The sequence below is a fragment of the Photinus pyralis genome, unplaced genomic scaffold (assembly GCF_008802855.1).
Source record: "Photinus pyralis isolate 1611_PpyrPB1 unplaced genomic scaffold, Ppyr1.3 Ppyr1.4_LG9, whole genome shotgun sequence".
In the NCBI taxonomy this organism is placed as follows: domain Eukaryota; kingdom Metazoa; phylum Arthropoda; class Insecta; order Coleoptera; family Lampyridae; genus Photinus; species Photinus pyralis.
In genome coordinates this window covers 9,902,911-9,960,542 of record NW_022170878.1, presented here as the reverse complement: position 1 = coordinate 9,960,542, position 57,632 = coordinate 9,902,911, and the positions used below count along the sequence as shown (strand labels likewise).

General features: G+C 42.2%; 5 protein-coding genes and 1 long non-coding RNA gene across 7 annotated transcripts; 2 read left to right on the top strand and 4 right to left on the bottom strand.

Annotated features, from left to right (window-relative positions):
* Positions 1 to 18,563: 18,563 nt before the first annotated feature.
* Positions 18,564 to 22,663, top strand: LOC116180303 (failed axon connections). The gene is made up of 4 exons (XM_031500217.1): positions 18,564 to 18,926; positions 19,480 to 19,617; positions 19,671 to 19,961; positions 21,860 to 22,663. Exons 1-4 carry the CDS (start codon positions 18,603 to 18,605, stop codon positions 21,929 to 21,931), a joined length of 825 nt encoding a protein of 274 aa, XP_031356077.1. The 5' UTR covers positions 18,564 to 18,602; the 3' UTR covers positions 21,932 to 22,663.
* LOC116180304 lies at positions 22,614 to 24,022 on the bottom strand. Its single transcript, XR_004147105.1, has 3 exons — positions 23,631 to 24,022; positions 22,743 to 23,444; positions 22,614 to 22,693 (listed from the first exon to the last, which is right to left on the bottom strand). It is a non-coding gene; the product is annotated as an uncharacterized LOC116180304 (long non-coding RNA).
* Positions 24,023 to 25,709: 1,687 nt separating this feature from the next.
* Positions 25,710 to 32,091, top strand: LOC116180301 (probable leucine--tRNA ligase, mitochondrial). Its single transcript, XM_031500213.1, has 8 exons — positions 25,710 to 27,687; positions 27,734 to 27,946; positions 28,666 to 29,872; positions 29,920 to 30,093; positions 30,939 to 31,130; positions 31,185 to 31,417; positions 31,463 to 31,687; positions 31,735 to 32,091. The coding sequence occupies exons 1-8, from the start codon at positions 27,598 to 27,600 to the stop codon at positions 31,960 to 31,962; spliced, it is 2,562 nt and encodes an 853-aa protein (XP_031356073.1). The 5' UTR covers positions 25,710 to 27,597; the 3' UTR covers positions 31,963 to 32,091.
* LOC116180302 (UDP-glucuronosyltransferase 2B1-like) lies at positions 32,024 to 36,111 on the bottom strand. Of its 2 annotated transcripts, none has more exons than XM_031500214.1 (4): positions 35,238 to 36,111; positions 32,680 to 32,902; positions 32,417 to 32,636; positions 32,024 to 32,369 (listed from the first exon to the last, which is right to left on the bottom strand). In XM_031500214.1, exons 1-4 carry the CDS (start codon positions 36,054 to 36,056, stop codon positions 32,084 to 32,086), a joined length of 1,548 nt encoding a protein of 515 aa, XP_031356074.1. In that variant the 5' UTR covers positions 36,057 to 36,111; the 3' UTR covers positions 32,024 to 32,083. The 2 variants fall into 2 exon arrangements, with proteins under 2 accessions (XP_031356074.1, XP_031356075.1); XM_031500215.1 differs by having other exon boundaries at positions 35,313 to 36,111.
* A 7,632-nt stretch (positions 36,112 to 43,743) lies between these two features.
* On the bottom strand, positions 43,744 to 47,549 carry LOC116179966 (tyramine beta-hydroxylase). The gene is made up of 9 exons (XM_031499789.1): positions 47,289 to 47,549; positions 47,099 to 47,245; positions 46,784 to 47,050; positions 46,540 to 46,737; positions 44,747 to 44,831; positions 44,538 to 44,704; positions 44,306 to 44,488; positions 44,067 to 44,254; positions 43,744 to 44,018 (listed from the first exon to the last, which is right to left on the bottom strand). The coding sequence occupies exons 1-9, from the start codon at positions 47,547 to 47,549 to the stop codon at positions 43,778 to 43,780; spliced, it is 1,737 nt and encodes a 578-aa protein (XP_031355649.1). The 3' UTR covers positions 43,744 to 43,777.
* Positions 47,550 to 52,275: 4,726 nt separating this feature from the next.
* Positions 52,276 to 53,610, bottom strand: LOC116180299 (casein kinase II subunit alpha-like). Its single transcript, XM_031500212.1, has one exon. It carries the CDS (start codon positions 53,518 to 53,520, stop codon positions 52,450 to 52,452), a length of 1,071 nt encoding a protein of 356 aa, XP_031356072.1. The 5' UTR covers positions 53,521 to 53,610; the 3' UTR covers positions 52,276 to 52,449.
* Positions 53,611 to 57,632: the final 4,022 nt, after the last annotated feature.

The following is a 57,632-nucleotide window of genomic DNA, read 5'->3' as shown; positions in this document are numbered from 1 at the left end:
TAAATGGACTTACTCCATTAGCCTTCTACTCTGCCTAGGTTTGTGCCGAACTCGCCTTCGGCTCGCTCGGCACTTGTTTAAAACTATCACTTTTGCGTGGAAGTTAAATAACAGGCCTCTTTTAATGCCGAGCGAGCTTGAGGCGAGTTCGGCATAAATTGACTTACCCCATTAGACCTCTACTCTGCCTAGGTTTTAAAATTTTTGTGTGGAAATTTAATCACAGCTCCTCTGTAATGCCGAGCGAGCCTGAGACGAGTCCGGCATAAATTGATCTTTCCGATCAGACCTACTCTACCTTGTCTTTCTATAAATGTTGTTGACTTTGTTATCAATCGTAATATTTGACATAATTCGTGCTCATACACCCCTAATTTGACCGTATCCACTCATTTGCATATTTTCGCGTATTTATTGCTTGAGTCACAAGAAATGTGCAAAATCTACTGCTGGCTGGTTATTGCTAACTTCACACGGGTTTTCCTCTCAAAATTGAGTTGAATCAACTAAAGCGATAGCCTCTCTAGACCTAACTGTTTCCTTTTGAATGCCGCATCCCGAATTTTGATGAGAGCACGACAAAAATCCTCTACTGATTCAAACGCTTTTCATCCCTTATGGTGGGATGGAACGTAGGTATATTTTTAGCAATTCCATTCATATCACTGGAGTTAGTATTGAAAGCTTTCCATTTTTGAAACGTGCCATTGACGCACTCGTGCGAGTTCGTGCACCCACCCCAATCGTGCCGCTTAGAGATTCACGAATTCGCGTGCCTACGAAATTGTAACACATTCGCCTACGTAACTAACCTAATCAGGTGTTTTATGTGCCTGGATCCGAAACCCGGACCCGGACCGTTGCCATGGCGTCGCAACTCTAGGGGCGCGGGTGCGTCGCCTAGCAACCGGATGGAAAGGTTCTTGTTCCGAAGACACACTACCACATATCATGTACATTATCGGACGGGATTTGTCAGGGAAACTTTTCCTCCCGAGCTCCCTAATTTTTTTATTTAAAAGCGTCAGTGGAAGCGTCACTTGCTAACTTCATTTTTATTTTCAGGTACGTTGATTTCTGCGCCGCGTCAGAGAGGGTAAGTCGAGACCGGCAAAGTACGAGTATATCATTAGTAATTTGAGGCTCTGTCTACACAATCTTCTTAATTAATCTTGACAAGACCCGCCCTTCCTCTATAAATTGCGGTGCGTGATGCGGCGCGAGTAACCGCAATTTTATCTCCCGCGTTATTTCTCTTCCAAGGCGTAAAATTTGACGAAGGTCAGACGGGCGTTAATCGATCGGTGTCAATGCACTCCCAAAAGTTACGCATTCGTAGGTCACAGTCGCTCGAAAATTGTACCGAATTTGATTAAATGTATACATTTTTGACGCGAATGATGCTGTGCGTCAATGATATTTCTAGCTCGCTGTACGCTTTAATTCCTTAATCCGGGCCTGATTACTAATAAAATCTCGACACCATGTTTTTGACTCGAATGGCATTGTGTGAAAAACTTCCAAGTGGTGTCAGTTGGACACCTCTGACACGGTGTCACTTCTGCTTTTGCGGGTCTCAACTTTGAAATAGTTGAGGAGCCTATGCTGCTTTCATCTACCAATAAGTGGTTGATTGTTTTTTCTGGCGTGGTCCACACTAGGGTTGAGCTCTCAACCGCGCGACCTGGTAACGGCCTTTAAGCTACTTGCAAAAAATTTGGTAGAAATTCCCGGGGTGAAACCGCGTATCACCCCCCTGACTAATCTCATTGAGAATTTCTCGAACGGGACAAAGAAACTCCAGATATAGATCCCACGGCGCGTGTTTTTCATGACTCACTTTCCGTAAATAATTTTATTGCTCGTTTTAAGCGCGCATGCGAAAATCGTGCACTTTTTACACTAATTTGATATGCAACATTAAAACATCGATAGGAGGCACTTCCTTCCGTCGACGTGATCGGATTTTTTTCGCCCCATTTGCACATGACGAGATTACAAACGGTAATCGTAACAGGAAAAGTTTTAGCTGGCGCGCGTGGATAGGAAACTCCCCGCCTGGCGCCAGGTGGGCGCCCCCATTTTTCTCACCCCTTTAACACCTCGCCACGAACGAGTCTATTAAACGCCCTACTTTTATGCTTCCATTATGCAAATTCGATGAGTGTCGAGAACAAGCGACGTCGTCCCATTTTTATGGGACAGGAACATCCCATTCTAAATTCATAGCTTTGGGTGAATATTGTCAATAGACCGTTGGAAACAGAATCTTGGGATTCCAAATTTAATGGGTTTTTTTGGATAGCTGATGGGATTTAAAAAATATTGTATGGGTTTTTCTGATTCTTGAAATGGGTACAAAATCATTCCAAATATCTTTTTCCTTGCAAATGTACGTAGTAGATTTGAAGACCTGTTGAAACTATTGCATTTGTGCGGTAAACTCGCGTTTTCGGGATTTATTTGACAAAATCCTCCCCTAACCTCAAATTCGTTGTCCGACACTCAACTCGACGTTCGCCCCTAGGACTCCTCAACTCTCAAAAAATCATGATTTTAAGGATGAACTATGAATTAATTAAACCGGGGAGTCTGGAGTGGTCCAGTATACGAAGGTCTTAAGACAATTTCCGGGAAATTTCTTCTTTTTACTGGGGGTCCCCCAGACCCCCCGGTGATACGTTTGCCCCTAGCACTCTTTCCTCAACTCTACAAAAATCATGATTTTAAGGATGAACTATGAATTAATTAAACCGGGGAGTCTGGAGGGGTCCAGTATACGAAGGTCTCTTAAGACAATTTCCGGGAAATTTCTTCTTTTTACTGGGGGGTCCTCCAGGCCCCCCGGTGATACGTTCGCCCCTAGCACTCTTTCCTCAACTCTACAAAAATCATGATTTTAAGGATGAACTATGAATTAATTAAACCAGGGAGTCTGGAGGGGTCCAGTATACGAAGGTCTCTTAAGACAATTTCCGGGAAATTTCTTCTTTTTACTGGGGGGTCCTCCAGGCCCCCCGGTGATACGTTCGCCCCTAGCACTCTTCCCTCAACTCTACAAAAATCATGATTTTAAGGATGAACTATGAATTAATTAAACCGGGGAGTCTGGAGGGGTCCAGTATACGAAGGTCTTAAGACAATTTCCGGGAAATTTATCCTTTTTACTGGGGGGGGGGGGTATTTCAATACCCCCCAGACCACCCGGTGATACGTTTAGCACCAAGAACTCTTTCCTTGACTTTTCAAAACCATGATGTTAAGCATCAACTATGAACTAAAGGGGGGGGGGTGTTCCATAGCCTCCAGAGCCCACGGCGATACTTGCAGCCCCAAAGACTTTCCTCGATTCTTTCCAAAACAATGAATTATCGGGGGGGGGGGGGGGGGGGGTTATTCCCCCAGACCTCGCGGTGATACGTTCATCCCAAAAGACGCTTTCTTCGACTCTCCAAAAATCATGGTCAACAAGCTCAATTGACTCAGGATTTCAACTAAAATCTTTCGCAAAGGAATAATTGTAATAATCTACAGGGTGTTTCATTTTGCGTTAACTCGTTTTTGATACCTACATTATTGGATTTTAATACAAGGAAAAAAATGAGATTTATCTCAGATCTTGGGGCGGTAGCAAATGAAAACCGCCCGACCCCTCGGTCGGATGCGAGATTTAGTTTTTGCGATACTTCATCAAGAAGGTGCGAGTCGAAAAAGTTGCGCCAGATCAATAACGCGAACAAAGAACTGCTTCGCGTGAAGCGTGTAACAGTCCCATATAATTGTGCCCGCTTTCGGCGGTGCTGTGTAATTGAAATATAATTACACGCAGCCGTTAGGACAATGTCGGTCCAAATAGGTCATTGCCTAAGTGCGGTTTTACGTGTGTGCCGAAAACGTAACAAAGAGGATCTTGGCAGTCGGCGGTTCATGGCGCCATCTGGTCTACAGCGCACGAATGAAATTTCGAGCTATAAAATTTTCGCATTTATCGTGATTGATTTACCCATTGTGCTCCTGGTAGAAGAAGCGTTTCTGTATTGAAGATCACTTTTTCTTGTGTTAATGTGCTCCTGATATAAAGCCTTTACAGATTGATGGAGAGAATTTAAATTTGTCGACAGTCTATAAAAAGTCTCGCTCGGTCCCTATGCTTATAACAGAAACACATCAGTAGAAAGCTTTTGTATCAGGAGAACAGAAAATGCGATAAAAAGCACTTGTCAATTTAATTGCTCCTGATATCATGTCTTCGTGGCAGGATAACATGTCAAATACATTCTGGACTAACTCCGCCTCAATGCTACTAGTAGAAGCATAGAAGTCTTAGGAGAACATATAAAGTATTGTTGGCAGTGCATTTCGTTGCTCCTGGTATCAGTATTGGAAGAACACAAAGTGCGAGAAGTATATTTGTAATTGAAAAACATCCTTTCGTCCCTATGCTTCCAATAGAACCACATCTGAAGAAGGTTTTGTACCAGGAGATCATAAAATGTGGAGATGGCAAAATCACGCATAATACTCCGAAAAACAAGTTTATGTAAGAAGTCGGCCAAGGATTTTTTCAAAAATCATGGTAAGGAACTATGAACTAACCCCCCCCCCCCCTCCCCAGCATACGAAGGTCCTTGGGGCTATTCCAGACCCTCGCTAATATGTTCAGTTCTAATGACTATTTCCAAAAATCATCGGTTAAGGATGAACCGAGGGATGAACAATGCTAAACCGGGGGGTCTGGGTGGGGGTATCGATTGCGCAGTATACGAAGGTCTTATGACAGTTGCAGGTAAATTGGCTTTTTCTTAGGGGGTTTTCCAGACCCTCCAATGACACCTTCTGACTATTTCCAAAAATCATGGTGCTAAAGATCATGGGGGGGGGGGTTGTATAGTATATAAAGGTCTCATGACAGCTACAGTGAAACTTGAAAATTGAGCGCGCTTCGTGTGTTTAGCTTCCGCTTTTCGTCTTGCTTCACTATTCGGCAATCGTCCGTCCGTTCGAGGGTTAAGATCTCAGCACTGAGATCGCCATGTTTTTTTTTCTTTTACAACGCAGGTAGACACTACTAATTTTTTGCTTTTGTTCCAGGTACGTTTGTTTCTTTGAACGCAATTAGAAGAGAGGATGGCGGGTAAGTCGAAGTGAAATCGGAACCGCTCAAACAAATCGAAATCAATTTATTGTCATCGCGTTTTATAACGAGCACAAGGGACGCCTTTCAAATATTTAAACGGATTCCAGGCGAAATTATTAAAATCCCACCGAAGAAATAAATGCGTTTATTCATTCGCTATCTCAAAGGGAGGAAAGGCGTCCTCTTTTATTCGTATTAATTAATTTAAATAAATAGAATCCTTGTTTGGCGAAGTTAATTAAATTTCGTAACCGCTCGTATTTTTTCTCGGAATTAGAAATTGCAATCGACGGAATATGAAAGTCGCGGGCACGGTCTATAAAAAGTTAAATGGCGGAAAACAATGTAAACGCTATTTCGAGACGGATTGTTTTGTAAATAAAATTCTTTCCGTTTTAATGGCGTGTAAAAATAATCATCCGTTGAGGTTTATTTTTGGTTACTTACGGTTTTCCTTGTTTCAATTTTAAAACACTTTTATTGATCCATTGTATTGTTTGATTGCTCGCGTACAAGTCGGTTTCATACTTCTGATTCATCTCTGGCGATCGAAGAATATATTCGTACAAGATCGAGAAACTGACAGTCTATAATGATAATCTTCAAATTATCTTTATACGATCTTGAGAGAATTTTTCCTGAAGAAACGTGGCAGAATTTGGAAGGTCTCTAATGGTAATCTTCAAATTATCTTCATACGATCTTGAAAGAATTTCTCGTGAAGAAACGTGGCAGAATTTGGAAGGTCTCTAATGATAATCTTCAAATTATTTTCATACGATCTTGAAAGAATTTTTCGTGAAGAAATGTGGCAGAATTTGGAATGGTTCATCTTCAAATTGTCTTCATACGATCTTGAAAGAATTTTTCGTGAAGAAACGTGGCAGAATTTGGAATGGGTCATCTTCAATTCGTCTTCATACGATCTTGAAAGAATTTGTCGTGATGAAACGTGGCAGAATTTGGAAGGTCTCTAATGATAATCTTCAAATTATCTTCATACGATCTTGAAAGAATTTTTCGTGAAGAAATGTGGCAGAATCTCTAATGATAATCTTCAAATTATCTTCATACGATCTTGAAAGAATTTTTCGTGAAGAAATGTGGCAGAATTTGGAATGGTTCATCTTCAAATTGTCTTCATACGATCTTGAAAGAATTCTTCGTGAAGAAATGCGGCAGAATTTGGAATGGGTCATCTTCAATTCGTCTTCATACGATCTTGAAAGAATTTTTCGTGATGAAACGTGGCAGAATTTGGAAGGTCTCTAATGATAATCTTCAAATTATCTTCATACGATCTTGAAGGAATTTTTCGTGAAGAAACGTGGCAGAATTTGGAATGGGTCATCTTCAAATTGTCTTCATACGATCTTGAAAGAATTTTCGTGAAGAAACGTGGCAGAATTTGGAAGGTCTCTAATGGTAATCTTCAAATTATCTTCATACGATCTTGAAAGAATTTTTCGTGAAGAAATGTGGCAGAATTTGGAATGGTTCATCTTCAAATTGTCTTCATACGATCTTGAAAGAATTTTTCGTGAAGAAACGTGGCAGAATTTGGAAGGTCTCTAATGGTAATCTTCAAATTATTTTCATACGATCTTGAAGGAATTTTTCGTGAAGAAACGTGACAGAATTCGGATGCCTCCTAATCTTCAAATGATGTTGACAAAATGAAGATCCTTAAAGAATATGGTGAGAATCTTTAGAAGACCTAGAGGTCATTTTTAATGGACTGTCTTGAGAATAATGGCCGAATTTAAAGACAATCTGGAGATACGCACTAAAGAATTAAGTAGTCGGTCAAAGTCTTTAGCGTGGCTCATTATCTCATTACTGGTAATTAACTCCGCCACAAGTAACGACACTTATAGTTATAACCGTAGTTTCACCCCGAAAATCGCTAGCAACAAATAAATCTCACGAATCGTGTCATAGACGGATTTCTCACGTTTTTGCAGTAAAACCGAGCGCGAGAGATTAAATTTTTTATCTAAACTAAGCGTTTCGGCAATTACGCCAAATTGCGGCAGTTCTTTTGTGTACTTCTCGCGATTAATCGAACAATGGGGAAACGGCAACGTTCCGAATTAAAAATGACTGTTTCTGGTGCCCGACGTGGGGCAAACTACGGGTTTTTTTGGCGCCCAACGTGGGGCAGGCCGTGAAAACTTTAAATTGAATTGTCGAATTCGACCGTACCTCGAGGCGCACGACTGGAAGCAAGAGAATCCTTTTAAAGTTTTAGCAAAAAGGCGTGCAAGTAAGTAGGCGGAAGTTGTTTTCGCGCGATGCCGTAGCAAATGAAACGAAACACGGTACGCGCTGCTGGGGTCGATGCATTATCTGATGGAAGAGGACTAAGAATAGTCAAGAGCGAGCGAGCGTGCATTGAACCTGAATTTGTTACTCGTTTCATGTGCAAATCTCCCTCCGTATTCTATCATTAGCGTTAGAGATCAAATTCTCGCCTGCCGAAATGGAAATTGGGCGCGCGAGTTACCTACGTAAGGCTGCAACCGTGACCCACTCGCGTTTATCGTCTTAATTAGGGAGAATCTGGTTCGATCTCGTAAGGGTTGTCTGAGAGGGCGTTAAAATGTAAATAAAAAACTGGCGAGTGGTATGTCTGATTAGGGGGGAGAAAGTCGGAGGTAGGAAACGAGGGGAGAAGCGCTATTTTTGGACAAGTTGCCATTAAGAAAAGTGTTCCGATTCATTTCCTACCGTCAATTAAATCGAAGTTCTCCTTTGTGTGCGTAGATTTCGGAATTATGCCGTCAAATTTAATTGGATCGCCATTCCCCCCATTTCTATAATTTCAACCAAGATGAGTAGCACTTTTACTACTCGCATTTTAGGAAGGGGAATACTTGCCAAAAATGGTAAATTTGATTGCCTTTTTTTAAATGTGTAATGAGAGTCGTGAAAGTCTGCAAGTTTCATGACAGGAGGCAGCTCCGAGGGGTCTCGAGGGTTGGAATCCCCCCCCACCCAGTCACCCTCTTGCTCCTTCAGTCACCATCATAAAATCATTTGTATATTGGGGGGTATACTGTATTCCCCCGAGCCCCCCCCCCCCGGTTGTATAATTTCAACCTAAATGAGAAGTGCCCCTTGCTACCCACCAGGAAGGGACCGAGAATGAATGGAATACTTGCGAAAATTCGATTGTCGGTTTTTAAGTGTAATGGGAACCCTTAGAGCTGAAAGTTTTATGACAGGAGGCAGCCCGGGGGTGGGGGTGGGGGGGTATGGAAGGTCAAACAACACTCCCAACTAAAGACAAATTTAATGATCATCTTTCTCTACGATCATCATGATGAAATCATTCGTATACTGGGGGGTATTCCATCCCCCCCCCCCCCCCCCGACCTCCCGTTCTATATTTTGAACCAAAATTAAAGGTAGCCCTTACTACTCGTCCTATACATTTCGGGAAGGGATTTTTGAAGGTATGGAAAACATGCCAAGAAAGGAAAATTCGATCGATGTCTTTTTTAAGTGTATTGAGAGGCCTTAGTTTTATGGCAGGGGGCAACTTCGGGGGGGTCTAGGCGGTATGGAATACACCCCGGCCAAACACAACACTCTCGAGTGAAGATAAATTTGATGATCATCTTTCTCTATGATCATCATGATGAAATCATTCGTATACTGGGGGGTATTCCATACCCCCCAGACCTCCCGGTTCTATATTTTGAACCAAAATTAAAGGTAGCCCTTACTACTCGTCCTATACATTTCGGGAAGGGATCTTTGAACGTATGGAAAACTTGCCAAGAAAGGAAAATTCGATTGTCTTTTTTAAGTGTATTGAGAGGCCTTAGTTTTATGGCAGGGGGCAACTCCGGGGGGGGTCTAGGCGGTATGGAATACACCCCGGCCAAACACAACACTCCCGAGTAAAGATAAATTTGATGATCAATGATCATCTTTCTCTATGATCATCATGATGAAATCACTCGTGTACTGAGGGGTATTCCATACCCCCCAGACACCCCGGTTCTATATTTTGAGTCAAAATTAAGGGCGGCTCTTACTACTCGCCCTATACATTTCGGGAAGGGATCTTTGAAGGTATGGAAAACTTGCCAAGAAAGGAAAATTCGATCACAAAACCAACCATTTACAGATGAAACAAATTTATTCAACTTAAAACAATCAAACTGAAAGAGAAATCGGCACCCAGAGCCAGAATAACACATACCACGCAACAAGCGATCGATAGAACAATTAATTAAAGAATTCTTAATCGTGCCAATCACCCAAAATATCCGGTCGTAACTTCGATTTTTAAACAAACAGACGCACAAGCGGACCCAAAATGATGATACTTCGTCGCCTGAAGACCCTGGCCACTTCAGCCCATATACTTTCCGGAGGATACCAACTTGTGGAGATGTGGGAAAGTGCATTCCGCGCTTTTTTTTTAGTGAAGGTAGTCAGCTAGTGAAAAACGAACCTCTAAATCCGCGAGAAGGCGTAAAACCGACAGACAAAACGCCATAAGATAGTTTGACGTACGTGAACAAGTATGGCAAGTACCCTATTGGTCATCCATGGGTGCTAGTTAACGATGAAGAACTTGGAGCTGTCAACCTCAACACTGTCGAAGGACTTGTAAAGTGTACCGTACTATCTACACCATCCTGTACTCGCGGATTATGTTCCTTTTGTGTCGCAAGTGCGGTGAGACCACGCAACAGGAGTCCTTTAGTCACCCTGAAGAGGATAGGCAATTTACGGGGACATATCTCGCTGCCGAGCTACGCAAAGCCATTTTCCTGGGGTACGTGGTGCAGGAGGTTCTAGAGGTATGAGAATACACCATGACCCAGAATTCGGAGAGTGATCTTTGAATGCATGGAAAACTTTCCAAGAAAGGAAAATTCTTTTGTCAAGTGTAAGGAGAGTACTTCGGTTTGAAAGTTTTAAGATGGGAGGCAGCTCCGGATGGTCTTTTCGAGTTTCAAGGTGTTCTACACTCGTCCACTTTCTTTCTTTTCACTTTCAACAATTCTTGTATTAGGCGAGTATAATGCAACATTGTAGAATTACTTGGATTGTCAGGAGAGATGAAGTAAGACGCATTTTTCAACACTTTGGATCTCCTTGTTTCGCTTTCACTAGTAGGTATTAGGTGAATATAATGTAGAAGAAGGTATTTCTACTCCTGATACTAAGTAATACACGTAGTATTAGTTTCTTCTATCGTATGAACAATGTTTGTATTAGGAGAACATAATTCTCTCTCAGGTAAGAAACTATAATCCAAGTACACACCCTCGCATTGTGCATTAGGGTCGTCCTAATGATAAAATTACAAATAAAAGTGGAAACAACACCCTTCGCCGGCCATCGGTGCGTGAAGGAAACGGGCGAGGTTAACAAATTGGATTATTGCATTGATTATACATGCAGCTTACTGACGAAAATGGACCCACGCCCTGCTTCCAGAGCGACTTTTCCCTCCCCCTTGATTAATGCACGGCAAAGCAAACAGCTGGCCGCACCCGCACTTAACCTACAATCCTGAAGGGGGAAACGGAAAATTACATTACGAGACGGAAAACTTTACGAAAGCTCGGTCGCGTGTGTTTGATAGAAGAAAAAACTACGGTCTTAAGTGCGCTTCATTAAAAGACCTTTTAAAATTCAGGGCGCGTCCATTAATCTACATTGGGAAAATAAATGGGAAGGTGAGCCCGAAAGTGTCATTAAAATAATTTCTGGTTCCTTCCGTAGTAGTACAGTTCATTGTTCCTTGAATTGTAAATATCATTGTTACTTAAATGTAACAACAATTAAAGTCGGGTTTTACGAATAAATTTGCATTTTTTCTTACAACTTGTCGAATAAGTAAGTAAATCCCGAAAGCTCGGAAATAGTCAAAAACACAATGGAACCGTTACGCGAATTTAATTAATGCGCGCACAATTAATTCGTACGGTTCATCGATTCGCATTTTACTCGACGCGCTCCACTAACTACACGTACATCACTTTGTAGAACAGTTGGGCATTTTTGTTTTAAATTTTGTTTTATCTATACGTGTCGTGACTTTGTCCCACTTGCCCGCATTAATCGATCGCAAATACTGCACGTTTGGCTAGGCGAAAGTGGGTGCGTCGAGAACAGACAGAACAGTGTAGTGCAATTTGGCGAAGTTGCAGGAACGGGTCCGTTAACTTGGCCCCCCCCCCCCCACTGAGAGATTTCATAGTCGTATTATATTTAGAAATGAATGCGCTCATATGCGCCACCGATAATAACTCTTGCGCCATTATCGTTTTTTAGAAATCCGAAAAAACATTTGGGGGGGGGGCAAGTGAACGTAGCCCCCCCCCCAGTACGTATTTTGTCCCTTGTAACTAGGTCACCTGATACATTTGGTTATGCGCTCAATTGCGCCACTTGAATTAAAGCTAGCGCCATTACGGTTAAGCCGTGACAAATTTTCAAAAAGTGGGGGGGCCAACTTAACGTTTTTAAAAGTTACTTTTTTTTAACATCTTTTCATACGAAATTGTACTCTCAGGTATGCGCTGAAATGCGCCGTAAAAAGATATCTTTGCGCCATTATTGTTTTTTGGTTATCCTTAAATATATTTGGGGGGGGGGGCCAAGTGAACGGAATCCCCCATAACGCATTTTGCTACCGGTATTTGTGCCACTTGATACATCTGGTTATGAGCTCAATTGCGCCACTTGAATTAAAGCTAGCGCCATTACGGTTAAGCCATAAAAAATTTTTAAAAAGTGGAGAGTCTAACTTAGCGTTTTCAAAAGTTATTTCCGGAAGTGCGTCCATTTTGAAAATATTTTACATCGATTCGGCCTTCGGAGTAACTCCTAAATACAAATTTTTTAAAACCTACCTATTTTACTTTCCCAGAATCGTTTAACTAAAGCTCCCAAAAAAACACCCTGTATATAGTGTTTCTGAAACACTATAATGGCGCCAAGATTTTTGTTTACGGCGCATTTTAGCGCATGATGAAAGGTACGATGTAGTAGAAAAAACATGTTAAAAAACGTAACTTTTGAAAACGTTAAGTTAGCCCCCCCCCTTTTTAAAATTTTTTTATGGCTTAACCGTAATGGCGCTAGCTTTAATTCAAGTGGCGCAATTGAGCGCATAACCAAATGTATCAGGTGACCTAGTTACAAGGGACAAAATACGTACTGGGGGGGCTACGTTCACTTGGCCCCCCCCCAAATGTTTTTTCGGATTTCTAAAAAACGATAATGGCGCAAAAGTTATTATCGGTGGCGCATATGAGCGCATAACGAGCGCATTCATTTCAAAATAATACGACTATGAAATCTCTCAGTGGGGGGGGCCAAGTTAACGGACCCTGCAGGAACATTGTGGAGACCAAACGGCATACTGCATCCGATGTGCGTTTATTCCATTCGTCGGCACACACTTCGCCATCTTGGAAATGTTTGAAGGCATCTTTGGGTTTCTTTACAGTGGTTGAAATTATTTTCGAGAATTATTTAAATATTCATGGCTTTATTTATCTTAACAGGAGAACATAACTTCGGTTTCGGGTGGGTGCGCTGCCTTACCTCGCCGCCGTACAAACTTTTAAAGGTTTCTATGGCTTTTCTCGTAATGGTAAAAGTGCACGGAATTATTTTCGTGAAGTATATAAATATTTATGGCATCGTTTAACTTATTTATTATTATTATTGCAGATGTACGCCACTGACCACAATTTTAAAGTATGTAAATTAATTAGATTTATTATTTTTGGATTTTGGGAAAAGGTAATCGATTCTTCCTGGATACCAGGTAGTATTAATTCCGTATCCTCCAAACCCTCCGATGCAACGACCTTTCTCAAAATGTTCTAAAACGGTTACGTATGGAATACTTCCAGGAAATTGGACTGCCCTCTCTTAGAAATAAAAGATCTTTGGAGAGTATTCCGTACCACACAGATCTCTCGGTGCTGTGTTCCCTCTCATCCTCTGTTATAAGAAGTCTTTGCCCTGGGGGGAGAGTACCATTTCCCCCGATTACGGTGCATAACACCTCCGTAATCATGAAAATGTCTAGATCTCTACACGTTTTATTGGAAATCGTAGTACCGAGTGGTCTGGGGGGTATGGAGTATTCCCTAGGGATTGCGACGGTTCTCTCTCAGAAGTATAAGACCTTTGCTGGAAAGTATTCGAACCCCATAGATCCCTTCGTGCTGTTTTCCGTCTTATCCTGCTAAAATATAAGGGGTCTTTTTTTGGGGGTATTCCAGACCCCCCGGTACTACTTTTCCTTGCAAAACGTTTACTACACTTGAACATCACCATGATCATGATACTATTTAGATCTCTATACGTGTTTTTGGAGAATGAAGCAAGGGCGGGAGGTGGGAGGTCTAGGGGTATATAAGAGCTTCCCTGGAGAGTATTCCGTACCCCATAATCCCTTCGTGGCTGTTCCCGTCTTATCCTGCTAAAATATAAGGGTCTTTCTTTTTTGGGGGTATTCCAGACCCCCCGGTACTACTTTTCCTGCAAAACGTTTACTACACTTGAACATCACCATGATCATGATATGTACCTTTATCGGGGGATATGGAATATCGCCCATAAATTGATGGCGCTTCCTTTACGAAATCTATGACCTTTTCTTTTTCTTGGGGAGTATTCCCTACCCCCCAAACCCCCCCGGTACTACTTTTCCTTGCAAAACGTTTACTACACTTGAACATCACCATGATCATGATACTGTACCCTTTATCGGGGGATATGGAATATCGCCCAGTAAATTCGATGGCCCTCTCTTAGAAATCATTGACCTTTTCTTTTTCTTGGGGAGTATTCCCTACCCCCCAAACCCCACGGTACTACTTTTCCTTACAAAACGTTTACAACACTTGAACATCTCCATGATCATGATACTGTACCCTTTATCGGGGGATATGGAATATCGCCCAGTAAATTTGATGGCCTTCTCTTAGAAATCTATGACCTTTTCTTTTTCTTGGGGAGTATTCCCTACCCCCCAAACCCCCTCGGTACTACTTTTCCTTACAAAACGTTTACAACACTTGAACATCTCCATGATCATGATACTGTACCCCCCATGGGGGGATATAGAATATCGCCCAGTAAATTCGATGGCTCTCTCTTAGAAATCTATGACCTTTTCTTTTTCTTGGGGAGTATTCCCTACCCCCCAAACCCCCCGGTACTACTTTTCCTTACAAAACGTTTACAACACTTGAACATCTCCATGATCATGATACTGTACCCCCCATGGGGGGATATAGAATATCGCCCAGTAAATTCGATGGCCTTCTCTTAGAAATCTATGACCTTTTCTTTTTCTTGGGGAGTATTCCCTACCCTCCAAACCCCACGGTACTACTTTTCCTTACAAAACGTTTACAACACTTGAACATCTCCATGATCATGATACTGTACCCCCCATGGGGGGATATAGAATATCGCCCAGTAAATTCGATGGCTCTCTCTTAGAAATCTATGACCTTTTCTTTTTCTTGGGGAGTATTCCCTACCCCCCAAACCCCCTCGGTACTACTTTTCCTTACAAAACGTTTACAACACTTGAACATCTCCATGATCATGATACTGTACCCCCCATGGGGGGATATAGAATATCGCCCAGTAAATTCGATGGCCTTCTCTTAGAAATCTATGACCTTTTCTTTTTCTTGGGGAGTATTCCCTACCCTCCAAACCCCACGGTACTACTTTTCCTTACAAAACGTTTACAACACTTGAACATCTCCATGATCATGATACTGTACCCCCCATGGGGGGATATAGAATATCGCCCAGTAAATTCGAGGGCCCTCTCTTAGAAATCTATGACCTTTTCTTTTTCTTGGGGAGTATTCCCTACCCCCAAACCCCCGGTACTACTTTTCCTTACAAAACGTTTACAACACTTGAACATCTCCATGATCATGATACTGTACCCCCCATCGGGGGATATGGAATATCGCCCAGTAAATTCGAGGGCCCTCTGTTAGAAATCTATGACCTTTTCTTTTTCTTGGGGAGTATTCCCTACCCCCCCGGTACTACTTTTCCTTACAAAACGTTTACTACACTTGAACATCTCCATGATCATGATACTGTACCCCCCATCGGGGGATATGGAATATCGCCCACTAAATTCGATGGCCCTCCCTTAGAAATCTATGACCTTTTCTTTTTCTTGGGGAGTATTCCCTACCCCCCAAACCCCCCCGGTACTACTTTTTCTTACAAAACGTTTACAACACTTGAACATCTCCATGATTCTGATACTGTACCCCCCATCGGGGGATATGGAATACCACCCAGTAAATTCGAGGGCCCTCTCTTAGATATCTATGGCCTTTTCTTTTTCTTGGGGAGTGTTCCCTGCCCCCCAAACCCCACGGTACTACTTTTCCTTAAAAAACGTTTACAGCACTTGAACGTCAACATGATCTTGAGACTATTTAGATCTCTAACGTGTTTTTTGGAGAACGAAGCAAGGGGTGGTCTGAGGGGTCTTCTTCTTGGGGGGGGGATCCCCCAGAGCTCCCCGTACTACTTTCCCCTTCAAAACGTTTGCACTTGACAGCCCTTACACATCTCCATGATCTCTAAACGTGTTATTTTGAGAACGTACCTCTGAGGGGTGTGGAATACCCCAGGAAATTCGATGGTCCTCTCTTAGAAATCTAAGACCTTTCCTGAAGAGTATTCCTTTCCACCCAGGTCCTCCGTTAAAAAATAAGAGGTTTTTTCTCTGGGGGGGGGGGGGGATTATATTAGTGAAGCTTTTAAATATTTATGGCATCGTTTGGCTCAACACGAGGAAATACTTCGGCTTCCGCGGCTGCGTCGCCTCGCCTCGCTGTCTTAGAAATTTCTGTGGCCTTGCTCGCAAAAGATAAAAAGTTAACGGATTATTTTAGTGAAGTTTTTAAATATTTATGCCACCATTTGACTCAACAAGAGGATATAGTTTCGGTTTCGTCGGCTGCGCCACCTCACCTCGTTATTTTGTTGAATGTTTTTTGGGATTTTTTACAATCGTAGAAATGCACGGAATTGTTTCCGCGAATATTTATGGCATCAGGATATTCGATGGCCCTCTTTTCATACTCCCCACACCTCCCGGGACTACTTTCCCCGCCAATATGTGTACAGAACTTGAATGTCTCCATGATCAGGAGAATATTTGGCTCTCTAAACGTCTTATTTGGGGAACGTAGCACCGGGCGGTGTGGGGGGTACGGAATATCCCCCCTCCTCAGGACTTTTCCCTCTCTCTCTCTTGTTCCGGGCCCTCAACAGGCTTGCGCCCAATTACAGAGTGACCCGCATAATGCTGTTCAGAGGTTCCTCTGGTGAAGAGTATTTCGTACTCACCAGGTTTCTTGCTGTTGTTTTTCTTCTCATTCTCTCTTACAAAATTAGAAGTCTTTTTATGGGGGTGGGGGGGATTCCAAACCTCCCCTCCTGCCACTTTTCCCCTTAAAACCTTTAGATCCCTCGACATACCCCCTCGACATACCCCCCCCCGGGAATTTAATGGGCCTCTCTCTTGAAAAGTATTCCGTATTCAGATCCCTTGGTGCCGTGTGTCTTAAAAAAGAAGTAGTTTTTTTCCTGGGGAGTGTTTCATACCGCAGACCCCCCGGTACTATTTTCCCCTCCAAAGCGTTTACTGCCCTTGAACATCTCCATGATCATTTTAGATCTTATTTGGAGAACGTAGCACTGGGGGATCTGGGGGGATATGGATTACCCCCAAAGAAATACCATGGTTCTCTTTTCAGGTAAGTGTCCACGATGGTAGGATCTCATGAAACAATTATCTCGTGGTGTGTTTCCACTACGAGGCAAATTTGGACAAATCTCATGCAATTGCCTGTCTCGTGAGACTTTAATCTCGTCAGTCTAGGCAGAGTTATTTTTACTGTTTCTACTGTGCATTGAAAAATTATTGTACACGCAGCATTTTTACAATTCAGCAAGTATCTACGGTGAATAGAGTAAATAGAGAATTAGTAACACAAAACTATACAATGGACATACACTGTATGTCCTTGGGTGGATAATTTGAACACGCACTGTACGTCCAAATTACGTACCTAGTCTGCTAGTCATCCAATGGACATCTAGTGGATTATACATTTGGCACAAAAATGGAGTATTACTGGACACCCATAAGTCACATCCAGTGACTGTACAAGGTACCATCCTTAATGCATCATTTAGGGTTGCGAATTATAGATATGAACGTCCATTGTACGTTCACCGGACAATAGAGCGGAGGACAGACAAAGGTGGTAGTTTTAAAGCTAGTGCCGAGCGAGCCGAAGGCGAGTTCGGCACAAACCTAGGCAGAGTAGAGGTCCGATGGGGTAAGTAAATTAGTACCAAACCCGCCTTTGGCTCGCAATAGATCTCTACTCTGCCTGTTCGGCTCGCTCGGCACTAGCTTTAAAACCATTACTTTTTTGCCTGGCTTCGAATTCGAAATAAATAAATCAAAAATTGTTCGACTACTGCGACTGATAAATTATGGCGAAGTAGCAGGATCATGGCCGAAACCAAACGGCATATTGCAAATTCGATGTGTCAAATTAGAACTCGTTTCAGTCATTCTAGTCGAACTAGTCTCGATTATTTTAAATTCGGCTTTTGTTTTAATGATTGCCGAGCGAGCCGAAGGCGAGTTTGGCACCAACCTAGGCAGGGTAGAGGTCTGATGGGGTATCTGTTATTCAACCTTCGAAAAAAGATAGGACCAGCGGCGAGCGAGCCGAAGGCGAGTTTGGTGTAAATTTACTTACGCCATCGGACTTCTCTCTGCCTAGGTTTGTGCCGAGCGAGCCGAAGGCGAGTGCATTTCCGATTATGCTGTTACGATGAGTTCGGCATAATCTCTTATTGTGATTTGAATGTGTAGCCTCTGCCATTGTCCATTGTATTCGGCTTTATACAATAACGACCCCTAAAGCGCCTTGCCCTTTTGTTTAAAACCGAATTTATCTAATAACTGTTATTTGAGCTGAATTGTGGCGTTCTTCAGCGTAGGGGTGTGTAAGTAATTCAATACATGCAATGCGCAGGGGACGTACTTTCCCTACCGCTCACGTAATGTGTATACCTGAGAAGTTCTGGTCTCGTGTCTACGGAAGCCATTTATTAACGTTAACGCTAAGTCGCTAATTAATTAGCCAACCGTCAACTCGACGCTTTAGTTGGGCCTAGTCCGTCGAAAAATGCCCAAAACCACTGGCATAGATTCCGTGATCAATACATTCGGTGCTGTTGTACCGATGGGGGTCAACACCCCTTCCAGACGCGCGCCTGCCCTTCATTCGGGTGTCTGACTTGTTACCATAGCAACAACCCCAGGCCCTTTCCCTTACGCACCACCCTCTTGCGGCACGTTACTAAACCGTTGCGTCTTTTACAGAATGTGGATCACAAAATGAAATTCCGCTCCAAAAAGGGGCAGCTGCCCTTCATCGAACTGAACGGCGAGGAGATCGCCGACAGCCAGATCATCATCAAGGAGCTGACGCAGAAGTTCAACAACGATCTGGACGCCGCGCTCTCCGCCGAACAGCGCAACATCGCGCACGCGACGATTTCGATGGTCGAAAATCACCTCGTGTGGGTCGTCATGTGGTGGCGCACCAAATTTCCCGATCAGGTCCTCAAGGGGTACAAAGTAAACTTGCAGCACGCCCTTGGGACGAGAATACCGAACGGCATCCTTAACTTTCTCTTTAAATTCGCGTTCGGACGCAAGGTAAGGATCGACGACGGATTCTGTGCTTGAAATACGTAGAGGGTGCTCCGTTATATCGCCACTTATTTCTTATAAGCATGGCATGAGTAGTCCTCCCGATCAATACCACATAAACACCTGTAGCTGAAGAAGCCCCAATTATGAGCCAATCACCTACTTTCTTTTGCGTTCTCAATATTTGCTTAATTAATTAAGCGTTTATGTAGCGCAATTGTCACGCGTTTTAAATAATTATGGGCTCTGTTTGTAGATTTCGTCAAACTTGCATTGATCTCTAGTCATTTAGGCGCTACAACTGTAATTTTCGGGCAATTAGTATCTTAAGCGCAACTGTTTTGCGTTCTCTTATGCGTTCAAGATTTAGATAATTTGCGTTCGCTCCACGATTTTGCAAAGAGACGCAGCACTCATCTGCATGTTGGTCGGGTTACAATTCAAATGCAACTACTTGCATCCTGTAGTATGAGCGGTGATGTGGTAGAGTGCATGTTTTTTCCAGTGTTGTGTTGTTACGAGATGATTTAATTATATATTGACGCGTTAGTGGTTACAGGGCTCAAAGAAGGTGAAGGCGCAAGGGATGGGCGTCCACTCCGCCGACGAAATCAACGAATTCGGACAGGGCGATCTCAAGGTGCTCTCCGACATGCTCGCCGACAAACCCTTCTTCTTCGGCGACGAGCCCACGACGGTAGGCTTTTCGTTGATACTCGCAAGCTCTCGTTAAACGTTGTCGGTTTGCAGTTGGACGTCGTCGCCTTCTCGAATCTCGCTCAGATCTACTTCATCGACAAGGAGGTCAGCTACCCGCTTCGCGACTACATGACGGAGCACTGTCCCAATTTGGTCGGGCTGGTGAATCGCATGAAGGAGCGCTGCTTCCCCGACTGGGACGATATCTGCGCGACTCTCGACCTCAACTCGCACCTTCCCAAGCCGGTCGAGGACGAGGGTAAGGATAAGGAGGGCTGCAAGGAGGAGAAGGAGGGCGATAAGGAAATGGAGCCCGAGGATAAGGATATTGAAAAGGAAAAGGTTAGCAGACCCCCTCCTTTTTTCATTCTCTCTATAAAAAGACGTTGACTACAGTAACGTACAGTAAAAAAAAACTTTCAGTGGAGCGTGTGCAGGTTTACTACATATTACTGTGTGCGATTCAGATCCCTGAAAGCGAGAAAGGCTTATAAAGCCTATTTTCGCATATTACCCCGCCCGCAGACGGTCGACAATTAAAATAAAAAATCATTCTCCATCATTTTTAACCCTTTTTTGTGCTTGTGTAGAATAAATGCTTGTTTTCCTTCCCGCTATTTCTAGATATTACTGTGTGCTATGGCATGCGGGCACTGCGCCACTCACAAGTTGACTCGGTGTCGATTCAGATTCATTAGACAAATTTTGATTAACACCTGAAATAAATTGGCAATTATGGATTCTACAGGCCACATTCTATAAGAAAATTCTTTTTCCGGGTCGATCTGAGACAATTTTTTTTCGGGGCTCAAAAAAAGGCAGTGTATAATCTTCCTTTTTTACCAAAAATCGACTACACCAAAATTTCTCGAGAAATCATTTTTTCTTATTAATTTGGGTGCGTAGAATCCAAAACAACTCGTACTTTTTCGATCAGACTTCTCAATCAAAAGTTATAAACTAGAAACCAATTTCGAAAAAAAATTCAAAGGGTTGTAACTTTTGAACCAGTAGCCCAATCTTGGAACTGTTTGAAATTATGGATTCTACAGGCCACATTCTATAAGAAAAATTTTTTTCCGGGTCGATCTGAGTCAATTTTTTCTTCGGGGCTCAAAAAAAGGCAGTGATTAACCTTCCTTTTTTACCAAAAATCGACTACACCAAAATTTCTCGGGAAAACACTTTTTCTTATTAATTTGGGTACGTAGAATCCAAATCAATTCGTACTTTTTCGATCAGACTTCTCAATCAAAAGTTATAGACTAGAAACCAATTTCGAAAAAAAATTCGAAGGGCTGTAACTTTTGAACCAGTAGCCCAATCTTGGAACTGTTTGAAATTATGGATTTTACAGGCCACATTCTATTAGAAAAATTTTTTCCGGGTCGATCTGAGACAATTTTTTTCTTCGGGGCTCAAAAAAAGGCACCTTCCTTTTTTACCAAAAATCTACTGCACCAACATTTCTCGTTAAAACACTTTTTCTTATTAATTTGGGTACGTAGAATCCAAATCAATTCGTACTTTTTCGATCAGACTTCTCAATTAAAAGTTATAGACTAGAAACCAATTTCGAAAAAAAATTCAAAGGGCTGTAACTTTTGAACCAGTACACAATTGATTGACAAAGACAAAAATTTAATCGGCGCATATAAAAGAATCCCTGAAAGCGAGTAAGGCTTACAAAGCCTATTTTCACATGTTACCCCGCACGCAGACGGGCGACAATTAAAATAAAAAAATCATTCCCTATCATTTTTAACCCTTGTTTGGGCTTGTGTATAATAAATGCTTGTTTTCCTTCTCGCTACATGCTACATCTAGATATTACTGTGTGCAATGGCATGCGGGCACTGCGCCACTCACAAGATGACTCGGTGGTCATCGATTCAGATTCATTAGACAAATTTTGATTAACACCTGAAATAAATTGGCATGAAACTTCTATCTGGGTCGCACTTTGGATTCGAATAAACACAATTGATTGACAAAGACAAAAATTTAATCGGCGCACATAAAAGAATCCCTGAATGCGAGAAAGGCTTACAAAGCTTATCTTCACATATTACCCCGCACGCAGACGGTCGACAATTAAAATAAAAAATCATTCCCTATCATTTTTAACCCATTTTTTGGGCTTGTGTAGAATAAATGCTTGTTTTCCTTCCCGCTATATCTAGATATACTGAAGCTGAAAGATTTGAATTGGAATTTAAGTAATTTGAAATATCTTGCAGGCTGATGAAAAAGAAAAGGAGCAGGAGAAGGAGAAGGATATAGAGGAGAACAAAGAGAAGGAGGGTAAATGAAGAGGTTGTAAGTTTCCAAATCTTTCTATGTCCCCCATGTCCTAAAATCGAACAGTTATGATTTTCAAGAAAGTTCGTGCAAGTTGTAGTTTTAAGAGTCATTTTATATTTAACCGTTTTTTATAAATCGACTTACGTAGCTTCCGTTTCACTTCTCATTTTGTAATTTAATGTATTGGACAAAAATATTTCGTTATCGTAAGGGATATTTGTATAAATAAATAGCTAGATTTTTTATTGTAAGCAGTTGTATGTTTGCGAAGTGACAGACGGCGCGCCGTCATGAAATGGGGCCGCCCTCTGCGACTTGTACATGTTAGTGCAGTCTTTAATGTACGAAATTATTACCCCAAGTAGCGTTTGCATTTTCTATATTCATTGTACTCATTCCACATTGCATCACGACAACAACAAAACTAACATTAGCTTAAAGAAGACAAGACAAATTGTAACAACATTTGTATTTTGTAGATTTTTTGTATTTTTTTAAGACCATAATTTTAAGATTAATTGCTAAGAAATTTTTCTATCCATCGCTAAATTGTAAATTCGTTGAAAGTGGTAAAAAAAAGAAGTTGCAGCAGTTTTTCTAAAGCTCAAAAAAGAGTAGATTAATTGATTAATTAGCGTGTTAAAATTTAATTTTAAGTAGATTTTATTATTGTATGTTTATTGGACAAATGTGTTGTATGCTATTACAATTTAAATAAATATACAGTAATTTTAGGAGAACTTCTCCCTAGATTTGGCTGCCCAAACTACCTACAAGAATCCCATGTTATTTTCTTCCTTCAAATCTCTTAAACGTCACCTTCAAGATCGCTTTTACATCTATTTTACCCCTTTCCTACGCATCCTGTCTCCTACAATCCTTTCTTACACGTCCTTGAGATATAATTCATCATGATAGCCTTCCATTTCTCTCATTTCAATATTTTTCTTCACTTTTTCTTTACTGCGCCCTCAAGGTTTTTTTCTCCATCATTTTCAGCGCCTCTTTCTCCACCTACCTGTCGTTCACGCTTTTCTCAAATAATCCAGCGCGTCCCCTCCCCCTCCATTACAAGACTGTATTGACGCCTCCTTTAGATCGCTTTCACTCACTCTTCCACTGGCTCCCTTCATTTTTCCTTGCGATTCCCAACGTTAGGTGTTTCCTCTTTATGTATTTTTTGCATTATCAGACCACACCTTTCTTTACACGAACCTCGCCTCTTCACGCATTCTTTATGAAGACATCACGTCCCTTCTATTCTTTTTCCCGCGATTCTTTTACGTCCCTTCCCTCTGGACGACTTTTAAGGTTATCTTTGCTTGTCTTTCACTTCCTTATATCTTTATCATGACCCCTTGGTGATACGTTCTTCCTAAAAACGTTTTTCCGCTCGCGAGCGTTTTTTTCTGTTCCTGAGCGCTTTTTCCATGCTTTTTCCGCTCGCGGGCGTTTTTTTCCGCTCATGAGGACTTTTCCCGAGCGCTCGCTAATTGGACTGGTTGACAAATTCAGGAGTTCCTTTTGATAACAATACGCATTTATTAAAAGAACAATACTTTAAATGGTTCACGACAACTTTAGAATCTCCCAGTTAAAGTTTTAACTGTAATGATACAATAGGTCAAATTTCCTTTTTACAAGTTTACAACGAATCGTACAGCTGTCGATTGAAATTTACAAAATAATACAAAATTTACAACTAACCTTTTATTTACAATTCCTTCCTCGATGTGGAAATATGTCATTCTTACAGTTAATTTTTAATTCCGCCTTGTATATACAACTTGCGACGATACATACAGTTTTGAGAGTTGGCAACTATGCAATTTCTAACGTGGGAAAAGCTGCCTGCGCCATCTAAAAAGCACGAACGGGAGTTACGTTTAATAATAATAATAATAACTTTATTCCCTATAAAGACAAATCTTTAGCATTTGGTGTTGAATGGCGGTCGTGAACGCGTCGCTCCATAAATGTTTGTTGCTCTTTTGTGTTATTTCATGCAGGTTTGTTTTTGATATTTACTTGGTTTAACCGTAATGCAGAATCATGTGTGATACCGTTATGCTATTGTTTGTAATTGTTTACGTTTTTGGTGTAATGTTTGCTTAATTTGTATTTATTAATGTTGATTACTTGGTCTTGTCCCTGAAGTAACATTCATATAAGTTTTGATAATTTTATTTTAATATGTGGAAATTACCGATTCGTTTGATGTATGTACTGACTTATTGTTTGTAACTAACCATTTTCTCCGTGAATGAAGCAGTCACGGGGGTGGTAAAAACTGTGGTCAAAATTGAAGTACGACACCTAATTCCGTGATTGTCTTCGACATCCAACTGTAGGCTCAAAACCAGGGGCGGGCTACCCATCTTGCAGGAGCGAGATTACGCTAATCAAAGCTCTTCAGTTTAGATCTATGTGCGATAAATGAGTGGCGATTCGATAATTTCCACATATCTTGTTTTGTTAAATTTGCCTACAAGGTCATGTAATTTTCCATCTTGCTTTTAACAAAAGGACTTTATTGCACCAAAGATGAGTCACATCCTGTGTATTTCACCCTTTCTTAGAATCTTGGTTCCTGCTTACCTGACCCATAATTCCCAAAATTTGTTTTTAACCCCTATAATGTTACCTCTTGAAGTTTACCTGCTACTTTTTGTGATGTTATAATTTGATGTTACGCATTCACATCATTACAAGCAATTAATTTTACTACACAATTTAATATTAATTTGACGGTTGGTTTTTTTATTTGTAAGTTCTTTTTTTCCAGCCTATTTCTATTTTTATTCGGTGAACTACGATTTTCAAAGTTTAGTTTTGCAATGTAATTTATTTCGACTTAAATTTCCGATCATTCACAATTTTAATAATTGCGATCATTATTAAACAAAGTTTTCACAATTTGAGTGCTTTATTTTACGTTTCTTCCCTACTGTGCTTCAGGTCAAAGCGTTGTCTACAACTAACGTACGTAAGAGCAGGGCCGCCCAGAGGGGGGGACAACTGGGGCGATTTGCCCCAGGCCCCCGATTTCAAAGGGCCCCCGTGTTGGCCGTGGATCTGTGAGGATGAATGAAACAGCAATAGAGTTGCCGTTGCCACATTTTCATTTGTACGGCTGATGATTTTTTGCGAAGAATAGAAAATGACAACATGTGGCTGTTCTCGGTAAAATAATGCGGTAAATCACTTGTCGGCATAATAAACAAGTAGTAATAGTAGTGTTTATAACCAATTGTAGATTGTAGAACATAACATATGCCAGTAAATTTCTAAAATAACATTTTCTTTGAAATTTTTTCTATTCCAAAACAGGGCCCCAAAATTTACTTTGTCCCAGGCCCCTGAAATTGTCTGGGCGGTCCTGCGTAAGAGGGTCCTGCCTTAGATGTTTGATCACGTGCCAGGTTTCAAATTTAAGCGGGATCTTGTTTAGGAGAGAATAGTCATTCGGGTGGCCATTTTTAAACGTTGCCGGGTTGACTATTTCCGTGTTTTTGTAGTGTGAAGTTAGTGTAAAACCTGGGGATTAAGTACACTACAATACTATTACTATTGTTTGGATTGGAAATTTCGGATGATTGATTGAGAAATATGGGCTGGCTCCTCTGTTGGTCACCACCCTTTTTTATTGGCGAAAAATGAGCATTGCCATAAGCTCAATTTGAACGGGTTATTATTGAAATTTAGTTTATCGTCTAGGTAATTCCTTAGGTAAAATTTTACTTTTAAGTTCGGTAATCCCGAAATACAACGACAGTGGCTTCCTACAACCATGCCAACTAATGCCATTACGAGAACAGTCACGAGTAGTAGTTTGATCATTTTCAATTCTGTATATGTTTCACAACGGAAAGGTCGCGCTTTTATAGCACATTCAAGAGGCGCGGAATCTTATCGAATTTCGTTCATCACAGATTATCTTATACCTTTGAAGTGTTTGTTACTGAAATACGTTCTAATTTGGGTTTTATTCGTAGAAGCGTTTCATTAAAAGCCATCTAATGACATTAAAGTTAATGGAAACAGTCGCTTAATTTTCTTCTTGACAAGAGGTCCATGTGCAAATTTCATCTGATTTAATTTCTGCGTTCACAAACTGATTAGCATGCACGTAAGCGCTTGTGCGTCCTGGGTTACACTCAAATGCTTAAACCCGAAATAATTACTACTGATTTCATAGTTCCACACCCGTCTGTAGCAACGCAATTTTGACGCACCTTCCAATTTGGGGCTTTGGGCACTTTTTAAAAGATAGTAAATAAAGCGGCGCATACAGAAAATTAATATGACTTTTGGCAGTGTACTTTAGACATTAAGGATGTAAAAAACTGAAAAACTTCTTTTTTTATATTCGATTTGACCTAGGAAGCTATTCAGTCAAGAATTTGGTAACTGGCTTTTCTTGGGAAGCTCTTTTTTTCTCCTCGGTCTATTTTTATTTTTATTCGATGAACTATGCAAAAATATGCGTAGTGGTCTATACAATGGAATTTTTACCAAATGATAAGGTACTACATAGATAACTATTTTTGTTTCAAGTGTTTTGTTATTATGATCGTGATATCAGATTATTTTAAGTTACACAACCATGAAATAAATAGTACGTGTCCTATATTGACGATGTTGGCTTGTTATCTTTAAATCTTAATTTCAAACTTCTGCCGTTGCAGAAAACGGGAGTGTAGGTAAAGAGGCAGGGTAACGAAACAGGCCCGTGACCAAGATGAAGTAGCAGGATTGGCAAGTATTCTTCTAGGTGGGGCCTTGAAAACGAGGAGTCAGGAGCTGATGCCCCAAAATCCTCAACACTTTCGGACTTTCTTCAGTTTTTCGCCAATATATCTCCTACATAACGCATCCTAGCGAAAACTTTACAACAAGACCACCTAATGAAAATATCACAAAAATGTAGTTCATCGAGTATTTTTGTTTCCTTTGCCTTTTATAAGTTATAACGGAATTGGGAGAGGGAGGTTAGTAAGGGCAGTTTCTATCGAAGGACCTCTAGGATGCGCGGGAGTTTACTTGGAGTTCCGGAAACCCGAGAAATGCGCACAGAATGGTTTGGGCGACCCTTGAAATCCTAATAGTTTTGAAGCATTCCTCGTAACACCTTTAAAAATCCTTAAAGATTAAGACTTCAAGGCTCGTTTAGAATGCGCTAATTAATAAAGACTAAAACACTCTAGAAGGCTGTTAAATGCTGTTGAAATTATTTTTGTGACTCTTGAAACTTTTTCAGGGATAATGATACGTTTTAAACGCACTAAAAACTCTTCGCGACTCGAATATTAAGTCGGTTAAAGCTTTTGAAGATTTTTATAATGAGTCTCAATCTCAATTGATCTTGAAGGCTTTTGAACACTCATCAAGCTGAACATTTTTGCTACTTTATTTGAGAGCACCCTGTGTATTAGCTTTAATTATGCAAAGTAGTTCTTTTATTTGCGATTAGTTCTTCTATTCAAGGATAGTAGTTCAGCTGTATTAAAAGTAGTTGTACGTGGGTGGACAATTTTAGAGTTTTTTTAAATTAAAATGTGCAAATAATTTAACGTAAAAACAGCAGTACACGCTTAAATAAGCGTAATACCTCCCAAAAAAACTTCGGGCTTCATGAATTACCGGGGACCTACATCAAAAGTGAGGTTACGCCATGATTTTGAAACTGCAGCGATTAGTGGCGAAGACTTATAAGGGCCCGTTAATTATTCGCTCGCGTTTGTTGAGCGGAAACCGCCTATTGGTAGGAATCGCAGGATTACATAGTTTGGTTACGCGCACTTTTTTAGAACGACGATCTTACGCCCGAGGTCAAGCACGAGATCGAGAAGCGCTGGAAGTCGCGATTAAAGTTTAGAGAGTACGACGAGAAGTCCGCGCTGGAAAAGTACTACGTGCTCTCGATGTTTCCGTATCCCTCCGGAAATATGCACATGGGCCACGTACGCGTGTATACGATTAGCGACACGATCGCCCGATTTCAACGTATGAACGGTAAAAATGTGAGTTAGTCCCCGAGTGGCCGCACTTGTACTTCCGACAAGGGAGTCATGTCTTTAATAAACAGTCGTCTTCTTTTATTATTTGTTTCAGAAGTGTTTTGTTTCGATTTATCTTTGCGTCTCTTTCTTGAGGATATGGTGTGGTATTGTTGATCCCGAGGTCGATCCATAACGTCATGATTTCTGAAAGAGTTGAGGAAAGAGTTCTTAGGGCAGAAAGTTTTGGGGAAGAACATATCATCGGGTATACCCCCAGTATACTAAGGACTTATGACAGTTGTAGGGAAATTTATCTCCTTTCCTGGGTGTTATTCCATACCTCCCAGATCCCCCCTTTGGTATTGTCGATCCATACCACCATGATTTTTGAAAAGAGTTGAAGAAAGAGTCCTTAGGGCAGAACGTTTTGAGGCAGAACATATCATCGGGTATACCCCCAGTATAATAAGGACTTATGACAGTTGTAGGGAAATTTATCTTCTTTCCTGGGTGTTATTCCATACCCCCCAGACCCCCCCTTTGGTATTGTCGATCCATACCATCATAATTTTTGAAAAGGGAAAAAAGAAGATTGAATGTTCATTTCTTTCTTTCTTGAGAGAGGTGTGTGTGTGGGGGGGGTTCTTGGAAAATATTCTATATAAAACACTGTGTCTCGGAAACTTTGCAACCCCTTTTGGAAGATTTTCTAGGAAAAACTGATAACATGGTCCATTTAGGTAATACATCCTATTGGGTGGGATGCGTTCGGTCTTCCGGCGGAGAACGCGGCGATCGAAAGGAAGGTGGCACCCGACGAATGGACCGAGCAAAACATCGCCCACATGAAGGAGCAGCTGCGTCAGCTCGGCTGTACCTTCGAGTGGAACCGCGAGTTGGCGACCTGCGATAAAAATTACTACAAGTGGACGCAGGACCTATTCCTCAAGTTGTACGACAACGGGCTCGTGTACCAAAAGGAGGCGCACGTTAATTGGGACCCGGTCGATCAGACGGTGCTCGCGGACGAACAGGTCGACGAAAACCAGCGATCGTGGCGTTCGGGCGCTAAAATTGAACGAAAGCTACTGAAACAGTGGTTTGTGCGTACAACGCGCTTCGCTCGTGACCTCTACGAGGGACTCGACGACCCCGCACTTAGAGACTGGCACGACATTATTAAAATACAAAAACACTGGATCGGGGAATGTAATGGGGTCGCGTTCGATTTTCCGATCGTTAATCACGACCCTCTTCGCCTGTGGACACCCCACCCCGAGCGAGTGACCTGCGCGAAATTCGTCGCAGTTTCACAAGGACACTCGCTCGCGCGGCACGAAGGGGCGCCACTTACCCCCGGCACGAAAAGACTCGAACTCACCGCGACTAATCCATTTAACGGCGACTCACTACCGATCTTTGTAACCGATCTGGTCGACTACCACGAAGGTTGTGACACTCGCATCGGCTTACCGATAAGCTCCGAGCGCGATCGGGAATTTTGCGACCGTTTCAAAATCGCATACGACTCGCGAGATTCGCCGATCGACGTTGCGGTCGTGTGCGACAGGGCGCGCGAGTTGGGCGCCGGCGGGTACTGGACCAGCGCGAAGCTACGCGATTGGCTCATATCCAGGCAACGGTACTGGGGAACGCCGATTCCCATCGTCCACTGCGAAACGTGCGGGCCGGTTCCCGTATCCCAACTGCCGGTCGAGCTTCCCAAGCTGACCGGCAGGTGTTTGGCCGACGAGTCCGATTGGGTCAACACGCCGTGCCCCAAGTGCGGATCGAAGGCGCGACGAGAAACCGACACGATGGACACTTTCGTCGACAGCTCCTGGTACTACTTGCGCTACCTAAACGTGAAAAAGGACGGCATGTTCGATGTCGAGAGAGCGAGGACCATGATGCCTGTCGACTTGTACGTTGGTGGAAAAGAGCACGGTTTGTTTAAAGATTGTTTTGCGTCGGCTAATCGACACGTTCTTCAGCGACACTCCATTTGTACTACGCGCGGTTTGTTAGTCATTTTTTGTACTCGTTGGGCCTGCTTCCTGAGAAAGAGCCTTTCAAGCGATTATTGGTACAAGGAATGGTCATGGGGAGGAGCTTTCGGATTAAAGGAAGTGGGCAATATGTACATGGTGATCGAGTACAAATTGTAGGTATGTAAATGTTAACGGATGTTATATTTCTTTATTCACCCTGGTCATGAACACCCTGTATAGAGAGAGCGAGAGAGAGAGAGAGAGAGAGAGAGAGAGAGAGAGAGACTAGGCTATTTAAAAAAATAACAAATTGTGCATTTCAAATTTTACAAAGAAGAAAAAGCAAAGCGTTCAAGCAAAACAAAAAGAGGTTCCGCACCTACCTACATATAACGTTTTAAAAATTTAGATCAAATTACTGGGGCAGACCCCCGGTCCTACATTCTTCCCCTATAAAGTAAGGTCTTAGTGCTAAGGGTCACTTACACCTTTCTTTTTCGATAGAGTTTAGGGCTGAACGTTATAAGGGTGAACTCATCGAATTATGTCGGGGTAGCGGACCATCGGAAAAGTTTCGCCCCTCGAACTCGAGGCATCTGTAATAATTTGGTGAACTTTTTCGGCGCCGAAAAAAAATTATTAACGGAAATGCTGTGGTTTTGAGTTCAGGAAGACATTAAAAAATACTTTTCAGAGCTTGTAAAAATTTTCGAGCTTAATTTTATAGCTCGATCAAGTGGATTAATTAAAATCTTTTTGTTTCTTAAATAAAATGCACGTTTTGAAAAGGACCGAAGAATTCGAAAAATTAAAAAAATCGAAAAATGTGAATATTAAAAATACCAAAAATTAAAAATATTTGGAATATTTGAAAAATACAGAAACAATTAAAAAACCCTAGCAAATGTTCAGAAAAGTATTTTTCCTCAGCAAAGAAGTATAAAATTAGGGTTACGCAAAAATTGCAAATCAAAAAGTTTAATAAATTCAAAAAATTAGAAAAACGGTTTAGTCCATTCCAGATGCAAAACGGCACAAGGCGATTCACAAAGACACAAATGAAGCGGTGGTCGTAACATGGGAGAAAATGAGCAAATCGAAGTACAACGGCGTCGACCCCTCAAACATGTTCGAAGAGTACGGGGTCGACACCACTCGCCTTCTAACATTGGCCGACGTCGCGCCTACGTCACACCGCAACTGGAACAGTAGCAGTAAGTTGTACGCATGCGCGCCGTTCGTTTACTAAACCGTCGCCGTAAGCGCAGCGTTCCCGGGAGTTTTAAACTGGCAAAAACGCCTCTGGCTGACCGTACAGGAGTTCCTTAGTTACCGCCAGTCGCCACCGCCCACGATCGGCGACGAGGAGTTCAAGCGACACGACGATTACCTTTTCGACTCCCGAAATTACTACGTCAAGGGTGCCAACTTTAATTTCAACGCCGCCTACCAATTCAACGTGGTCATATCGAAAATGCAGGGACTGACGAACAGTTTGAGGGTAAGCCGCGAGGTGGCGCACGATCGATTAACCCCTAGCTTTCAGAAGGTACCGCCGGCGCTCTTCGCGCGCAGTTTGCAGTTTGAGCGCGCGCTGGGCGACCAGCTGATTATCATCGCTCCGATGGCGCCGCACTTCGCGTCCGAGCTGTGGGAGGCGTACGCCTCCGCCGAGAACCGTCTAAGCAGGGAGGTGCGGTGGGACAAGGGCGTCTTCGAACAGAGTTGGCCAGTCGTCGATTACGACTACGGTTTAGATCTCATCTGTCAGGTATGCGGTGGGTCTTCGAGATGGACTGTTATCCCATTCGATTTTAGGTGAATGGCGCCGAGTGTTGCGTGGTGAAAATTCCCAGGCGGAGATTAGAGGCGTTGAGCAAAGAGGAGGTTTTGGAAATCGCGTTGCAACAGAAGGAGGTGGAGGAGGCGTTGCGTAGGAGGCAGTATGCGAAGTTTGCCTACAGGTTGCAGCCTAGCTATGAAGGGTTAATTAATATTGTCGTTCCGAAAGGGGCGGAGCCAGTTCCTGTTGTAAATAAATGTTAATGACGTTTTTATTGTCAGCTCACAGGATTTTTCACATTTTCTGTGGGAAAAATTTTGGAAAAACTGTTTTTGGTTTTATTTGGATCAGACAGACAGATAGACGAACCAGTGATAAATAATTCTATTGAATTTTTTTTTCGTTTTTCTTCCTTCGGCAGGTTAGCAAACCAATGAACCATCGAACGATGTAAAACACAAGAAGACCAACAATCACCATCACACTCGCTATCACAGCAAGTACATCCAGAAGCAGATATTGATACCAAGGTACGTCCAACAGAGGGCTGCGTAGGTGTGATGCTCCCTTGTGGCGTATCACGTACTCGGTCCACCAGACGGCTCGTTCCAGTCCAGTCATCGGTTGGTCTTGGGCCAAAGCCGCCAGCTCTTTCGCTTTGTTTCGAAACCTACAACGGAATCTTTCAGCCTAAGAACCGGCATCGATCCCAGGTACCTCGTATTTTGGGCCACCTCCAAAATTTTTGCCTTAAATTCATCCTTCGTCACCGTCGCGTAATCGACGATCAACCCGGTGCCTCCAATCTCCATTCGCTTCACGTTCCCCGTTTGGTCTCCGTAAAATGGCACACCAAGAATCGGAACGCCGGAATACATCGCCTCCTCCAGCGACTGCAGCCCGCCCTGGGTTATGAACAGTTTGATGTTCGGATGTCCTGCAAAGGCGATGTGATTGCGTTCGAAGAAAATGTCGCTTACGTAAGACGTCCTGCTGAGGCAACCAGGGCGAGGTGATTACGTTGTCGGATAATCCGTCGAGGTGGGCCCCTTCGAATTTCCATAGGATGGTGTAGGGTAATTCGGCGAAGGTCGACAGTATCGTGCCGAGCAGTTCGGGCGGAAGATCTTTGCTTTTAACGTTCGAGCCCAGGCTGAAGTATACGAATCCGTGCTCCGCGTTGTCCAGTTTGTTCTTCAACTCCTGCGAAAATTGAGCTTATTCTTGCAAATAATATTATAAGCACTCAATAAATTTCTTGATCAAGAAAGTCAAAGATCTGCTACTTTTGAGAACTTTAAAATTTCGTGACATGGACTCGTGCTTATTTTCTTTATATGGACGCACTCATTAAATTTCCTGTTTAAGAAAGTCACTCAATAAATTTCTTGATCAAGAAAGTCAAAGATCTGCTACTTTTGAGAACTCTAAAATTCCGTGACATGGACTCGTGCGTATTTTCTTTAAATGGGCGCACTCGTTAAATTTCCTGTTTAAGAAAGTCAAAGATTTCCTATTTTTGAGAACTCTCAGTCTATGAAATGGACTCCGAATGCAAAAATCACGGCCATTTTCTTTAATTATAGGCACTCAATAAATTTCTTGATCAAGAGAGGCAAAGATCTGCTACTTTTGAGAACTCTAAAATTCCGTGACATGGACTCGTGCTTATTTTCTTTATATGGACGCACTCATTAAATTTCCTGTTTAAGCAAGTCAAAGATTTCCTATTTTTGAGAACTTTCAGTCTATGAAATGGACTCCGAATGCAAAAAAAACGCGGCCATTTTCTTTAATTATAAGCACTCGATAAATTTCTTGATCAAGAAAGTCAAAGATCTGCTACTTTTGAGAACTTTAAAACTCTGTGACACGGACTCGGCCTTATTTTCTTTAAATGGACGCGCTCATTAAATTTCCTGTTTAAGAAAGTCAAAGATTTCCTTTTTTTGAGAACTCTCAGTCTATGAAATGAACTCAGAATGCAAAAAACGCGGCCATTTTCTTTAATTAAAAGCACTCAATCAATTTCTGGATCAAGAAAGTCAAAGATCTGCTACTTTTGAGAACTTTAAAATTTCGTGACATGGACTCGTGCTTATTTTCTTTAAATGGGCGCACTCATTAAATTTCCTGTTTAAGAAAGTCAAAGATTTCCTATTTTTGAGAACTCTCAGTCTATGAAATGGACACCGAATGCAAAAAACGCGGCCATTTTCTTTAATTAAAAGCACTCAATAAATTTCTGGATCAAGAAAGTCAAAGATCTGCTACTTTTGAGAACTTTAAAATTTCGTGACATGGACTCGTGCTTATTTTCTTTAAATGGCCGCACTCATTAAATTTCCTGTTTAAGAAAGTCAAAGATTTCCTATTTTTGAGAACTCTCAGTCTATGAAATGGACTCCGAATGCAAAAAACGCGGCCATTTTCGTTAATTATAGGCACTCAATAAATTTCTTGATCAAGAAAGTCAAAGATCTGCTACTTTTGAGAACTCTAAAATTCCGTGACATGGACTCGTGCGTATTTTCTTTAAATTGACGCACTCAATAAATTTCTTGATCAAGAAAGTCAAAGATCTGCTACTTTTGAGAACTCTAAAATTCCGTGACATGGACTCGTGCGTATTTTCTTTAAATGGGCGCACTCGTTAAATTTCCTGTTTAAGAAAGTCAAAGATTTCCAATTTTTGAAAACTATCAGTCTATGAAATGGACTCCGAATGCAAAAAATCGCGGCCATTTTCTTTAATTAAAAGCACTCAATAAATTTCTTGATCAAGAAAGTCAAAGATCTGCTACTTTTGAGAACTTTAAAATTCTGTGACATGGACTCGTGCTTATTTTCTTTAAATGGACGCACTCGTTAAATTTCCTGTTTAAGAAAGTCAAAGATTTCCTATTTTTGAAAACTCTCAGTCTATGAAATGGACTCCGAATGCAAAAAACGCGGCCATTTTCTTTAATTAAAAGCACTCAATAAATTTCTTGATCAAGAAAGTCAAAGATCTGCTACTTTTGAGAACTTTAAAACTCTGTAACATGGACTCGTGCTTATTTTCTTTAAATGGGCGCACTAATTAAATTTCCTGTTTAAGAAAGTCAAAGATTTCCTATTTTTGAGAACTCTCGGTCTATGAAATGGACTGCGAATGCAAAAAACGCGGCCATTTTCTTTAATTATAGGCACTCAATAAATTTCTTGATCAAGAAAGTTAAAGATCTGCTACTTTTGAGAACTTTAAAATTCCGTGACATGGACTCGTGCTTATGTTCTTTAAATTGACGCACTCGTTAAATTTCTCGTTAAAGAAAGTCAAAGGTATCCTATTTTTGAGAACTCTTAGTCTATGAAATGGAGTCCGAATGCAAAAAACGCGGCCATTTTCTTTAATTAAAAGCACTCAATAAATTTCTTGATCAAGAAAGTCAAAGATTTTCTTTAAACGGACGCACTCATTCAATTTTTTGTTCAAGAATCCATGGCATGGAATGCACAACTCTGAATTGCCCAAAAGTCGCTTGGTTACTTATACTGAAGGTAGAGGTTTTATAGGTCTCATGTGTGATCCTCCGCCGATTTGGATTACGGTGGGAACGAGAGGTCGCACCTTGTGGAAGATCTGGTCGGTGTGGACGAAGAGCATGTCGGGTTTCGACATGAGCTCGACGATGCTCGGGTAGTCATCGCCAAAGTGATTTTGCACCAGGTGGTCGTGCATGCTGAAAATGTAGCGCGCAAAGAGCGGAAACAAGGGCATCGTGAGTACGGCTAGGAGCCTTTGCGGGAATGGCAACTGTTGATCGTATTGAAATATCGCATCGGGATACAGAATGGGATGGGTGGGATTGCCCATCAGTTTGTAATAATCGCTCGGCGCTTCCTGGGAGAACATCATGATGTAGGGGCACTTGAATTTGTGCACAAATCCGAAGAGTGCCGGCATAATCGACTCGATGATTATGAGGTCAAATTTCTCTTCGCCCCTGATCAGGGCCTGCACGCTTGGATGTCGCAACTGTTCGTCTTGTATGTCGATTGTACTTTTGTAAAAATCGATAGTCGCTCCAATGGGGTTGGTCTTGAACTTCAGCGCGTTCTTCATGATGTGCTCGTTCCATATTCGGTACGAGAAGTGCAGATCAATCTCGGTCAGGTTGGAGAGCTTGGGATCTCTCATTGGATCGGTCGTAAGCGCTGTAACTTCATGTCCTCGGAGCGATAACTCCCTGAAAAACGGTTGGAATACCACCTGGTGACTGATGGAGGGTGTTGGGACGACGCCCAAGATCTTCGCACTGTCGCCCACTCCCAAAAGTACCGCGAAACTGATCACCGCTACGCACGCGAACATTTCACAGACTTAACGTGAATCGAGGCCATTAGAACCACACGGACTCGCCCTTGACTGAAATAGCGAGGTGACGTAACACCACTTAACGAGAAAATTGAGATTGTTCAGGGAATGCGCAGTGGAATAAATAACGGGCGCCAGGCGGTCAATAATTGCTCTGATCAGGTCGTCTGCGTTTGGCAGTTAACAAAATTTGTTAGTTGACACCTATGGCAATCTTTCGGGTTTTTACTTGTCGCATCCAGAATGCCTTTTTTTGTGAGAAGAACATTATTATTCCCAGTGGATGTTAGACCATACGAAATTATCAGTAGCCCTCCGTTCGTGCTAGAAGAGAAAACGAGTGCTTCGAATGGCTGCGACGTAATTCATTTTCACTAAAGTCTAACTTAAGCATCTGGTACGAAGGGGCGTCTTTAAAGGGTCGCTGATAAGTCTGGAAACGGTCGATTACCGGAGAAAGTATATAAAATAGTTTTGGGGTTCTTCAATGTCTACTAGACAGTCATAATTTTAATTATACAGTGTTTTGACGTACCAAAATTGCATTTTGAATGGAACACCCTGTATATTATTCGATATTTCATCTAAGTGTTGTTCAAATGCTTCCGAAACCACGAGAATATTGTCCACGAATACTCCGCGATCGCCAAAACCCGAACGAAACCGGTCCGTCGAACGCATAAATGTCCAGGGGGCATTCCGCAGCTCGAAAGGCATCCTCGAAAATCGGAAAGTTCCGTAGAGTGTAGTCGGGCACGTTTTATCTCGATCTTCGCTGGCAGTCGGCACGTGTCAGTACTCTCACTGTAAGTCTGTTGTGGACTCGCGGAAGGGGTTCGCTCCTTTACTTGTTTTACATCTGGCTGCAAGGGTTGATACATAAAAAAAATGATCTTGTACCATCCAAGATAATAACAATAGTAGAAATAGTTAACTTTTGATGTTCCCATTGACAGAAAACTAAGCACGGCAAATATTAGGATATTTTAAGTAAACATCTCCATAGATACAGCATTTTTTTATGGAATGGTTTGAGAGGTTCCACCCTGTATATACAATGCACACATTTTTGAGAGTTGGCAACCATGCAATTTCTAGGTGGGAAAAAGCTGCCTGCGCCATCTAAACAGCACGGACGAGGTCACGTTTGGCATCTTGTCTTGAATGGCGGTCGTAAACGCGTCGCTCCATAAATGTTTTTTGTTATTTTGTGTTATTTAATGCAGGCATTTATTTATATGGTATTTGTGTTTTGTATGCCGCATTTTATATTTTTTGTGTGTTTCAATCTTTGTTTTTGAAATTTACTTGGTTTAACCGCAATGCATAATCACATATGTGATATCGTTATGCTATTGTTTACGTTTTTGGTGTAATGCTTGCTTAATTTATGTTTATTGATGTTGATTACTTGGTTTTGTCCCTGAAGTAACGTTCATATAAGTTTTGATCATTTAATTTTAATATGTGGAAATTCCCGATTCGTTTGATGTATGTACTGACTTGTTGTTTCTAACTAACATTTTCTCCGTGAATGAAGCAGTCACGGGAGTGGTAAAAACTGTAGTCAAAATTGAGCTACGACACCTAATCCCGTGATTGTCTTCGACTTTCAAACGTAGGCTCGAAACCCCGAAACCAGGGGCGGGCTACCCATCTTGCCGGAGCGGGATTACGCTAATCAAAGCTCTTGAGTTTAGAATTTATGTGCGATAAATGAGTTACGATTTGATTTGATCACAATTTGATATTAATTTGGGAAGTTCTTTTTTTCTCAGCCTATTTCTATTTTTATTCGGTGAACTACCATTTTCAAAGTTTATTTATGCAATGTAATTTATTTCGACTTAAATCATACAATTTGGATAACGAACCTTGTGCTGCCCTTTCTTCTGATGCGGAGACCTGGGTTGGTTTACAGTTCACGGAGATGATTCAGTGCAGTGGTGTAGTTGACGAGTGATGGCTGGGGATGCACCCTTAACTTGACAGCACAGATAACTCACTTGCAGGGGTACATCTTTAATGCCGCCTGATTTTTGGTCAGTACACAATTTTGGGGTCGAAAGAAGATACAGATACAGAAGCACGATACGATTACGAGGTGTTTGACTTATTCACGGAACGACGTAATTGTTTCTTTGCGTGTTTAATCCTAACGGAAAAGGCACTTTGGTGGTAATCTAACGGTCAATAATTTTACACGCCACCTTTCACTAAGGGTTGTGAAAAACAAATTAAAACTCACTGTCGCTGTAGTAATCCGAAATGGGAACTAGGACTCCTTTAAACGTAAACATCTCCCCTCTCTATAGTAAACTGACTTAAAATGCCTATTTCAAGATGGAAAGTAATGGAGATACTCCGTTAAATTGCATTGGTTCGCCAAATCTAAGGTGGTCTACAAAAAACGTTGATACAGCAGAAATTTACTTATCTCCTCAGAGGAACTCACAGCCTAGGATATGAAACCTTATATGACCCCTTTTTATCACGTAAAACGAAACTGTTTCCCGGCCATGGGGCGACATGTACAATTAAGAACGAAGGTGTCTCTCATAGACTCGGCAGAGATGACAAAAGACGGAAACCTCGACTGCATTTAACCTTTAAAATTTATTCTTCCGCTTTTTTAATAGAATAAAAACGCCCTCTCGTTACAGCTTGTATTAGTTCAATTTTATTTCAGAACTTCTATTGTAACAATAACATTTTAAAACATTTTCAGTGAGTAAAGTGCAACTTGCAGATTAACACTAGAAAGCGATGTGCAATCCGTTCTCCGATAAACGCCATTGCAGATAATACCAAACCAAAACAGAAAATAATAAAAATTCCATTCAAGTGCTCTAAAGATAGCGCCACCACGTCGTCTTCCTGCGGCAATTCCCTTTTTTTGAAGTCTTCGTATGATTTCCGATCTCTGTCTAGTTTATCGTACAACCCGCTTTCGGTCAATCTATCGATGATCATGTTTAAGCTGTCGATAATGGAACTACTTTTCGCTGCTGCAAAAGTCTCAATCAAGGGAGGTAAAATGTGATTATCGATGAAGTAATTTGGAGCACGCAATCGTAAACTCAGTGCCTGTGCGTGCAGTGTACTCAATGGAGTGGCGATAGAGAAATTTGGACGTGTACCCCAAGTCTCCAGGAGCACACGAGGGTCGTAAGATTTGATGGGACATGACTTTAACTGTATCTTTTTGTATATTTCCCTAAGATCGTACAACATGTGTCCATTTATCACGTATAGGGCGCTGGAATCCAAACAAATTGGAATATCAGCTTCTAGCAGTTCCTTTAAATGGCGAGTAGGTCGCCTTGTTGGAGGTGAAGTCATCAGGCGCATTAGGTTCGAGACGTACGCTGTTTGTATGTGCACACTGTATATAATGTAGCACAGAATTACGAGGTTTAGTCTTGAAGGTCTGGTATTGCGACTGGTGCTTCCAGATAACGTGATCCCAAAAGTCTTCAAAACAATTTCACTGAAGCTTGTTTTGAATTTGCCCAAAACGTACCAGGTTAAGGTAAATAATGCAAAAATCACCGACACTGATATCCAAACTTCCATGTCAAAATTAATTGCTAAAATTTCCAATGCCGAAATGGCATTTGTTGGCGGAACTACCCACACCATGACGTCCCGTGTATATACGTGACTCACATGAGAACGTCCTTTCATTGAGGAAACTAATTGGCCATCAGTTATTATGATCTTGGCGTGATTCTTTTGAGGTTTGTCTAAAGAGGCATTCAACATTTCAACTGCAATGAGAATTGTAAATGTCCTGCGATTAAATTTATCGATATGTGGCACACGGGCAGTAGAACCGAATTCTATAGAACATCCATGGTAATCTCTTATAGTGCGCGGAATTGTGTCAATGAACGCATCATCACAGCTTTGCACACGAATTTTGTTCGGCACTTTGCCGCAATGGTTCTGAACATCATGCGGATTTGCCGTATATAAAAACGATTTTGCATCTTCATCCTTGTTGATCATTAAAACTGCCACATATGCAATGCCATAACTCCAGAGTAAATCGAAAATCATTTCGACGCGCTGTACGTGATTGGTTATAATAAGGAATCTTGCATTGAAGGGGCGATGCGTATTCCATATGTTTATGAATTGCAAATAGTTAACACATCTTTCTAAATCATCTAAATTTCTGACGTCGAATACGAAATTGTCGGAAACCTTCCTCTTCATGATACGGATCGGATAACTGACTTTTAGTACAATCTTTGGGTTTCTTATATTGAACGGTAACAGGTCACCACTTTTTTCGAAAACATAGTAAAGCGTTTCGTCTGCAAAAATCGTTCGAATAACTTTTTCTGCACATACCTTCGGGGATGTCTGACTACTTTTCAGTGAAATGTTAATTGAGGTGCTTAAAAAAGATACAAAAATGACGCACGATGCAAACGTTGTAACTTTCATTGTAGTGCTACTTTTATTACAACACTGAATCGTTAGGTGCTGAGTGACAAACCGAACAAACTCATATGTTGTGTGGGTACATAATGCGCTAATGTGTTTACTGTAGCAGCACTTAATAACTACCTTTTACTACACTCTACTTGCTAAGTAAAGTGCTTTTTTCATGAATTTAATGGACATGGTATTAGTCACGCGATCGATAAGAAAACAGGTCACCGTTTCAGTAATCGATCCTCCGTTTATCTAACATTTGGATTCTTTCATTGTTAAAATAAATAATTGCAACATCCCTGCGCCAATTTCACGCTGTGCGAGATACAATGACGCCTACTATGCCAGGCAACGAAAAGGTATAGAGGGAAATAAATGCTGGGAACACAACTTTTGGCCTCATAACTTTGTTTTGTTAGATGTACATATAAAAACTCCCCGCCCGTAGCCCATGAGCCGGAGTGAGGAGGGGGGGGGGCGGTTTTTCGCTTATATCTCGGAAACTATGCGTCATAGCCAGTGGTTTTGGTGGACGCTTATATAGGTCAGCCGCACGTAATCACTAATGTAGTAGGTTCCGCCCACTAATGTGGAATTCTGTAATCGGTCCGTGCGTTCCGAACCATATCCAATGGCGGAACCAGTCCACGAAAGCGCATCAAGAATAACGTATCGCAGTTCAGTTTATTTTTATTGTACAGGGTACTTATAAAAATACAATTTTTACATTTTCTTTTAACACCTGACCGGATGCATTATACATTGATGTTTTCCGGTCGATCTGAGACAATTTTTTCTTCGGGCCAAAAAAAAGGCAGTGTATAACCTTCCTTTTTTACCAAAAATCGACTACACCAAAATTTCTCGGGAAAAAACTTTTTCTTATTAATTTTGGTGCGTAGAATCCAAAACGATTCGTACTTTTTCGATTAGAGGTCTCAATCAAAAGTTAAGGGCAAAAAACCAATTTCGACAAAAAAATCAAAGGGCTGTAACCTTCGATCTAGTGGCCCGATCTTGGAACTGTTTGAAATTATGGATTCTACAGGCCACGTTCTATAAGAAAATTTTTTTTTTGCATATACGAGTATATATTATAAAGTTGAATATTTGCTTTAGAGGGTTGTTTCGTCTCAAACCCTCATTTACAGTGTAGCAGAGGTACTTAAAAACCATTTCACCATTTAATAAGGATTGTTGAGAACATCCCTTTACCCTTTCTTTAAGAGACCACAAGAGGATCATTAACCGACGAGCAGCCGAGGCATGTTAATATAAAATTCTATGAGGTGAACCACCCCTGATTAATTACGTTATAGCAACTATAGACAAAAAGAAGAAGTAAAATTGTAACAGCTCAATTTTATTTCAGAACTTTTATTACACCTTTTTCACAATAACATTTTAATACATTTTCAGTGAGTAAAGACAGAGTAACACCCGAGGATCGCATCATCACAGCTTTGCGCATGTATTGTATTAGCTACTTTGCCGCAATCGTACTGAACATCATGCGGATTTGCCGTAAATAAGAACGATTTTGCATCTTCATCCTTGCTGATCACTAAAATCGCCGCATACCATAATAAATAGGTCGCCGTTTCATTTATTTTCCGTGTATTTAATAACATTTAGATTTTTACTGTTCTTTCATTATTGAAATTATTAATTGCAATATTCCTGCTCTGTGCGAGATATGAGATGCAATGAAAGGTTGTAACTGTCTATTTTCGTCATTAGCAGCATTATTAATGCTTCATCATTAATTCCTGCGCATATGCTGGTGGGTGTCTGCCCCCCCCCCCTTCCCAGGTTCTATGTTTTCAACTAAAATGAGAAGTGAGAGCACTTGGGTTTGAAAGTTTTAAGGTGGCCGGCAGCTCCGGGGGTCTGGGGGAGGGGTGTCCCAGCCAAATGCAATAGTATCCAGTAAATAATACTTGCTGAGTGGCTGAGCTCGGGTCTGCCTCCCCCCCTTCCCGGGTTTTATGTTTTCAACTAAAATGAAAAAATGTGAACATGATACGTTCACTAAGATATCTACCCATTTTTGCTTTAGCCAAGATACAAACCACACGAAGCTAGGATAAGAACCCGTTTTACATTAAGCTAAAATTGATTGCGAATTAATTTGGATCAAGATAGACTTTTCTCTCATTTTGGAGGCTATAATTTGAATTTAAAGTGAATGCATACGATCAAGTTTTTAGTGAATGGTAACGTTAATTTCTATAAATTTTAAGTTATTAATTGACGCAGTCCATCGCGGATCAGAAGTACTTTGGGGCTCATCAAGCTGAGTGGCTGAGCTCGGGTTCCTTGTACCTTTTTGCTGTAGATTGTTATTGCTCGAAGCGTCGGAAAAGCTCTGTTCCTACCCTCGTTAAAAGGTAAGAATTAAGTTCACGATTATATTATGGGATGGGAGAAAGTTTGGAACCACGAAAATCTTAGAAGCCATATCATATTTCACAGAAAGAAAGGATCATATCTACTTTTAATCCTTATCGCCGGTGACCTTATCCTTTATTGACTTGATGGCGCCTTGATATCGCTCTAGAAAATTCGCTACACTGTGGAGTTAATTCAATGATTGAATTGCTAACGTCCAATTTATATGTAACGTTTCGTATTTACCGGCACTGCAATTCTATTACTTGTGAAGCAGTTTTGTTGTTGTTCATGTAAAACTGGCGAGGCCCTTTTAATTTTATAAAATTATATACTTCGGCTTCCTCCTTGTCATTTATTAGCACATTTCGACTCTCGTTCACAGCTCAAGTTTAAGTTTACCATACAACTGAGAATTTGGGGTTAGTTCAAGCAGTGTACATTTCGGTTTATCGCATTTTTTCGCTTTTGCCACCTCTTCACTATCATAACGTTTTATGCTCTCCTAATACAAATGTTCTTTTTGAAGTTTCGGTATTAGAGTTAAAGAATCTTAGGAAGGCATGGCTTGAAACCCTCCTCAGTTTTATGCTTATCTAATACCAAACGTTTCTGTTCAAAATTGTTGTATCAGGAGCACCAAGTATGCTAGCAAACAATGCACTTCTTCCGAACAAATTTCTCTTTAAAATGCTTACATTTTGTTTTACAGAATCGCAGGAACCTTCTGTTGGCAATAATGGTAAAGGTAGACGTAAATGCAAACACTTCTTGCATTTATGCGCTCCTGATACAATTGAGAAATTTAAGTGGATTGGGAAAAGTTTGCATTTAGACTTAACCGAAGTACCTAATTGAACTGTTTATTTAACTACTTAAATCTATACAGTATTGATTTTATCGCATGCCCTTCCAGCCGGAGGCAGAGGAATTAAAACGGGAGTAATCGGCGTGTTCTCCCAGTAGCCGGGGAAGCGGTCGCCGCTCGACATGTTGCACTGCATGCTCAGCGGGGACTCGTCGTAGACCTCCCTAAGCAATTCCACCCGCATCTTGTTCCACTCGATCGCCCTGTAGTTGTCCGAGATTCCGTTGGCGGCGGATGTCGGTTGGTTTTCCCACCTGAAAAGCGTCGGGTGTGGAGGAGGAGGTTTTCTGGGGGGTACGTACTCGTGCATGTATTGAAAGTAGGTGGCGAGCGCCTGATCGCTGATGGCGCTCTTGCAGACCTCCAAGGGGGCGGCTGGGTAGTAGTGGACGTAGTTGACGCACATCTCGTCGCTTATGGCGAAGCCTCCCAAGGTGACGTTGTCCCGGTCCAGCGTTTCGTAGTCGCACGTTGTGATTAGCGCGTCGCCCTGAAATCTGGGCGGTTAATTTTGGAGGTGACGTGGTGCCGTGACGTCTACCGGTAGCACGTTGACAACGCGCTTCAAGCGGCGTATCTCCTGAAAGTGGGTGCTGTAGTGGTTGTCCCAGTTTAGCTCCGGGAGCTCGTGGCCGTTACGGATGTGTCTCGTTCGCACCCGAATTCCGGTCAGGTGCGTGTGGAGCTGCGATCCGAACACCAAGATCCCTTCCGGTGGTAAGCTCTGCGGGATTTTGATGCAGGCGGGCAGGGGCCAGGGTCGTGGTACTTACGACAGCGGTGCACTCGGTTACGCAGTATCCCGACAAGGGAAACGAGTCCTGACCTGGAGGAATCGCCATTTTGTCGGTGTACTCCAGACCGAGCTCGATGACGCCGGCGTCGTTCGGTCGCAGATCGGACACGATGAAGAACTGTATACCGGAACTGTCGATCCAATCTGGAAGGAGTGGTTACTTGGGAAGATAACCGACGTACTCACCGCCTCGTTTTTCGGGGTTGTTGTAGTGGATCTCCAACATGATGTAGGGGTTGAAAGTTGGGCCTCCGAAGGGCAATCCGGCTTCCTAGGTGTAAGCGATTCGTGTGGTTTGAGAAATGGGGGAGTAACACCGGCGCACTAGGCGCCATTTTGGGTACACAAAACACAAAATACTCCCCTTTTTCGACAATCGTCATCATGCAACCATTCGTATGTCCAGGGAGGCATTCCACATCCCCCCCCCCCAAACTAGGTTTTCAACCAAAATGAGAAGTGAGAGCACTTAGACTTGAAAGTTTTAAGGTAGAATACAGCTGCGGGGCGCCTAGGGTATGGAATAACAACCCCCCCTCCCACCCTTCTTGCCAAAAACAACAGTCCCAAGTAAAGGAAAATTTGATGACTTTTTTTAATAATCGTCATCATTAATTCATTATATATACTGGGTGGTATTCCATATACCCAGACCCCCCCCCCCCCCGGTAGTGTGTTCAATGAAAATGGGAAGTGATAGCATTTAGCGTCTTGAAAGTGTTTAAAGATGGAGGCAGCTCGGTGGGGGGGGGGGCATCGAATACCCCCAGCCAAATACAATAGTCCCAGTAAATAATAATTTGATGAACCCATGTTTTGGGCTACCATCATCATTAATGCGGATATAGTGGTGGTGGTGGGGGGGGTTCTGCAGCCGTCCACACCCGTTCTATGTTTTCAAACCAAATTGAGAAGGCTGAGATTTGAAAAGTTTTAAGGGTGGTTGCGTAACTCTTGGAGTTCGAGGGGGGGTTATCCAGCCAAAAACACAATAGTCTCCAGCAAATAATACTGGACACTCTTCATGAAATTATTCGTTATGTCCTGGGATGTACTCCATATCCCCAGACCCCCTTCTAGTGGTCTTTTCAAACCAAAATCAAGATCTGAAAGCAGTTTAGCTGGAAGTTCTGAGAGGGAGGGGGCATTCAAATACCCCCAGCCAAATACAATAGTTCCCAGTGAATAATATTTGATGAGTCCATGTTTGGGCTAGCATCATCATTAGCTCATGCGCATATACTGGTGGGTGTCTGCCCCCCCCCCCCCCTTCTACCGGTTCTATGTTTTTAACCAAAATGAGAAGTGAGAGCACTTGGGTTTGATAGTTTTAAGGTGGCTGGTAGTCCGGGTGTCGGGAGGGAGGGAGGAGTATCCCAGCCAAACATAATAGTATCCAGTAAATAATACTTGACTCTTCATCAAATCATTCGTATGTCCTGGGAGGTATTCCATACTCCCCAGATCCTCCCCACTCTATGTCTTCAACCAAAATGAGAAGTGAGAGCACAGGTCTGAAAGTTTTAAGGTAGGTGATAGCTCCGGGAGGCCTGGGGGTATGGAATAACACCCCTCCCCCCTTCGCCAAACTCCCAAGTCCCCACTAACGAAACATTTGATGACCTTTTTTTCGATAGTCGTCATCATTAACTCATTCGCATATACTGGGGGGTATTCCATATCCCCCAAACCCCCCGGTTGTGTGTGCTCAATGAAAATGGGAAGTAATAGTGTTTATGTCTGCTCTGGGGGGGGGGGGGGGGCTCAACGTGAAACGTGGGTTTGAACATGATACATTAGCTAAGATATCACCCCATTTTTGCTGTAGCTAAGATACACACCACACGAAGATAGGATAAGAACCCGTTTTACGTTAGCTAAAATAAGAACCACAACATTAGTTCTTCCACGGGACGAGACAGTGACGTCACGAAATCCAAGATGGCGCATATTACCCCGGTTCTACTGGCGAGTCTTACCTCTGGGTATACAAATGGGGTAGCCCCCATAGCCCATGCGGCAATCACCCGCTTGCACACCTGGGTCGACTTAGGCCTCTCGGGCGCAAAGCACGAGCCCGAATACAGGTCGATCTCCTCTTCAGGGGGTGCTATGCAGTGGAACACCTCCATATGATGCACCAATCCCTCATTTCCCTTCTGTATTATCGCACCATACTACAAAATAAGGTCAGTCACCAATGCGCCATCTAGCGCTCGTTACCTGAATGACGTGGTGCTTCTCCAAGTACTCCCTCGGGAGTTTGTACACGTGGCACCAGTACGTGGTATCAGCATCAGGAACCTGCACCTTGCTCACCAAAATCTCTACAGTCTTGTGATGCGGGGGCAAGTCTAGGTTCGCCGCCACATTCTTCAGGAGCTGCACCCTCACCATGCCCCTGTCACCATCACCGGCGCTCACATTCAACCCCGCCAGCTGATACAGCCGGTCCTTCCCCCGGGACCACACCACGTGATTCGTCCCATCCTGAAACACCTTCAGCAGCAACCCTCATACATCCCCCCCCAGCCTTACCTCAATAACATAGCGACTAGCATGGCACGTGTCGAACTCTCTCCCATAGGTAAACTTGGTAACGTGGCCCTTTCGCTTAATTTTAGACCGCAAGCAGTGCTGCTCCTCGTCCACGACCAGGACACCTTTCTCGTCGGCGACGGCGTTCTGCAACCGCCACGCGTTACGTGTACATCAAAGTGCGACTCACCTCGAAGTTTATCCGTCCCTTCCAGTCGTACCAAAGCACGCAGTAGTCCGCAGGAAAAGATTCGCCTCGGTCCGAAAACCCAACAGCGAACCATCCGAAGTCCGACGACAGGTGCACCTCGAACTGGACGCTCCTGCGGCTATAATCGGGCGTCCAGTCGAAGGTGATTAGGCCGCGCTCGTCGAGCGGCACGCGGAAGACCTCCGCGGACGCCAGCGAGAGCGTCGTCACGATCAGCACGCGCAGACATTGCCGATTCATCGCATCGCGAATAATGCGGTCCGAGGATGCGGCGCCCTTTTATATGGCGTCGCGTTTTACAAAGCGCGCGCGTCTATTAATTGACGCCCGAAGGTGCAATTTAGAGCTTTATTAAATTTTGCTCCATCCGCGATGCTTAATTGGAAATAGTTTATCACTCGTAAAACACCATTCCGTTATAACTCATATGTTGATAGGAATTTATGCCGAACTCGTCTAGAGATCGCTCGCTAACCATTTTTAACAAGTATAAATTGTGCAGATAAAGCGCACTTTTTTAACCGAAATAGCTTTTGTTTAGACATCACCAATGGATATATTTCTTGCAGACGTCTCAATCGCTCTGTGTGAGTACCCTTTTCTGACAATCCGTTCTTGAGGTATGAGGGAATACACCCGATCACGATAAGAGGGCGAGAAGGAGAGCTATGGTTTGTAGAAATTAATTCCTTTCGTTGAGACCTTTCGTTAGAGTACCATGAAGGATATAACTAGTTCCACTCCCCCTCCCCTCCCCCTCCACCCCCCGTCAGGCTCCGTCGCTCATTGATCTCGAAAAATAGGCGCACGTGAAAGTTATACTCGTAGTTTGTACAAACCAATTTATTTCGATGAGACCTTTCAATAGAATACCATGAAGGGTAGAACATGTGGTTACCCCCCCCCCCCAATTTCCTAAAGTTTAATTTAGCACCACTAAAGGAATGCGTATGCAAAATCTGAGACCAATTGGTTGTTGTATGTAAATCTATGCACGTTTGACGTTCAAAAACAGCATATCAGGAAATAATTCGTGGGGCGGTGGAGGGGGGGGGGCCTTTTAGACAGCGAAATTGGATGGCCGTCTGGCACACCTTCAAGGTATAGGCTACCTATTGCAAAAAATTCCAGGACCGTTCCCCTAGAAGTAGTTCAAAACGGTAGAAGTGGGTCCGGACGGAAACAATAGCACATTTTTTTAATTCTTAAAAAATGCGCTAAAAAGGGAATTTGGGATAACATAAGGCGCGAAGTGGTTATCAATAAATTGTCGCCCTTACACCTTCTTAGGTTTCTGTACTCCTAATACATGGATGTTTGAAAGAGATTTTTAATTAGGAGAGCAATTGGTATTAGGGAATCATAAAACCTTCAAACCTGCTTATCGATATTTTCAAATGAAACCTGGCACTTAGCGAGGGTTTGTTGATAAATTCTTTTTCAACTATAGTGTCTTTCCATTCTGTACTCCTAGTACATGAAATTATGAAGAGCAACACTTGCATTAAGGCGTAGAAACATCAGGAGGACATAATAACTGACAATACATTTCAGATCTTTTTCGGGGGAACATACTAAGTCAAAAGGTCTCTGGGCATAAATTGCGTTTTTTTTATCGAGCCGTTTCTTTGATCCTGCTACCACATTTTTTAAGGGAAGTTTGAATCAGGAGAGCGTGAGTAAAGAATAAATTCCACGCTGGGTTTTTATGTGATCCAGCTACCACAATTTGTGAAAGAGGGATATTAGGAGAACATAATATGTAAGAGTATCACAATCAACTTTGTCGATACACTGTTTGCTAGTATACAATTCTAGAATATTGTGCTCCTGATCCTACAATTAAAAGGAAAGGGGGTATTAGTCACGCATAAACCCTGGCAATGTTTGTCGATGAATTACTCCCCAGTTTCTACTTTTTGGTACTCCTAATACATAAATTTTTAAAAGAGAAATGCGAGCTTGATAAATAATTTATGTAATACCTTATGATACTGCAATTTAAATGTAGTCAGTATTTTTGAAACTCACTCTGTTTGACTCTGTGCTCCTCATACAATTTTTAAAATAGGAATTGGTATTAGGCAAACATGGAATGGGATGAAATGATTCTCCGTCATCCATTTTTAAATGACGCCTTTTTACGTGTTATACTAATATAGAAGTTTTTAGAAGAGAAGCTTGGATTAGGAGAGCATAAAACGGGAAAATAGAGAAGTAGAAGACGATTCTCTTAAAACCATGTTCTTGAAGCACATGTCAAGCCTATCCTTTCTGTAAGTACCGATAGCTTGGAGAAAATTGCTGAAATGGCCGACAAGATAATGGACTGCCGAGCGAGCCGAAAGTGAGTTCGGCACAAATTGTATTACTCCTTTGCTCTACCTAATTTGTGCCGAACTCGCTTTCGACTCGCTCGGCAATGGGTTTAAACCTATCACTTTTGCGTGGAAGTTTAATAACATGCCGAGCGAACCGAAGGTGAGTTCGGCACAAACTAAGGCAGAGTAATTCGTGCCGAACGGTAAAGGGGCGGTTGGCGTATTCGACTGGTTTCTATTAAGTTTCGTCGCCTTGGACAAGTACGAAGCCTATGGTTGTCTCAGGAGGGGGTCTGAGGTTAGGAGCGTATTCAACGTTAGGAAAGCAACTTTCTGTCCCGCGAGAGCTGGAGTAGCAGGAGGCGACGCATCCTTTGCAGTGGACGTCCGTTCTTTCGCCCCTTTTCGTTCACGGCATTCATCTTTTGTGTGACTTTTGCTCATACAGAAGGCGCACCAAGAGCGTTTCGTCGCCCCTTGTGACGGTGAGGTGTCTGGTTTGTGTTACTGTTACGGATCTCATCCTGGAGTTCGATGTAGCAAGACCGTATCGTTTTTTTTTTGGTCATATACAGGGTGGTTCAAAATTGAGTGCGCAGATTTTAAGGGCCAATTTGTGCCGAACTCACCTTCAGCCCGCTCGGCATCAAAATAGGCCCGTTATTAAAGTTCAACGCAAAAGTGATAGTATTAAAATTAGGGTCGATCGAACTGAAGGCGAATTCGGCACAAATTTGGGCAGAGTAAAGGTCGGATCGAGTAAGTCAATTTGTGCCGAACTCACCTTCGGCTCGCTCGGCATCAAAATAGGCCCGTTATTAAAGTTCAACGCAAAAGTGATAGTATTAAAAGTAGTGTCGAGCGACCCGAAGGCGAATTCGGCACAAATTTGGGTAGAGTAAAGGTTGGATCGGGTAAGTCAATTTGTGCCGAACTCACCTTCGGCTCGCTCGGCATCAAAATATGCCCGTTATTAAAGTTCAACGCAAAAGTGATAGTATTAAAAGTAGGGTCGAGCAACCCGAAGGCGAATTCGGCACAAATTTGGGCAGAGTAAAGGTCGGATCGGGTAAGTCAATTTGTGCCGAACTCACCTTCGGCTCGCTCGGCATCAAAATATGCCCGTTATTAAAGTTCAACGCAAAAGTGATAGTATTAAAAGTAGGGTCGAGCAACCCGAAGGCGAATTCGGCACAAATTTGGGCAGCGGATCGGGTAAGTCAATTTGTGCCGAACTCACCTTCGGCTCGCTCGGCATCAAAATAGGCCCGTTATTAAAGTTCAACGCAAAAGTGATAGTATTAAAATTAGGGTGGAGCGAACTGAAGGCGAATTCGGCACAAATTTGGGCAGCGTAAAGGTCGGATCGGGTAAGTCAATTTGTGCCGAACTCACCTTCAGCTCGCTCGGCATCAAAATATGCCCGTTATCAGAGTTCAACACAAAAGTGACGGTATTAAAATTAGGGTGGAGCGAACTGAAGGCGAATTCGGCACAAATTTGGGCAGCGTAAAGGTCGGATCGGGTAAGTCAATTTGTGCCGAACTCACCTTCAGCTCGCTCGGCATCAAAATATGCCCGTTATCAGAGTTCAACACAAAAGTGACGGTATTAAAATTAGGGTGGAGCGAACTGAAGGCGAATTCGGCACAAATTTGGGCAGCGTAAAGGTCGGATCGGGTAAGTCAATTTGTGCCGAACTCACCTTCGGCTCGCTCGGCATCAAAATAGGCCCGTTATTAAAGTTCAACGCAAAAGTGGTTTAGTATAAAAGTTAAGGGTTCGAGCGACCCTAGGCGATTTTCGCACAAATTTGGCAGAGTAAAGGTCGGATCGGGTAAGTCAATTTGTGCCGAACTCACCTTCGGGCTCGCTCGCATAAGTCAATTTGTGCCGAACTCACCTTCGGCTCGCTCGGCATCAAAATAGGCCCGTTATTAAAGTTCAACGCAAAAGTGATAGTATTAAAAGTAGGGTCGAGCGACCCGAAGGCGAATTCGGCACAAATTTGGGCAGCGTAAAGGTCGGATCGGGTAAGTCAATTTGTGCCGAACTCACCTTCGGCTCGCTCGGCATCAAAATATGCCCGTTATTAAACTTCAACGTAAAAGTGACAGTATTAAAATTAGGGTCGAGCGAACTGAAGGCGAATTCGGCACAAATTTGGACAGAGTAAAAATCCGGTTGGATAACTCCATATGTGCCGAATTCGCCCCTTCGCCTCGCTTGGGATTTTTTTCCAGTTCATTTTGGAAAGGGATGGTAGTGGGCAACTATCTAACGTGAGGAGGTGTTTTGTGGGAAATTATTTTCGAATTACACCTTCTTGCATCTCTGCGATTCTATCTCTGCGATTTGTATCAGGAGAGCATACAACACGAAATGATTGTGAGTGAACTGTTTTCCAAGTATTGTTCTCCTGATCCAACGATACTCTTAATGAGGCAATTTGTAATTAGGAGAACATAAAACGTAAATCGCTTGCTTGCTGGCGTGTCTCAAATTCGCTCTCTTCAACTCTGTGCTCCCAATACAATTTTTAAATAAGAATATGTATTAGGGTAACAGACAACGCGACTTGTCGATACATTATTCTCTAATTACACCTGCTTCGTTTTTGTAATCCTGATAGAGAAATTTCTAAGAGAGTATTAGGTGAGTATAAAGCTATTGTGCTTTTAATATAACCATTTTTAAAAGAGAAATTGGTGAAAGGTGCTGGTCGGTAACATTGGTATTAGGAGAGCATAAAACTTTCGTATATTTTTGTGCTAGTGACAGTAGAAATTTATTTAACATCCCCAAAACGTGTACGAAAATCACAGATGAGTATAGTATGTGACGTCGAGCTCCTCGAGCTCGCCGACATGCGAGTCTTCCTTCGAGTTCGCCGAGGCGACGTTGTAGTGCGCCAGCCGCTGGAAGTACTTGTGCTGCAAGGCCTCCTTGGCCGTAATTCGCGACATGTGATCGTAGCGGAGGAAGGACTCGAGGAGATTGAACGCGTCGTCGTTGACGAGATACTCGTTTTCGCTCGTGACGAATCGGTCCCAGGTCTTTCGGCCGTTTACGTGAATGATGTCGCGCAGCTTCAGGTCGAGCTTGATGTTGTACTTCGTCAGGTAATTGTAGAAGTCGGTGGTGCCGAGCACCTTGACGATGCGTATTAGTTGGTCGACATTGTCGGTGCCGTGGAAGAAGGGCTCCCGACGGAAAATCATGGAGGCGAACATGCATCCGACCGACCACATGTCCAAGGAGTAGTCGTAGAAGCCGTAGTCGACGAGCAGCTCGGGCCCCTTGAAGTAGCGAGACGCGACTCGCACGTTGTACTCCTCGCCCGGGTGGTAAAACTCTGCCAATCCCCAGTCGATCAACCTCAACTTCTTGCGGTCGCGGTCGACGATGATATTGTGGGGCTTGACGTCGCGATGCATTATCCCCTTGCTGTGACAGTAGTCGAGCGCCTTCAACAGCTCGTGCAGATAAAACCTGGTCTCGTACTCCGAAATGGTCAAGTAAATCTGCTTGAAGTCGGTTTTGCCGACGTACTCAAAGACCAAGGCCGTCATCTTCAGAAGTTGAACGCTCACCACCGCTCTCAGCGCTATAACGTTCGTCCCCCCTCGTAGAAACTCCAAAATTTTGATCTCGCGCTTGATCTTCCTCCCCTTGACGGGTTTCAAGATCTTCAGGACGCACCGCTGCTTGGACGGCAGATGCACCCCCTCGAAAACCTCGCTGTACTTGCCCCGTCCCAATTTCTGCATCACGCAGTAGTTCTCGCCGGTTTCGGATTGGGGCGCGAACGCGTCGTAGTCGAAGAACTCCTCGGGCTTGCCGACGAGCGCGTTCGCGTACGTCCTCGCGGTGGTTGGAATTACGGACATCTCGAAACGGCGAGCGAATTTGAAAAAAAAAACGCGCGCACGAACTTGCGCCCGTCCGACTGACAGATCCGTAGACAGACCTGCCAACCCGATTTCAGTTTCCACTAAAAAATGAACGACGGGCGGAGTCGTTGGTTTCTCCATTCTTAGCAGAAGGTAATTTCCCTTTTAAAAATGATTGCATCAGGAGCACCGAAACCCACGAAGAGGTATTGGAGATCACTTTAGTCCCTCCTAATACAAAATCTCTGTCTCATGAACTTCTTCATTAGGAGTACAGAACCATAAGTACCAATTTTTTCTTGAGTCTTCTCTCTGTTCTGTATTGAAACGATGAAGGTGTAATTAATTTACGTGAGGCACTGTTTAGTGTTCTATGTTTGTCTTGTATCAGGAGCGCAGAATCCATGAGGTTAAATTGGGGAAAGGTCCGTTCGACAGAATTGCTTTCAAAAAGTATCTTGCCGACCGACTTAGTTTCTCCATTCTTAGCATGGAAAAGTCCTAAATGAGAAATCGACAAAGGAATTTCGTACCGGAATGTCGAATTCTCGCGTACAATAAAGTGGAAAGCAGCAGCGCGTGATCGTATTTCCAAATTGCATTCCGAGAGAGTAGATCAATATGAAAATTCCGATCCTAATGCGTGATGTCGTTGCAATATATTTCAGTGGCATGATTTTTTATTTCTGTAACAGGCATGCAGTGATCCTGAAAAGTTTGATAATATACACTCTAAAAGACCCAAGGGCTATATTTGTTTCCTGTTATTGATTTCTTTGCGGAGATGCGTTTTAGTTCTGCGTATGTTGAAGCAAAAGATCCCAGGTTGATAACACATGTCTTCGTGCTCTCCTAATACAATTGTTTTTCAGAAATTCAGGTATTAGGAACACAGACAAGTAGAAAGGTATAATACTTATCATAGTTCATTATGTTCTCCAGATAGCCAGAAAAATTTTACATGTTTTTCATCAAATAAATAACGTAGATTCCAAAACGACTCGTACTTTTTCGATTAGACTTCTCAATCAAAAGTTATGGACAAAAAACCCATTTCGAAAGAAAAGGCCTTTTTTTTGAAGCCGGTAACAAAAATTGTCTCAGATCGACCGGAAGAAAACATTTTCTTATAGAATTTGGCATGTAGAATCCATAATTTCAAACAGTTCCAAGATTGGGCTACTAGATCAAAAGTTACGCCCTTTGAATTTTTTTTCAAAATAAAGTTATGGAGTAGAAACCAATTTCGAAAGAAAATTCAAAGGGCTGTAACTTTTGAACTAGTAGCCCAATCTGGGAACTGTTTGAAATTATGGATTCCACAGGTCACATTCTATAAGAAAATGTTTTTCTGGGTTTTAGCCCCGACGAGCCAGTTATAATCGTCATAACCCACACTGAAGCACTTTACGATCAATGAGGTGTCTGTGTGGGCGTCCCCATATCCGCCACCTGGAGACGCGCCCGATGGTTTCCTCCACCGCACGACCGCTTTAGGGGCTTATGGAAGCTCAGACCCTTCCCACGAGGCGTTTTTGAAGCGCTGCAGAGCAGCAAGGTACGAGATTGTGTGGCGCGTCTTTGCAGCGCTACTGTGTGGCGTGACACAACTGCTAAGTCGCTCAGCGGCGCTACCAAGTGGCGGTAGGCGACACCCGCGAAACTGAAATAGCTGTCACTTCCGCTGCATCGAGATCTAGATGGCGACCTCATTTGGTACGTGCGCTTCCTACGCAACAAACTTGTGTTGCCAGCCGTGATGGCACTAATTCTGAATCGCTCCGCGGGCAAAGGGGTCTCGCTGCCAGCCGCGCCGCTCCGTGTGAGGACGTCCATATAAAACAATGTTTCGCTATACTAGTGGCGCCACTCTGCGGAGCTTCAAAAACACGTGAGAAGGGGCTCTAAAAAATTTCTTACTTATAGATTCTTGGACGCTTGAAAATCTAGAGACATGTCTTTAGTTTAGTGAACTTTAATTAATCATAACGCACAAGTACAGAGAATTACTTATATCGAAAATTAATATCCAATTCTGCATCAGGATCATATGAGTGCGAGGAGGCGTTTCTTTTCCTAATACTACACTTGTTACTTGTGGACAAACTTATGTAAAAGGTGTCGTGCTACTAGGAGAACATAATGTACGACGAGGTCTTTTTCTAGCTCTGTCAGAATTATTTCAAAGCTTTCATTCGATATAAAAATTTGCCAATTCTGTATCAGGATCATATGAGTGCGAAGAGGTGTTTATTTTCCTAATACTACACCTGTTACTTGTCGACAAACTTATGCAAAAGGTGTCGTGCTACTAGGAGAACATAATATACGAAGAGGTCTTTTTCTAGCTCTGTCAGAATTATTTCAAAGCTTTCATTCGATTTAAAAATTTGCCAATTCTGTATCAGGATCATATGAGTGCGAAGAGGTTTTATTTTCCTAATACTACACCTGTTACTTGTCGACAAACTTATGCAAAAGGTGTCGTGCTACTAGGAGAACATAATATACGAAGAGGTCTTTTTCTAGCTCTGTCAGAATTATTTCAAAGCTTTCATTCGATTTAAAAATTTGCCAATTCTGTATCAGGATCATATGAGTGCGAGGAGGTGTTTCTTTTCCTAATACTACACCTGTTACTTGTCGACACACGTAAAAGGTGTCGGGCTACTAGGAGAACATAATGTACGAAGAGGTCTTTTTCTAGCTCTGTCAGAATTATTTCAAAGCTTTCATTCGATTTAAAGATTTGCCAATTCTGTATCAGGATCATATGAGTGCGAGGAGGTGTTTCTTTTCCTAATACTACACCTGTTACTTGTCGACAAGCTTATGTAAAAGGTGTCGTCCTACTAGGAGAACATAATGTGTGAAGAGGTCTTTTTCTAGCTCTGTCAGAATTATTTCAAAGCTTTCATTCGATTTAAAAATTTGCCAATTCTGAATCAGGATCATATGAGTGCGAGGAGGTGTTTCTTTTCCTAATACTACACCTGTTACCTGTCGACAAACTTATGTGAAAGGTGTCAGGCTACTAGGAGAACATAATATACGAAGAGGTCTTTTTCTAGCTCTGTCAGAATTATTTCAAAGCTTTCATTCGATTTAAAAATTTGCCAATCCTGTATCAGGATCATATGAGTGCGAGGAGGTGTTTCTTTTCCTAATACTACACCTGTTACTTGTCGACAAACAAATGCAAAAGGTGTCGTGCTACTAGGAGTACATAATTTACGAAGAGGTCTTTTTCTAGCTCTGTCAGAATTATTTCAAATCTTTCATTCGATTTAAAAATTTGCCAATTCTGTATCAGGATCATATGAGTGCGAGGAGGTGTTTCCTTTCCTAATACTACATCTGTTACTTGTCTACAAACTTATGCAAAAGGTGTCGTGCTACTAGGAGAACATAATATACGAAGAGGTCTTTTTCTAGCTCTGTCAGAATTATTTCAAAGCTTTTATTCGATTTAAAAAATTGCCAATTCTGTATTAGGATCATATGAGTGCGAAGAGGTGTTTATTTTCCTAATACTACACCTGTTACTTGTCGACAAACTTATGCAAAAGGTGTCGTGCCACTAGGAGAACATAATTTACGAAGAGGTCTTTTTCTAGCCCTGTCAGAATTATTTCAAAGCTTTCATTCGATATAAAAATTTGCCAATTCTGTATCAGGATCATATGAGTGCGAAGAAGTGTTTATTTTCCTAAATACTACACCTGTTACCTTTCGACAAAACTATGCAAAAGGTGTCGTGCTACTAGGAGAACATAATATACGAAGAGGTCTTTTTCTAGCTCTGTCAGAATTATTTCAAAGCTTTCATTCGATTTAAAAATTTTCCAATTCTGTATCAGGATCATATGAGTGCGAGGAGGTGTTTCTTTTCCTAATACTACACCTGTTACTTGTCGACAAACTTATGCAAAAGGTGTCGTGCTAATAGGAGAACATAATATACGAAGAGGTCTTTTTCTAGCTCTGTCAGAATTATTTCAAACTTTCATTCGATATAAAAATTTGCCAATTCTATATCAGGATCGTATGAGTGCGAAGAGGTTTTTATTTTCCTAATACTACACCTGTTACTTTTCGACAAACTTATG

Bases quoted from the DNA above. Each gene is read 5' to 3' on its own strand.
- LOC116180303 (XM_031500217.1), top strand. From the start codon at position 18,603: ATGAAATTCCGCTCCAAAAAGGGGCAGCTGCCCTTCATCGAACTGAAC. The intron at 19,618-19,670 runs GTAGGCTTTTCG...GTCGGTTTGCAG, and splicing joins TCGGCGACGAGCCCACGACG to TTGGACGTCGTCGCCTTCTC. The intron at 19,962-21,859 runs GTTAGCAGACCC...AATATCTTGCAG, and splicing joins AGGATATTGAAAAGGAAAAG to GCTGATGAAAAAGAAAAGGA.
- LOC116180301 (XM_031500213.1), top strand. From the start codon at position 27,598: ATGATTTTGAAACTGCAGCGATTAGTGGCGAAGACTTATAAGGGCCCG. The intron at 27,688-27,733 runs GTAGGAATCGCA...GCACTTTTTTAG, and splicing joins TGAGCGGAAACCGCCTATTG to AACGACGATCTTACGCCCGA. The intron at 29,873-29,919 runs GTTTGTTTAAAG...CACGTTCTTCAG, and splicing joins CGTTGGTGGAAAAGAGCACG to CGACACTCCATTTGTACTAC.
- LOC116180302 (XM_031500214.1), bottom strand. From the start codon at position 36,056: ATGTTCGCGTGCGTAGCGGTGATCAGTTTCGCGGTACTTTTGGGAGTG. The intron at 32,903-35,237 runs GTATAAGTAACC...CAATTTTCGCAG, and splicing joins CTATAAAACCTCTACCTTCA to GAGTTGAAGAACAAACTGGA. The intron at 32,370-32,416 runs GTACCTGGGATC...ATTCCGTTGTAG, and splicing joins GAGGTGGCCCAAAATACGAG to GTTTCGAAACAAAGCGAAAG.
- LOC116179966 (XM_031499789.1), bottom strand. From the start codon at position 47,549: ATGAATCGGCAATGTCTGCGCGTGCTGATCGTGACGACGCTCTCGCTG. The intron at 47,051-47,098 runs GTAAGGCTGGGG...AAGGTGTTTCAG, and splicing joins CTAGTCGCTATGTTATTGAG to GATGGGACGAATCACGTGGT. The intron at 44,489-44,537 runs GTAAGTACCACG...AAAATCCCGCAG, and splicing joins TAACCGAGTGCACCGCTGTC to AGCTTACCACCGGAAGGGAT.
- LOC116180299 (XM_031500212.1), bottom strand. From the start codon at position 53,520: ATGTCCGTAATTCCAACCACCGCGAGGACGTACGCGAACGCGCTCGTC.